This window comes from Zalophus californianus, chromosome 4, assembly GCF_009762305.2.
Source record: "Zalophus californianus isolate mZalCal1 chromosome 4, mZalCal1.pri.v2, whole genome shotgun sequence".
NCBI classification, from domain to species: Eukaryota; Metazoa; Chordata; class Mammalia; order Carnivora; family Otariidae; genus Zalophus; species Zalophus californianus.
The window spans coordinates 133,603,766-133,675,854 of NC_045598.1; the positions used below are offsets into that span (position 1 = coordinate 133,603,766).

General features: G+C 36.2%; 1 protein-coding gene across 2 annotated transcripts; it reads left to right on the forward strand.

The window, feature by feature from the left end:
* Positions 1–3,145: 3,145 nt before the first annotated feature.
* Positions 3,146–47,499, forward strand: CRISPLD1 (cysteine rich secretory protein LCCL domain containing 1). Of its 2 annotated transcripts, XM_027616828.1 has the most exons (15): positions 3,146–3,476; positions 4,440–4,759; positions 29,526–29,644; positions 29,993–30,125; positions 31,175–31,290; positions 32,000–32,100; positions 33,776–33,916; positions 34,094–34,154; positions 34,261–34,327; positions 34,534–34,664; positions 36,381–36,424; positions 36,518–36,590; positions 41,202–41,277; positions 44,829–44,959; positions 46,377–47,499. In XM_027616828.1, the coding sequence occupies exons 2-15, from the start codon at positions 4,502–4,504 to the stop codon at positions 46,426–46,428; spliced, it is 1,503 nt and encodes a 500-aa protein (XP_027472629.1). In that variant the 5' UTR covers positions 3,146–3,476; positions 4,440–4,501; the 3' UTR covers positions 46,429–47,499. The 2 variants fall into 2 exon arrangements, with proteins under 2 accessions (XP_027472629.1, XP_027472638.1); XM_027616837.1 differs by lacking the exons at positions 3,146–3,476; positions 4,440–4,759; positions 29,526–29,644; positions 31,175–31,290 and having other exon boundaries at positions 30,058–30,125.
* The last annotated feature ends 24,590 nt before the right edge of the window (positions 47,500–72,089 follow it).

Consider the following 72,089-nt stretch of genomic DNA (forward strand, 5'->3'; position numbering starts at 1 on the left):
TCATTGACAAGCATCTGGTCACCCAAGAGCTCTGATGGAGATGTACAATGAGATTAATGTTGTTTTCATGCCAGCTAACATAACATCCACTTTGCTGCTTATGGATCAAAGACTAATTTTGACTTTCAAATCTTATTATTAAAAAATACATTTCATAAAGTTATAGCTGCCATAGATAATGATTTCTCTGATGGATTCGGGCAAAGTAAGTTGAAAACCTCTGGAAAGTTTTCACTAGATGCCCTTAAAGAACGTGTGTGATTCATGGGAAAAGGTCAAAATAATCAACATCAATAGGAATTTGGAAGAAGTTGATTCCAATCCTCATGAATGACTTTGAGGGGTTCAGGACTGCAGTGGAGGAAGTCACTGCAAATGTGGTGGAAACTGCAAGAGAACTAGAATTAGAAGTGGAGCCTGAAGATGTCATTGAACTATTGCAACATCATAAAACTGGAATGAATGAGGAGTTGCTTCTTATGGGTGAGCAAAGAAAGTGGTTTCTTGAGATGGAATCTACTCCTGGTGAAGATGTTGTGAAGATTTTTTAAATGACAATAAAGATTTAGAATATCACATAAACTTAGTTGAAGGCAGCAGCAGGGTTTGAGAGGATTGACTCAATTTTGAAGGAAGTTCTACTGTGGGTAAAATGCTCTCAAACATCATCACATGCTACAGAGAAATCATTTGTGAAAAAAAAGAGTCAATCAACATGGCAAATTTCATCATTGTTTTAAGAAATTGCCACAGCCACCCCAACCTTCCATAACCACCCCCTTGATGTGTCAGCAGCCATCAATACTGAGGTAAGTCCCTCCACCAGGAAAAAGATTATGACTCACTGAAAGCTCAGATGACCATTGGCATTTTTTAGAAATATTTTTTAATTAATTCTGTAGCCAGGGTTGCATGGCACGTCCATGTGAAATCAATCACTGCCCAGGGATAAATTGTGATGACTGGCTTTAATTAATCAACATTCATCTCAAGGATGCTAGCTGGACAGCATGTGAGAGGGTGACCACCCTCAGTAAACTGCAGGCTTGGGAGAAAAGGGTAGAAGGCTGTAAGCAATCAACAGCGTCTGCCACAAGAAAGTAGTAATGCTAACATTATAAGTAACATCCTTACCCACAAACCAAAGTGCCATTTTTGTATGAATTCAGCATGGAGAAGATGTTCGCTCTGTCTACATACAGATTTCTCAACCACAAATAAAAATGTGAAGAGTATCATCTTTAAGTATTCAAGAATATTGTCATTTCTCTTCAGAACATTTCAGGCATATATATTAAATCAGATATGATCAGCTGTATTATCAAAATGTTAATATTTAATATAATGAAGTTTGAATCATTCTTTTACATAAAAATATGACCTGAAGTACCAAATTGGAGACCAATTTAAATGCTGAGCCAAGGGATAAAAACTTTTCTTTTCTTGTCTGGAGAGTTTGGAAATAAAACCTTAAAGCCAAATCTTATTTTCTTTAATGTAAGCCTTTAGGTGTCTGATTTGTATATTGTGTAGGAAGGCTTACGATGGAAACATTCAAGAGTCAATGCATTTCACTTCAGGTCCTTATCATCTTACTTCCCTTCTTCCCAATTTAAATTCACTTTGAAAATGTTTCAAGTGATGTTTTTACTTTTAAGATTTTTTTATTTGATACTCAGCATACTTTTCAATACTACATTAAAATTGTAGTTTCCAGGAGGGAAAGCCAGTTTTCTGAACCCTTTGCAGAAGAGTTATAAATAACTGTTTGAAAAGTACAAAGCAACAGTCTTTTTGTGCTTAAACTACCATGAAGTTGCAAAATTACACCTTCTATGAAAGTCATATGCACACCAAAATTTTTCACCTTCTGTGCCCTTCTGATAGGTGATGCTTTCCTTTTCTTTATTGTGAGAAGAAGCAAGGTCTCAAGTGCACTTGAGGCTTAAATGTCAGTGTTTAGGTTTGATAAAGTGTAATTGTATTGTGGAAAGAAACAGGTAGCAGCTTGGGATGATTTGGGAGTTACTATCAAAATGTTTTACTTCATTTGATCATATGCTATACACTGTAGCATTTAGAAATAAAGAATTAAAATCATGGCTCACTACAGAAGGGAAGCAAAAGTAAATGAATTAAATTAATTAATTAAAAAAAACCTATCTGTAGAAGCAGTACCACATTCAGTAGGGTGAGCCTTCCTGAATTTAAAGATAGTTATTTTCTTACTCCAGATTATAACATGGACTACAGGGGAAACTGGTACTCATTTCACTATCAATTCTAGGGCTGGGTTTTGAATTCCTGTTAATATAGCACTGATAAATTAATTTAGGGTGCCCTTTATATATCAATTCCAAAAATATATACATCATTATAAAAGAAAAAAAAAGTGCTCTCGTCCCCTTGGGAAGTGAATGCCACATATTTTACAGATGAAGTGAGACTCTCAACTGTCAGACAATCCCAAGTGACACATCATTACATCATTCTATGAAACCCATTGTCCATCTGGTCATCATAAAGGTTTAATGGAGCCAACAAGAACAACTTCTCAATTCTAGACACTGGGTCCTGGAAACAGAAGTGATCTCCTGGAGAAAATAAAAGAAAAAGACTTTCCTTCCCCATCCCGTCCCCCAGTACCTCTTCTGCATCTCCAAGATCTGATGTGTTAACCCATCCCCACTCCCTCTGCATGCTCTCTGGGGGCGCCTCCTTTTCTGTAAGGGTTGTTAAAGTCATTGTAGCATCTCGTCAGGAAGCAACTAGGAAGAAGACCTCTGGAAGCAGAGGAGCTGTGAGGGGCGGGAGGAGTTGGGGCCCTCCTTGCACACGCCTCCCCCAGGGTCCTGACCCGCACGCCGGGCCTCTGAAGCCCAAAGCACGCCCACAAAGGCCAAGCGTCCAGGCTTCGCAGGGCCGGGGGAGAAGCAGAGCGGCTGCTCCCTGCTCCGCAGCAGGCAGCGGGCCAGGCTGGGTAGAGGTGGGGGTGGGCGAGGAGGGGCGCTCACGTCACGTGCGCGCGCAGGGACCGCAATAAATGTCCGGGAGCTCGCGGGAGCGGCGGAAGCGCTCGGCGCCTGCTCTGCGCACCGCGGCAGCACCGAGCGGGGAGCGCGAGGTCGCCGCCAGCCCTCGCCTCCCAGCCCCGCTCCTGTCCCCGCCCCTTGCTCCTGCAGAGAGCGCTCGGAGGAGCTCGGGCGCCCACGCTAGCTAGCCAGGCCGCTCCCTTTCAGCCCGAATTTCAGGCTCTAACTTCGGAGCGCTTCGCCTGCTGCAGGACCTAACGGAGCCGCGGAGGCCGAGGCTCGCGTCCACCCTCAGTCAGCGCCCTCGTCGCCCCAGGACGCGCTGCGTCCCGGTCCTTCCCGACCCGACTGTGTGTGTGCAGTCGCGTGCGCTGGCTGGGGCGGCTGCGGGAGCCCGGCCGTGGTGTTCCGCTCCGCTCTCGTAGGGAACTTCATGCTGGAGAGGTAAGGGCATTTCTAAAACTCATCGCCGAGTCGTCAGGCTCCCACCTTTTCCCATCTACTTTTTTTCTTCCAAAACCCCACTTAAAAAAAAAAAAGCCAACTTGTAGAGAATGGGCGGACAAGGAGGGTGAGTGGGCTGCTTGGAAAGCTGCAGCGATGGAGATCTGCGGATGCTTGTGCTTTCAAGTGACTGTGGGTTTCATCTCCTCCTCCTCCTGTCGCGCGCTTTCCTTTTGGGTTATGAAGACTGTGCGCCTGCGGCGTGTGGGAGGAAAAGCTGAAGTTAGTGGTGAACTGTTAGCTCTATCGGGTGCGGGCCACAGGCTGGGCTCACACTTCCCAGGAAATAATGATTGAATTCTTCTTGCCCTGTGCCTGGTTAAGAGGAGACTTCCTCCCAGACCATTCTTTGGCATTAGTTCCGTGGGCCCTCTAGATGTATCCATGGATACATGGATGAATGACATTTTGTACTTTAAAACATTCACCTCAATTTCTGCATGTTGTGGACATTCTGAGTGTCTGCGAACTGGTTATAGGACACTGGTATAAAATAATACCTTAATACAGAGAAACATGGACCTCTAGATTGATAGAAAACCCTGTAGGTAGATAATACCTTTTGCAGGCTGTATGTAATATATAGCCATGTAAAGCCTTTCAATTCAGAAATTGATTTCAGACTTGGACTCTTCGTGGCTACTTTTGCCATTTATTTTGGCCTCATGCATGTTATCTTGGTACATATAGTTGTTTATTTTGTGAAAATAACGCAATGTGAAAAGTCCTCTGGAGGAAAAATGGTTTGGAGATAGGTATTTCAAAAAGTGCATGTCCATTTGTTGGCATTATAGAAACAAATCAAACTGTCACACTTCCTTTGTAACTGTTATTTTACTTTTGTTATTAGAAAACTAGTATCTGCCTCGATTTTCACCTTAATCACACTGCATGTCGTTATAGCCAAAAGGAGTGGAAGAGCCTGTCTTGGAGATTTTCCTGGGGAAATCCTGAGATCATTCATTATGAAGTGTACCGCGCAGGAGTGGCTCAGAGTAACCACAGTGCTATTCATGGCTAGAGCAATTCCAGCCATGGTAGTTCCTAATGCTACTTTACTGGAGAAACTTTTGGAAAAGTACATGGATGAGGATGGTGAATGGTGGATGGCCAAGCATAGAGGGAAAAGGGCCATCACAGACAATGACATGCAGAGTATCTTGGACCTTCATAACAAATTACGAAGTCAGGTGTATCCAACAGCATCTAATATGCAGTATATGGTAAGGAAATTTTTCAAATGGTATGTACAAAAAATGTTTATTAATGCTTTCAGTCTTCCTGGTGAAATTCCCTCATGCTATTATTTAATCTTTACCATTTGTCCTGTATAAAATTAAAAAAAAAGAGATTTTCTTGGGGAGTATCTTCCTCTGCATGTTCTTTTATCAGTGTTCCCTTTATTCTAAGAGCTCTTTGAATTTCAGAGTAGAATTAAATATCTTCAGATGCAATGTTCCTACTGAAAGTACTAAATTCTACTCTTACCAGGAAGATACCTATACTGAAAATGCTGAACAGCTGACACATTTGCTTTTAAGTGACTTAGTAGAACACTTGCTTCCTAATTCCTAACTGATGGAACTTATGAATGGTGGATCTGAAAAAATCAGGGACCAAGAATTTAAAGCAGTTTTCTGGATTGTTGATAACTTTCCAGTGGGTCCTTGCTTCTTACCAATATGTAAATGACCCATTGTAAAGGGTATGCTTCTGTGGTTGCTTTATGTTAAGCAGTGCTTTGACAATGACTTTGTTTTCTTGTGGGTTTATTTGTGCACTTTGACATGTGAAAACAAGCGTGGACAAAGATTAAAATAAATATGTGACTTATCCATAATAACCTCATATTTATTTTTAGAGTAAAGTAACAAGTTTGGGAAACAAACTTACATTATTATCATTATTTTTATTTATTATTATTTTTAGAGAGGTAGGGAGAGAGAGCAAGAGATTCTTAAGCAGGCTCCCTGCCCAAAGTGGAGTCAGACGCGGGGCTTGATCTCATGACCCTGAGATTATGACCTGAGCCGAAATCAAGAGTTGGACACTTAATCAACTGAGCCACCCAGGCATCCCACAAACTTGTTCTTTAAAGGCTATTAGGATATTACTCATTAATGTATTACTCTATACCTTAAATATGGAGAAAAAATTTCAAATATCTATTGCACTAAAATTAGGAATGTACTAGCAAAAACTGATAAGTAATCATTGGTGATAGCAACGTTTATACGGTGGACCTTGGGAATCACATTTCTCCTTTGGATACGTTGTAGGGTATAGTTAATTTTAATGCATTCTAGTTTTCTTCTTTCTGCATTCACATTAGTGCTGATGGATATTCTCTAGGCAACTTTTATGATATATGGAAGTTCTAAGTTCACATTACCCATTACAAAGTACAGCTTACTATTTTAACTTTCACTAGAAAAAAGAATTTACCCTGAAGAAAGTAGGTAGCACTCAAGAGAACTCATCAGAGGTTAAGAATCAGGGCCTGGCAATCAGGCGGTCTGGGTTTAAATTCTGGCACTGATACCCACTAGCTGTGTGATTTAGGGCAACTTAATTTCTCTCTACTTCCATTCCCTCATGTCTAGCATGTGTACTCATCTCAGAGGGTTGTTGTGGGGATTGAATGAGATGACCTGTGTAAAGTTTAGCTCATTATCAGGCATATTGTAAGGTCTTAGTAAATGTGACTATGACCGATAGTTGATTCTATGTTTTCCCATAGCGTTTAAATACAATACCTAAGGAAAATGTTAGCTCTTTTAAAAATTCTTTGCAGGCTGTGACGTCTGTAATGTCTCACATTTCGGCTTTTTGTGTATTTTAAAGCATTTGTCCAAAGTAAAAAATTCTATGACTTCTTCATTTGTGAGCTTTCAAACAGCAAGAGCCAATTACAGAGCCTTTCCAAGTAGGCCACCTTATGCTTATACCATGTGGATAGGTATTCCATTGCTTTATTTAAAATAAGGAAGAACTTGGGAGTTTGAACTCACAAAAAGAAACCTGAGAATATTTGTGTGTGTTTTAAGTAATATGGAAATAATGAAAGAACAGTTCTGTGATTGGTTTTCATGTCTTACTTCCAAAGAAAATAACTGCCTATTGTATGATGTCTAGTCTGGGGTGTTTATAGGAGTTTCTTTTTAGTTTCACTGGTTTCATTCTATCCTTGAAATGTAGATTTAGAAACCAGCCAGGGTTTATGTTGTGTTGCCCTTAGATACTATTAGCACTGGAACTGTGTCTTGGCCATTAACTGGGCTGCAAAGGACTTCATTGCCCAACTGTACTGGAACACGTTTTCTAGAATACACATTTAAGGGGAAGGTCTAAAAGAACAATACTATATTATGTGAAATATTGTTGACTTATGTATTACATAGCAGTAGAAGTATGGATGTTGATCAACCTTGTGAAAATGTTACTTATTCAAATAGTTATTTAAAAGTGTATTTATTCTGAGACAGCAAAATTAAAATTTGGCCTAAAGAGCTATTTCCTGTAAAATCTGCAATACCCTAGAAGTGCCAACACTTTGTCTACGTGTACACTGCATGTCACTAGCCAGTTACCTTGTTGACGCTTGGTGCTCATTTTAGTGTACTCTTTGTACTTGAACCAGTGGCAGCCAAACCACATCCACATTTATTAACATCACATCCCTACCCCTACTCTTATCATCATTTAACTAATAGGGTTAAAAATTGACTCTGGAACACCACATCTTCCCTTGAAGAGCTTATAGGTTGATTGAGAAGAAAGAATAGACACATTTGAAAATGTTCAAGTAAACAAGGGCATAAAATTCTCTGCTAAAGTGTGTGAATAATGCCAAGGGAGCACAGAATAATGGAATATTCCTAATGGTGAGAGTTAATCAGTGGGGAGGAGGGGGTTTATGTTATTCCTGGAAGGTGGTCAGGACCATGAATTGTGGCAAAGAGTGGAGGGCATATCTCAACTAGAGGAAGAGAAGCAGGCAAGTGCTGCTTCCAGGGAAACTTCTAGAAGAGGAGTAGGTTGAGGAAAGCACAGACCTGGGGCAGAATCAGGAAGGGAAGAAATGAATTATTGATTATTGAAACCAGTGATGCTTGGAAAGGCTCCCTAATTGGCTTTCTTTTTGAAAGCTCATAAATGAAGAAGTCCTACAAATTTTTACTTTAGACAAGCCTTTAAAAAGAAAGATTACCCATACTTAATTTTGGGTAAGTTGAGAAACTAGAGCTCTTAGGTCACCAAGGGAAACTGTTGCTGAAAGTGGCAATGGATTTTTAAAGGAAAAAATACTAGCTTTGGCCCTTGATAGCAGCAGGTTCACCTTTTGCCTCTGCTGCTTGCTGGTATGTGAACTCTGACAGTCAGCAACCATTCTGGGCACTGCTTTTCTCAATGGTAAAATTGGTGTAAAGAATAAAACTACAAGCTGAAAGGAGATAAGACATTGGACTGTTGCACATACTTTCTTTTTTTCGGGTCTTTCCTTTCCATGGGTTTTCTTTCACCTTATCATTTGGTTGTTTTATTTTTCTGGTTATTTCATCAATGTGTTCTTGTTTCTAGCTCGTCTTGTAAAACTTTGTTTCTTAGGTTTTTCCTTTTGGCCTTCTCCTTTCCTACAGGTTGTTATGTATTCCTTGGACTTTAAATACCATCATATATTGATGGTGTATAGTCCATAGCTAGTCTGTATCTCTATGTAGCAATCGTCTCTTTGAGCTTCATTTTCATATTTCCTACTGGAAATATGGGTCATCTCCTTGTGGTATTACTCCACAGTTACTTCAAACTTAAGATGTCTGTTACTTCAAACTTAAGATATCTGAAGAGAAAATGAACTGCCTTACCTTTTTCCCTCCACCCCTTGCCCGTGATCCTACTTCTTTTCCTGGATTCTTAGTAGATCTCATCAACATCTGCTCAATTTACTGTAAGCAAAGCAAAACAAAACAAAACACCCCACAAAACAGAAAATTGGTCTCATCCCCCCAACTCTTGCCATGCTCTCATTCTTTCTTCCCACTTTCATATAACATATGCACACAAACATAAATACACAGTTACTTACCAAATTCTGTAGCTCCTGTCTCAGAAATGTCTTTTGAATTCATCTCTCCCATTTTATCCTAACCTTTGCTCATAATCTCACCTCAAGATTGGTACTACAGCTTCTCACCCAACAGACTATAGCAGTCTGTTCCTACTTTATTTTTACTTTAGTCCACCTTCCTCATTGTTACTAAATCTGTCTTTTTCCTCAAACAAATCTGTGGTTGTTACTCAGCTGTGCAAAACTTCTGTTAACTTCTGGAAGCTCACAAGTTGAAGCCCACCTTGATTAATGTATAAAAGGAGGCACATCCTGTCAATTCTGCTCATGGCCCTCAACTCCCTTGTGTATATCCGGATCTGTGTTCACATTGAACTATTTTCACTGTTCCTTTTTTTTTTTTTTTAAAGATTTTGTTTATTTATTTATTTGACAGAGAGCGGGAGAGAGACAGCGAGAGAGGGAACACAAGCAGGGGGAGTGGGAGAGGGAGAAGCAGGCTTCCTGCCAAGCAGGGAGCCCAATGTGGGGCTCGATCCCAGGACCCTGGGATCATGACCTGAGCCGAAGGCAGACGCCTAACGACTGAGCCACCCAGGCGCCCCGATTTTCACTGTTCTTAAAGATGGTTGTGCTTCCTCATGTCTCTTTGCCTCTTTGCTCATCAGTTTCTTCTGTGTCCAGAATGTCTGTACTTCCTGTCCCTTCCTCAAATGTTGTCTTTCTGCAAAGCTTTCTCTGGTGCACCCATTCATCTGCTCCACAGAAGGAGCACCACTTCTGTGCTCCTCAATTATTTTATTCAAACTTATTGAAAGTATAACCGTTTTGTTGCAATTAAATAGTTACATGTCTCCTTTCCTTTCCAAGATTTTAAATTTCTAGATAGGTAAGCATCCTACCTTATTGTTTACAACCCTGTGCCTGATGCCTAGAAGTGCTTAGTAAATATTTTTTTGATTGAATATTGTTGATGGTTCAACAAATGTGTTGAATGAAGGGATGGGTGGAAAAATAGAGATTATATATGAGATAAATGTGAGGACAGGTAAGAAAGAGGAATTAAAATAATAAAATTTCTGGAAGGTAGGATATCAGCAACACTGGAGATATTGACATAGAAATTGGAAATGCTAGAGATGAAGGAATGAATGTTTCAAATAATTCAATATTTAAAATATTGATAGTACATTAAACATTATCCTGTAATATGGAGCTACTGAGATAATAATAAATATATTTGAATGTTCTGGAATTCAAATACTAAAATGAGTTAATGGGTATTTACCTCTTGCTACAATTTTTAACATAGAGCCCTTAAAACACTATAGACTGAAATCCCAAGTAGTTCACTGTGATGCAAAGTGTATGTAAGTCTAGAATGTGCTTTAGCAGCCAGAACAATTTACCTAAAAAAGGACACATGGGCCAATTATATAAGCCATTTTCCTCTATTATAAGTATTTCCATGTCTTTTAGGGAACTGTTGACAGACACTCTGCTGGGAGGTTTGGTGGCTGTGCCTGCTTGTTCTCATCTGACATATGGGCGAAACTATGGGCAGAACCTTGGCATAGCACTTTCCCAAATGTAGAACAAAACACATCTGAATACCTCTCCTTTTGCTAGGCAACCAGAGGCTCTGAGGCAAACAACCAGTGGTACTTTTGGTCCATGGTGCATGTTGCAATAACTTGGTTCCTGTTTGTTGCTTAGATTTTTTCTAAGGCCATGTTTAACATGGGAAGTTAAGTTGTTAGTGGTCTTGTTTTTTCCTGTACTTTAGTATAGCAGATAATCATAGAAACTGGACATGAGACAACCTAGTTTGCTAAACAGGGTGAAGCTAGCCTGATTTCTGCCCTATATCTGTCTGTAGCCTGAATCCAAACCTGAAAGAGTGATTTTTATCTTGTGAGTTGCTCTGTTTACTCTCATAAATCTATATTTTCTGGCAGCATTTGCCACGTGTTACATATATCCAGAATAAATACAGGTAATGAAATGATGGCCTCATAACTCATTTACCCAAAGTTCCATGCTTGCATATTTTTTATCTTGCTAAAAGTGGCAGAAAGAGGAGACAAGTAGTTTTAGGAGGAGAATGGAGCACTCAAAGCCAGAAAATGCCACAAAATTTTGAAATTGTTATTGTTATTTATTCCTTCATTCAGCAGATATCAGAGGTTTACTCTATGGCAGGCACCACTAGGACCCAGAAATAAACACAACAAACATTCTTCCTTGCCTGGAATAGGTGTGAAGACCCTGAATCACCATACTCAATAGAGTGCCCATGTGGTTGGCACAGAGGGAGGGTGGGAAGTAATGTAGGAAATGAGATCAGAATTTTGAGAAGGACAGATTTAGATCATTGTAGAAACTCACTTTCAGTCTGAGCAGTAAGAAACCATTTGAACTGTTTAAACAGAGGAATAGTATGATCTTGAACTTACACAGAATCATCTGGCTTTGTTGAGAACAGAAATTAGGTGGTGCAAGGTGGGGCAAAAGTGTGAGCAGGGAGGCAAAGCTATTGCAATAATCCATCTAATACTGATAACTGGTAGCCATAAAGGTGGTTAGAAGCGGCAAAAGTGTGAATACACACTAAAACCCCTTTGCAATCATAACATCAATCTTGAAAAATTCAAGGAAGCCTTGTTGCAAGATTACTGAAATTGCCTTGGTGAGCTAGGCAGCCAGTAGGCTGGGAGTTTCTGCATCTAATGCAAGATCTAAATCCACTCAATTCCTGGCTGCAGTTTTTTGAAAATGGATGGTGTTTCTATTCTAGTTTAAAGATCAATGGGGAAGATTCTGTATCTTTCAACTTGTAGTGGCTTCCTGATGGTTACAGAGATCCCAGAAGTCACCCAGTTACTTGATACCCATTTTGCCAACAAATTCCAAGAGATTAGAGGAGGTTAAACCAACCCCTGCCTTCTCACTTCTCAGGATAAGGATGCCTGCTGTTTTCCCACATGGTTTTCTCTCCTCTCCCAAAAAGCCAGTCTACTCTTTCACTCCCTCTATTAACAACAGAAGATGAGATCTTTAGCATGAGAAGCAGAACAGGACGATGGCCTCGTTCTTGTCCAGTAATCACCAGTTTCTTTATGATGGGGTATATCATTAGGATTTTATTTCATTTTGGAGTTAGCAGATTTTGGATGTGGTATATGGCTGTAGTTTTTGCCTGAGGAACTAGAAGTATTGGAGTTACCATATTTTTAAGATAGGGAAGAATGTAGATAGATCAACTTTGGGTAGAGAAAGCTGGGGCTCAATTTTGGACATATTAAACTTAAGATTTAGCTCAAATATCCAAGTGAATTTGTCATGTATGCAATTAGACAAATGTGGTGTAGTCTAATCTGGAACATAAAATTAGCGTTTAGATAGTATTTAAAGCCATGAAAAGAGAGGAGATCTTCAAGGAAGTGAGTATAGAAAGAGATGTTTGAGAAGTGAGTCCTTGACACACTTTACGGTGTAGAGGTAGAGAGGTGGGGAGAAACAGCAAAGGGAATTGAAAATTAGGAAAAAATAACAATAACAACAACAAAAAATCCTGGGAGCATGATGTCCTTGAAGCTAAATGAAAAAAGGCAGAAGTGATGATCAGCTCTGTTAGATGACGCTTATAAAGATTAAGTAAAATAAGGAGCCTTGAATTTAACAGTATGGAGGCCACATTGAAAGTCTGATAAACCAGTCTGGGTAAAGTCATAGTGGTCCAAGGGTAGCTGGGCAGAATGGGATGAAAACAATGAGCATGCACGTTCATTCACTCATTCATCAAACACGTGTGTTTCATTTTCTACGGGCCAGGTAGTATCTGCATTCTTAAATGTTTTCTAACCAAAAATTTTTAGCTTAGTTTTAGAAGATGCAACTCAATAAATGTATCCCACACTTATAATGATGGTCGATAGGAAAATGCAATTTCTTTGAGTATTTTTTTTTTTACCTTTACTGAATGCCTTCATTAAAAACAAAATAATCATTTATAGTAATTTATAATCATAATTGAGTGACATTTAGTTCAAGAACATTCTTTGCTATCATTCAGCTGTGTCCTCTTACATAGTCCTTTTAGGAATTTATACAACCAAATAATTATACATGATTTAAAATTTAAATTCTCATATTTTTAAAAATTTTTTTAAAGATTTTATTTATTTGACACAGAGAGACACAGCAAGAGAGGGAACACAAGAGAGAGGGAACACAAGCAGGGGGAGTGGGGGAGGGAGAAGCAGGCTTCCCACAGAGCAGGGAGCCCCATGCAGGGCTTGATCCCAGAACCCTGGGATCATGACCTGAGCCAAAAGCAGACGCTTAACGACTGAGCCACCCCAGGTGCCCCTAAATTCTCATATTTTTAATGATTTTTACTAATTCATTTAAAGCCAGATATTTATAAAACTGACATATATGTCATATATTATTATGTACAATACATACATATAATATCTAGTTCATTGGAAGGAAATGTACAAATTCAAGTGGTAATGAATTGTCTGGTTCAGGTATTACAGTATATCTAAGTAACCCTTTCCTTATTTTCCTATGTATCTGTTGCCTTCAAAAATTTAAGAAGTTACAGAAAAGCTTTTATAATTGATTAAACCAATCTGTTATTGATAAACTTGTGCTTGAGAAAGCATTTAATTCAACAAATACTGATTAAGCATTTTTGTGTCAGGCACTGTTCTTGATGCTGGAGGATACATAAAGTTCAATAAGTTAATGAAAATAAGGGGAATGAAATGATAGAGAAGGATAGAGATGGGGCTAATCCTGTTGGATAGTTGAGGAAGACTTCTCCGAGTTGGTGTCTCTTGAGCTGAGAGCGAAGTTACAAGAAGGAGTCAGCTGAACAAAAATACAGAGATCTGGGCAGAAGGAATACTGGATACAAAGTCTCTAAGTCAGAAGTGAAGTGGGCTTTTCAGGGGTCACAAAGAAGGCTAGTGTGACAACTTTATTCAGTAATGAGGGAAGTGTTAGAAAATGAGGTAGACTTATAAGCATGGGCCAGAACCCCTTGGTCGATAGGAAAATGCAGTTTCTTTGAGTATTTTTTTTTACCTTTACTGAATGCCTTCATTAAAAACAAATTAATCATTTATAGTAATTTATAATCATAATTGAGTGACATTTAGTTCAGGAACATTCTTTGCTATCGTTCAGCTCTGTCCTCTTACATAGTCCTTTTAGGAATTTATACAACCAAATAATTATACATGATTTAAAATTTAAATTCTCATACTTTAAAAAAATTTTTTTAAAGATTTTATTTATTTGACAGAGAGAGACACAGCAAGAGAGGGAACACAAGAGAGAGGGAACACAAGCAGGGGGAGTGGGGGAAGGAGAAGCGGGCTTCCCACAGAGCAGGGAGCCCCATGCGGGGCTTGATCCCAGAACCCTGGGATCATGACCTGAGCCAAGGTTATGGGTTATAGGTGAGGAGAAATTTGGATTTTATGCTGAGTGAAATGGAAATCCATTGGAAAATTTCTTGCAAGGGATTGACCTGGTAAATTTCCATTTCAAAAATTAATCTTTAAAAAAAATTATTCTGACTACATTATGGAGAGTGGTCTGAAGGAGAGCTAAGGCTGAAAGCAGAGAGGCAGTTAGGAAGCCATTGCTATATTCTGGGTGTGAGAGAATGGTGACTGGGACCAGGGTGATAGTGGTAAAGATGGGGAGAGGTGGGTGCTTTCAAGGTATGATTTGATGGCATTGCCAATGGTTTGGTTGATAGCTTTAATGTGAAGGGTGAAAGAAAAGGAGAAATCTGGGATGTTCATAGATTTTACTTAAGCACATTGGTGGGTAGCTGAAGCATTTTCTGAGAAGCAGACAGGAGTAGGTGAGGGTGGAATCAGGAATCTTTGGCCAAGCTTCATTGTGATGCCAAATGTCATCTTCCTTTGGGTTTTAATGGTCACTGGGGAGGTGGGACTGGAGATAAAAATGTGGCAATTACGTAGATGTTATTAGGAAACATCTTAACTGACCGAACAAAATCATCCAAGGGGAAGATTTTTATGGACAAAAATCGTAGGCCTTGGATTGAGCCCTGGGGTCCTGCAATATGTAGAGGTTGAACAGAGAGGAGCAGTTAACAAAGAAAGCTGAGAAAAAGTGGTCAGCAAGATTGGAGACAGGGTAGACTGGTGTCCCAAAAGCCAGAAGAGAGTTCAACAAGGGAGAAGTCAGTGTTTCAGTATTGTTGAGAGGCTGAGTAAAATGAAGAAGAAAAGCCAACAATGGTTTTGTTAACATGGAGGTTGTTGATGACCTTGATAAGAGTAATTTCAATGGTGGGGTCCGACTGGAAGTCTTACTGAAGTGGAAGAAGAGAATGGGAGAGGTAATAGGGAAGTTACTTCAAGTAACTCTTTAAGATGATGTTGCTGTGAAAGAGGTTAAAGATAATAAACTAGCTATTGCTAGAGGGGAATATGGGCTTTTTTTCATTTTTTTTTAAAGGAGTATGTTTGTAGGTTAATGAGAATGAAGAAGTTGAGAAAGCACTTGGCAATGGGAGGGAGAAAATGTAACTACAAAGTCCCCTCATTTATTGTAACACGAAAGACTGAGCCTGTAGGTTCAGAAGCAGACAGTTTGGTGTATTCGATGAGGAGGAGAGAGAGAATTTTCATGTGGATGCTTCCGTTTTTTCCCCAGTGAAATTATAAAGCAAGATCATCAGCAGAGATTGAGAAGGCAGGAATGAAGGGTGTGAAGATAGGTCATTACGAGGTGGTAATTTTGGACACACTGCATAAAGATCCATATGGAATCAAATGTCTGGGATGTTTTGAGATGTTTTCAGCTCATTTCATTCATAATGCTATAAGTTTAAAAATCCAAGAGATATAGAGAAGATTTACTATATAGTATGTCAAGATGTTTCTTAAAAAACAGGGAAATTTAAAGTAATGATTCCTGCTCTGACTTGCCATAGGTCACATTGCTCTTTTTCAGCCATTTTATGTGATGTCACCTGCTTGACCTTTGAAGACATTTGACTAGGCATCTTCTGGAGATGAGAAAGAGATGATTAGAGGCAAGTTAGTGGGGTTCAAGTTTTGAAATATTCAGATACTACATAATACGGATCAAGTACAGATACAGACCAAATAGTGTTTGGGGTTCAGATTCTAAACTGAATGCTAAACACAGATAGTTGTATGGGAATTCCAAAAATTAAATTATGGGATCAATCCAAATACGTGACTTAGAATAGTGGGTTACTAAAACTTACCAAAGATAAGAACATGGAACTATGATCTGGTGAAACTTACTTTTATTTCTTTTAAGTAGTTACCAGAATCAGTAAGGTGTGGTTAAGTCAACTACTTACATCTAGCTTATTGGAGAAATGGCAGCATCTTTTCTATATTGGCAGCTGATCGGCCTCAAAAAGAAAATATGAATATGGACATAATCTATTTAGTAGGCTATGCTGCTTTATATTTTAAGTTTTTAATCAAAGAACATTTTGAAATCAATCATCAGGAAATTAAGGATAGCAAGTGTTTTCATTAGATAAAAGCCATTAGGTATGATTTTGGGAATAGGATGCTTTAGTCCAGCACTGCTGAAACTTTAATGTGCATATGAATCCCCTGGGAATCTTGTTAAAATACAGATTTTGATTCAGTAAGTCTATGTAGGCCTCACTATTTTGCAGGCTCCCAGGTGATGTGGCAGCACCATCTGGGAACCCCAGTTTGAATAGACTCTAGGCTCTCTGAAGGACATGAAACATTGACTCTGGAATTCAGATTCTTTCTTTTTCCCCTCCTCAACTATTATATTCGCCTTCTTCCTTTTTATAAGATAGCAGCTGTAACTACTAATGCAGGACAACAGAAACTCCTTTTCACTCTCTTTCAAGAAGTACTTAGAAACCAAAAAGATGAAAGCGTTTGAACAGTAAAATCCCCCAATGCCTAATGTTTAAATCAGTCTAATTGGAGGAGAAATGGAAAATGAAATCTTAAAATTAGCTAATGGCACAGTTCTGCGGGATAGTGACAGGAGAGGTGTAGTCAGTGATAGGATAAACAATAAAGGGCATATGAGTGAGGAGGGAGGAAGTGGAATTTCAAACTGGGCAAGTATGGAGGGGCAATTAGAAAAGAAGGGTAATGAGCTATTAGATAAGACCCAGGAATGAGCACGAGAGTTCCTGTTCATAGACTCCCATGTATGTTGTACCTCAGACAATATAAAGTAATCCCGCGAAGGGGGCAATTCCTTAAAGGTGCCGGGAGTAAAACACAAAACTGTATCTTATATTTCCTCAAGACATGGCAGATCCATATCTGAAATACTGAATGATTGACTGTATATGGTGAGATCAAATGTTATCCAGAGAAGGGAAACCAAAGCCTTAGAAGTATGGGGGTGGGGGAGAGCGTGGCTCTGGATTGAGATGGAATAAGAAGAGCATCAGAACTCTTGCCTAGAAAGAGGGAGCAGAGAGGTCTGTTCACCAAGAGTTCTGTGAACACAGAAAACTAAACAAATGAAAAGCATCACTAATTTCACATGAGCATCTATGCCATGATTCCATATACCTTGGGTTTTTTTGATGCTGTACAGATCTTGCCAAGCCTGATCACCTTTGCACATGTCGGAATGCCTTATGCCCTCCTGGTTTTCTCTCTAACAAATTTTTCCTCTTCCTTAAGAATCTGCTTTTGTCTAAACCCTTCCATACAGAGTTAGGTGCACTCCCACGCAGTGCCCAGCTCCCATAGCATTTCATATCTGCCTTTGCCCCTGGTATTTGCATCCTGTCTCTTTCTCTAACCTTCCATTCATTTATGGGAAGGACCTGTTCTTTAGTAATTTTTGCATTCCCCAGCTGAGTGGCTGACAGATACTCCACGCTCAACTCATGCTAGTTGGAATAGGAAAAAATGTAATGAATAAATGAAAAATGAAAAGATGATTAGGTCTTCAACAACAGTTCTAAAATGGGTAGAATGCAAAAGGATTTGATTAATTTTGTTCTGACAAGAAAATTCTCTTAAAAATTGCAAAAACATTCTTTTTAATGAAGTATGGTGTTTATATTTTATTTTATAATTTTAAGTGCAGTTGCATTTTGGTTAGGTAAAATCATTCTTTAATAAGTATGACAGGTGGCTAAATTGGCACTGGATTTCAGTGACTTTGAGAGTTACATTGGTTTATGGACAGCTCTATCTCATGAAGTGAGGATGTCTATACCCCTCAGCAAGTATGGAGACTCTTTCAGGAGATAGAGGGATCAGAGTGCGAAGACTTTTGCCAGAGCACTGTTTTTGAGATGTAAATCACAATGTGGTTATAAGTACAAATTAGTATATTTTAAAGTGCATATAAATCTTAAAGAATTTCAGAATAAAACAGTAATCAAGAAAGGCTTCTTAGAAGAGGTACATTTTGAAATAGTATTTGGAAGAAGTTATAGTCGTGGTGTGGTGGGGAATTTGGAAGAGAGCATTTGGATGATGAGAACCTTCTTAGTAAAGAGGTTGATATGAGAATATGTGTACAGTTGATTAGAAGGCAAGTACTTGGCAGCCACAATCTGTATAAACTGAGGGTTGCAGAAGGGGAGGTAGGTGGGGAGATGAGGTAACTGGGTGATGGGCATTAAGGAAGGCATGTGATGTGTGATGAACGCTGGGTGTTATACACAATTAATGAATCATTGAACACTACATCAGAAACTAATGATGTACTATACGTTGGCTAATTGAATTAAAAAAAAAAAAAGAACTGATCCAAGCCTCTATATGGAGATATTTGGGGATGTATTTTTTTCTACGTATAATGAAAGAACCTTGTTCAAGCGCAAATCAGACAGACTAGAGCAGCAAAACCCTACTCATCTTTCTATTCATATCTAAAAAAGAAAAAAAAGAAAAAGAAACATTTCCTTTGACAAAATTTGACAGTATTCATTTGATTTTTGTAAGTGAAAGTTATTACAATGGATTTCTAAACTTGAGGTTTGTGAACACTTTTTAAATTATTCCTATGATACATACACATATCATCTTAACCTAAACTTTGGAGGTAGTTGGGAGTCTCAGTGGAAATATTATCTTAGAAATTTAATAGGAAAAACGGTCTTTAGGTTTGAAAGTTTATTGCTAATAGACTCAAAGCAAAGCTAGGAATAACTTACTCTAAACTTTGTATAATTAATATTGTATTGAATTTGAATTATAAGGGGATTATTTACCTTTCCATTGGGACTTTAGGTGGCAACGATTGATTATCTTGTGTTTCAATCATTCAAAATTTTGGATTTGAATTTCTTCCTTAGTCACATGACTATCAGCAGTGTTCCATTAAAAGGCTATGCAAATCACAGCAAATTAAGTAGATTCTTAAAGGAACGAGGAAATAAGAGAACATTTATTAAGATCTAATAGGTATCAGGTAATATGTTAGGCAGTTTGCTAATATAAATTCTGTGAGATATTTTTATTCTCAAATACTATTTTTTAGCAGGAAACAATGCCTCAATAATAAGAGTTCACCAGGAAAAGAAAAATGAGGGTCTATATGCAGAGTTGTGGACAGGACTAAAGTGAGCCATAAGGGATGGGGGGGCACCCAGGCTTGAATGGTGATGTCACAGCCTGGTGAGGACTATTGCCTGAAAGAAGGGCTGTGTGACAGGTCACTGTCACCACCACAGTGAGGCAGAAGATTCAAAAGGGATGCATAGGGTTGGTGGTGGTCGGGGTAATACAGACACCTCACACCCTCTGACTTCCTGTTTGCGTCTCCCATTAGCCAAATCCAATTGGAATCCAGGGACCAAGAGAGCCTGAAGTAACTTAGTATGTAGGATTGAGCCTTTTGGGACATAGAGAATGGTAGTTGGGGACCAAGAATGGCTTTGTGGGAACAAAGAATATTTAACACAATAGTCTTTCTCAGATTTTCAAATAAGGACTTTTGAAAACCATATTTCTTAAAATCATCATCTTAGTCATTGTTTAATTATTGAAGAAGAAAAAGTTAAAGGCATATTCCTAAAGGACACCTAAAAACCTGATTGCTGTGGTTATTAAACTAGCTTTGAGTTTCCTAGCAGCCAAGGAAAACAGGAAACCATGTTTACATAGCTCCTATTGACTGCTGGGAAGGAAAACAATTTATCATTCTTGAGAGGAATTCTTAGTGAAAAGTTAACACAGAATTCTCACTATAGGAACAATGAGCAACTTACTATAGCAGTTTCATTAAAACTGTGTAAACATAATCATTTAAATATTTCTGGTTTTAGCGTTTGGTTTAAATTGAAGTTATGGTGTTAAATTATAAGTTTTGGTTTCTATGTGTCCATCAACTTTTTCTATTACTAATTTGCCTAAGAAGAAGTTTTTCATTTGTTAACCCATCTCTTTCTTTCTGAAAACTAGAAAAGCATCCCTAAGTACAATAAATAAAAGCAATTAATATTTTATTTACTTTCAGGGCACCTGGGTGACTCAGTCAGTTAAACGTCTGCCTTCAGCTCAGGTCATGATCCCAAGGTTCTGGGATCGAGTCCCATATCGGGCTCCTTGCTTTCTCTCTCTCAAATACATAAATAAAATCTTAAAAAAATAATAAAAATATTTACTTTCGAAACCCAAGTTATATTGAAATATAAATATAAACTAATACATAAGCAGATAATATAGAATGACTTATTATGAGTTTAACTTTCCTATCATATATTTTTCTAGGCTTGACTTAATGATCAATTTTGCATCTATCTAAATTGTATGAGCTATAAATAAATTAAAACACGGGTGTTAATTCTTATAAATTGACCCAGTGCTATAAATGGAGACTTAAAGAACTGATAGATGGTAATTTTCAAGTTACTAAAGGATTTCCTTAAATATTGAATCTCTTCAAACATCTAGAACATAGTCTTGAAGATTATTAGCTACTCCTCTCTTAAATGACAATAAAAAATAATGAAGGCGTCATAACCTTGGATTAATCACAAAGTTAATACAAAGATATGACATTTCCAAAAGTAATCCAAGTTTGGCTTTTTAGGGATTTACATTTGCTTAGCATGGGTACATTATGACTACCCTTCCATTTGAGTTTATATCACACATGTATGTTTGAGGCAGAGAACTCAGGTCCTGTATCTTCAATCCAAGTTATTGATTGTTTCCAGGCCAGCTGTGAGACAAGAGATAACTGATTAGTACATACTGGTAATGTATGTTATGCTATGTTTTATATTAGATGCCATGGAAAACACACAAAAAAGTGTGAGACACAATTTTTATTTTGAATTCTAGTTTGGGAATTAAGATGCAAAACAATGGATACAGATCAAGGGGAATATATAGTAATTGGTAAATTACATGTTTAAGAAGGTTCAGAGAAGAGTATGATAAATGGAATATTGTAGTTGGAATGACTTCCGAAAGGAGAGAGATTGTGAATAGGACTTTGGTGAAAGGATGAAGTTTAAGTAACTAAGTAGGAGAGCAGAAAAAGGACAGTTCCTTTTGGGGAAGATCTCTAATGGATTCAATTGACCAAGAAACTAGACAGGTGCTAGAACCTTGCAACTCTAAGTGTGGTTTTTCAGTGTATGGTCCTAGCACCAGGTCTTAGAAATATTATAGTTTAGATTTGTCTCCTAACCTGCCAAATCAGAATCTGCATTTTTTTAAAAAGATTTATTTATTTATTTTAGAGTGTGCATGCACAGCGAGAGGGGGTAGGGGCAGAGGGAGAGGGAGAGGGAGAGAGAATCTTCAAGCAGACTCCCTGCTGAGCAAGAAGCCCTTCTCGGGGCTCGATTTCAGGACCCCAAGATCATGACCTGAGCCAAAATCAAGAGTCAGCTACTTAGCTGACTGAGCCACGCAAGTGCCCCCAGAATCTGCATTTTGAAAAAGATCTTCTGGTGATTGATAAACTCTTTAAAGTTTCAGAGAGTCGGCCGTTGAGGGTCCCTGTTGAATAGAGGTGGGATATAAGTGAGCTAGTTAAGTTATGGTCAGACTGGGGAGGGCATTGGCAGTGAGATGAGATGAATCAGTAGACATTTCTCTGTAAGGATTGTGTTGAATTAATGGCTCTGCTGTCTCACAAGGGCAATCTTCCATGCATCATACATTCAGTATCTCTGTATAATATTTAAACTATGGGTTTATTGAAATTATCTTGTGTGTTTATCCACACATTAAATTTCCGTTTCAAAAATATTTCAGTATTAAGGAAATGAAGAGGCAATTCCCTAAATTACAGGTTGCTAGGGATTTAGTTTTTTTTTTTTTTTAAGGTTTTAAGGCATTGTTTTAAAGTGTTTTAAGTAAAATACTGCCACATCTGCCTCATATCTCTGTAACTTCCAGGAGACCCTCAGAAGTGCATTGCCTGGAGGTAATGCCACTTTCTCAGTACCTGGCCTCTGTGCAGTAACACAGGTGTTCCCTTTGAAATCTGAGCCTTGTACATTTTCCCTGGTACTACAAAGTCTTTTTGAGACAGGTGAGGCACAGTAGTTAAACACCTGAGGAAATTTTTGAGTTGTAAGGAATGTGTTACTGCAGATTTCCATAGTGCTTTCTATACCAGATGACTTTATCACAAAAAACATCATCCATTCTTTCAGCATTGATCGACTTGCTTCTTTATTTATTTCACTGATGTCAATTTCTTCATTGTAATTCTGAATAATACCACCAACAGGGAGCAAAGAAAGGTGGCTTAAAAATTTTATAATGAGGCATTCTATTTGGAATTTAAATCTGAAATCTTGTGAACTGTCAAATGTGTGACTTGCTTAGAATAACAGGTTCTTTTTGGAAGGCCAGGTTATTGCTATCGAGAGGATCATGTTGACAGCTTATCCTGTCAGATTTTTGGATTGCACTTTCTGATTCAAATAGGACACAGCAGTGATTTGGGGAGGGATTTAGTTTTGACACATGATGGATAATTTATAAACCTGTTTTTCCAGAAGTGAAGGCACAGCAAGAATTATCTTTTGTAGGTGGTATTTAGAAAGAAGTAACTCTTCATGTCTTTGGTTTTCTTCAACAGCTACGTTCATGAGCTGGCTAAAAATCCTTGTTCCTTTTAGCTGTGCAGAAAATTTACGTGTACGTTATGTTTTGGAAATCCATAAAGCTATATCAGTTTTACAAAAATGTGTTAGCTGGCTGAAAAATGCTGTTCCTTTCGGCAGTGCAGAAAAATTACATGTAGAAGTCTATGTCTTATATCAAAGGTTTTACCATTATGTTTTTGGGATTAAGCTGAAGGGAGCCTGGATTTAACTTCTTACTCAGAATATATTCTTGTCACATTCAGTTAAGTTTCAGTTTATCTGTCTTGGACAATGTTAAAACTTTCTTTAATAGAGATGATTCAGAAACAGTTGAGCTCTTCTCTAGACTCATAATTGGAAGATCTGAAACCTTTTTGGTTTTGCAATCTTGTAAATCACAATAGAGCTTTAATTCTTTTTTTTTAAATTTTAGTGTAGTTGGTATACAATGTTATATTAGTTTCAGGTGCACAACAGCGATTTGACAATTCTATATGTTAGGCAGTGCTCACTATGATAAGTATAGTTACCATCTGTTACTACACAATGTTATTATGGTTTTATTAACTGCATTCTCTATGCTGTACTTTTCATCTCTATAACTTCTTTATTCATAACTGGAAGTTTGTATCTCTTAATCCCTTTCAATTATTTTGCCCATCCCCCTACCCTACCCCTCATCCCCTCTGGCAACCACCAGTTCTCTTTATTTGAGTCTGTTTCTGTTTCTGGTTGTTTGTTTAGATTCCACATATAAGTGAAATCATATGGTATTTTTCTTTCTTTGAGTTATTTCACTTAGCATAATATCCTCTAGGTTCATCCATGTTATTGCAAATGGCAAGATCTCATTCTTTTTTATGGCTGAGTAATATTCCATTGTATTCTAATAACGTATCTTTATTCATTTATTGATAGACACTTGGGTTGCTTCCATATCTTGAATATTGTAAATAATGCTGCAGTGAACATAGGGGTAGATATATCTTTTTGAATTTGTGTTTTTGTTTTCTTTGGTTAAATACTCAGTAGTGGAATTACTGGACTGTATGCTATTTCTCTTTTTATTTTTTTGAGGAATCTCATTGTTTTTCACAGTGGTAGCACCAATTTGTATTCCTACCAACAGTGTAGGAGGGTTCCTTTTTTCCCACACCCTCTCCAACACTTGTTATTTCTTTTTTTGTTTTTATGTGAACCATTCTGATTGGTATGAGTGATATCTCATTTTTGTTTCAAGATGCATTCCCTGATGATTAGTGATGTTGAGCATCTTTTCATGTTCCTGTTGCCCATCTGTATGTCTTCTTTGGAAAAATGCCTATTCAAGTCCTCTGCCCATCTTTTAATCACAAAATAGCTTTTGCTTCTTAGTTAGAAATGCCCTTAATTGTCATCAGAAAGATTATTTTACAGTTTGTAAGTTCTTAGGAGTTTTATAAACAATGCAGAGCATTCTCTAAGAGACTATAAGTGCAAAATAATAGAATTTTAAAGCTGAAAGAAATTGAAGGACTTTATTCTAGCTTCCTGTTGTTACAGATAAGGAAACAGAAACCAAACTTGACATAATCAAGAGACAAATTTGAAAGTACCTAATTTAAATAAGAAAGGAAACTCTTCCAGGGTGTACTGTGTATTTTAATTACTCACTGAAGTACTTTGAACAAATGCGAGCTTATTTTTACTCTGTCTATACAAGAAAATGAGAGGAAAATTTATGACTAATAACCTTACTTGCATATGTCCAGAAGACATAAAACTAGGGAAAGGGTGTTTTCAATACCATTGAAAGCTATCATGCTATTATTATTTCTGACAGCCATTGACTGCTCAGGACTGAGGTAGGTTTGGAGATATAAGGGTGGTATTCCAGGTTAGGTATGCAGATATATATGTCTCAAAACAAGAATGTTTGTGAAATTCCTTTTGTCAAAGTTTATTGTAAATGCTAAGATAATTTTTAAAAATAATTTCATCATGCTATTTCTAGTTTTTAGTGGTAGGAAGTAGACCAGAGCTTCTAGCCTAGACTGGACTTTCAACACAATTGTCTTTTCAAACCACTGTGTTTTCATAATATTGTTACTTTGCCAGAAAGCAGAGCAGGTTTTAAAAGTCCATATTAAATTGCAAATTGTATCATGGACTGATGCTTGTCATTTGATTAGACTACCTAATAGTATGATAGTCAAAGACCAGTTTTGTCTTTTGCATTTATCTTGTAAGTCCATTAAAACTGTATCAATTTTGCAAAAAGGTGTAATGAATTAGAACATTATTTCTATATTATTTAGATATTCTTTTTAGATAATTGCAACATTAATTATATTTTCCAGTTGTTTTGGAAAAAGTTTATCTTCTTTATTTAAAGACATTTTCTCAACATGTCTTTGAAAAGACCTATTGTAGCTTTATCACACTTAGGTAGAATTTTGTAAAATTTTAGAATATCTTACAATCCTATTTATTCCTACTTAGAATGAAATTTAACAAGTATGAAATTGTGTGAGTTTCTAGTCAATAATTTTCTTGTGCATTTAAAGGTGTCAGACCATTTAAAGCTGGTCAATTTAAAATGTCTTTACTCATTTATATATTTTCTTTGTTGATGAATATAACTCTGTAAAACTACTTTACTTCAGTGTCACCTAGGGTGTTCTCTTTGGTAGACTAATTATCATGATACAATTCCCAGGACATGAACTTTCAAATTTTATTAATCTGGAAAGAGTTGTAAATTTACTGTGGTCAAGAACGTATATTTGAAAATATTTAATCATTCTTAAGAGACAAAACTATTCTCAGTATCAAAGAGAAAGGAAAAGTAATATCACTGACAATTTTTGCCTAATGTACAATGATAGAATTTACTGGTAACCTACTAATATTAACTCTGTTAAAAACTACATCCTTGAGTGGTTTCTAGCTGTCATCACCTATTATTAGAGCAGGATTGCAGGTATTCTGGTAGGAATATGAATTGTATATGTTCATTCATGTTTCACAGAGGATAACAGTCAATGGAATTTTTTGTACATGTTTAACTACATACTTTCCAATCTCTACCACTATAATATTTTAGTACTAACATTACTTTGTATTTCTAGGCTTACTTTTGACAGTCCTTTGTTAACATTTAGGATTTCTCATACAGTCACACGTACACAGGAAATGATAAAGTCTCCCTGTTGAACTAGCTTTAAAAATATCATTGGAGACAAAAAATTTAGTAGTATTCTAAATGTTTTTTTTTAGTAATAGAACTTCATTGAACACTTCACTGTGGTCTAAGAAGGAACAGCTTACAGATGTAATTGGAAAATAGGGTGGTTTTCATTCACCTCAAGTACCCATTTTATAAAGAAATGGTAATTTTAAGTGTGGTTTGGCTTTAAATTATTGCTGGGTGAATAGTTCAGAGAGGGAAAAAAAGTCCATCAGGCCATCTTGATTTTATTTACAAACCTGAACTTAAATAGAAATGTGTAGAGACTGACTTACATTTAAATGGGATGGGTATGAATTATTGGTGGTCTTAAAACATGTAATATAATGTTGTGGCATAAAAATATACATTCCATGATGTTTTCACAATGATATTTCTTCTAGGACAGCTATATTTTCATTAAGTTTTTTTAAAGATCCTCTCAATTTGTATTGTTGACATTCACCTAAACACCTGTGCTTGATTACATTCTTTAAATAGATAATTACTTTAAAAACTGTCACTAATTAATATTTGTTAAATATTAATAGTAAATTTTAGTTGCATGCTCCTTTGCTTCAGTTCTTATATTAAAATAATGTGTCCCTATTTTAGCCTTACTATAGTTCATTTGATATGGTTTCCCCCTTATTTTTAGTGCATTACATAGAAAACTTGCCATGCCATAAAAAACAGCTTTCCATAGTACATACTCAATAATTGAATTTTTTAGTCCTTGAGGGGACCTGAGTTATCTTCTATTGCTCATTTTGCAGATAAGAGAACTTAGCCTAAAGCATTTGAATGATACATTTTAAATTTTATTTCAATTTCTATACAACAGATAATGTAAACAGACTTTTGCAATGTAACATATTTGTGAATTTGTGAATTTGGAGCTGGTTGTTTATCCTCTTTAAAAAGCATCCATCTTCAATTTCATTAGAAAAACTAACATCGGAGATTGTAGAATCATGTGTAAAACAAGAGTAGATTGGCCTTGAATAAGGGTCCTGTGGTCTCTTTTAAGGGCTAAGTTGGGTGGGTCGTACTTGGGTCTCTCACATGTTTGCTTGCAGTGACCTGGATTTGCAAACTAACAGCATTATGCCTGGGCTAGGAAAACCCAAACAACCGAAATTCCTCCTGCGTCTCTCACTCTCTGTGTGATCTCTTCTACAATATCTTTCCAGCTATGTCTTCAGGGCGGCCAGACTATAATTTCTTGGCTCAGTTCTGTTAAGATGTGTATGGAGGGGCAGAGGGAGAGGGAGAGAGAAACCCAAGGAAACTCCATGCTAAGCATGGAGTCTGGGGCTAGATCTCACAACCCTGAGATCATGATCCTGAGATCATGACCCTGACAAAGAGTTGGATGTTTAACTGACTGTGCCACCTAGGCGTCCCAAGATGTGTATCTTAAAAGAGAAAGAACTGACTCAATAGAGGCTCTATTTCATAACCTTCCCTGAGAAATCTCACAGTGTCATTCTATGTATTAGAAGGGAGTTACTATATACTGGCTAATTGAACATAACAATTAAAAAAAAAAAAGGGAGTTACTAGCCAGCTCAGATTGAAGGGAAGGGGAGGGAATTCAACTCCACCTTTGTGGGGAAGAGTGTTTTAAAATCACCACAATGGCTTCAAGCCATTATTATTATTATTATTTATTATTATTATTATTATTATTATTTTATTATTATTTTGGTGCTTCTTTTTCCCTAGTGTGATTTCCTTTGGCCTACAGTCACGACTACAAATTCTCCCTAGAACCTGGCAGGTTATTTTTTTTTTTTTTTTAAGCTTCTGCACATCTCTCTTTTTCTTTTCTGAAGTCTTAACAAAGTAATGCACACTTGCCTTCTCCAATTTCTCCCTCCAGTCAAGTATGTGCCCATGTGTTCTGATCTTCTCCCTAGCATTGATCTGAAACTGTTCTTGATCATGAATTAGCACTTAGCAGCTCTTGTCTTTCTGGACTTCTCTGTGGCATTTGATCTTGTTGCCCGCTCTCTATGCCTAGAATCCTTGTCCCGTTGCTTTATAATTTAATCCTTTTACAGTTTTCCCTTTACCTTTCTGATCCCATTTTCCCTGGTTTATTTTACTAAATCATTGTTTTTTTCTCCCTTTTAAGGTTGGTAATCTTAGAATTTTCTTTTCATTCCTCTTCTCATTCTATATCATCTTCCTGAAGAAAGTCATCTCTGGGTGAATAACATCAAAATTCATATCTTCAGCACAGATTTCTTTCCCCAGAATCCCAGTCATCTATTTCCACTATCTCCTTGGCACACATGCTGCATATATCACAGACATCTCATGTGGCACCCTAGAAATTTGCATTGAGATACATTAAACATATTTCCATGGCAACAATCTATTTCTCTTCCTGTATTTTCCTTCTCCCAGTTTGGTAACCTTCATCATCTGCATCTTTTTTTTTTCCCCCTTGCGACCTACATTCAGTCATCCATCAACTTCTAGGAATTTAAATTCTGAAATGTGATTTCAGTCTGTCTGCTCTTCTCCAGCCTCATACTCACCTTAGGTTGTATCCTCATGTTCTGGTTCCAGGACTATTTTCCTATCCTCTGAACATGCCCAGAGTTCTGTGATTGTGCCAAGACTGAACCCAGCTCTGCCTAACTCTTATGTTTTTACAACCACACTTGCTACTACACTGCCTGTTTTTCAGATTAACAAATTGAACATTAGACCTAGGACATATAAGATATTTCAGTAATAATTTTGTAATTTTAAATATTCTTTTGTAAATTATTTTAGAAGTACAAATTAATCACCCTCATTGAAAGTTCTATGTAAACATGTATATGTATTTTTAATGCATATGTATTTTTATAGGAATCAGATTCATTCATCATTCGTATACTCAATAAGCATTTATTAATCACCTTGTCTATATGATAGACAGAAAACACAAAAAATAGACCAAAGATACCGGTGTGAATGAAATGACTGCCTCCAAGCAATGCATGGTCTTGTGAAAGAGACAGACATGTAGACAAATACTAACATTTCATTGTAATAGCTGCTAAATGAAAAAGTATTACAAAGTTTTAAGAGCCCCAAGGAGGGAATAGTCTATATCTGAGAGAAATGGAAAGGTTGTCTAAAATGTATTATCTAAAGCTGGGCTGTGAAAAAAGAGTAGGGGTCTGTGTGACAAATAACGGGTAGAAGGATGTTTTAGACAGAGGAAACGATGCCAGCAAGAGCAAGGAACAGCATGTTTTATGATAAGGAACAATGAGACCAAGGCTCTTGGACTTTATGTATGTGGGAATTTGTTGGATGTGTTTAGACGGAGCAATCCCCTAAGCATATTTGTGCTCACTTAGGTAATGCTAAACACTTGTGGGGCAGATTGGAGGGATAAGAGATAGGGGCAAGGAGACTAGTTAGGAGACTAGTGCAAAAATCTAGGTGAGAGATGGTGAGAACCCAGACTAAGATGTTGACTTTGTAAAGCAGTAAGAATGGAAGAAACTGAACTGAAGCATACTGTATTCTGAAGAAATGTCCAAACTCCAAACAAATACATTATCTGTATGTTGTTTTTGTTTTAAACTATAGACATGGGATGTAGAGCTGGAAAGATCCGCAGAATCCTGGGCTGAAAATTGTTTGTGGGAACATGGACCTGCAAGTTTGCTTCCATCAATTGGACAGAACTTGGGAGCACACTGGGGAAGGTAGTGTAAAGTGTAACTTTTTTGTTTTTGATAATATAAGTGCTTGAAATACTAATTCAGCACTGAAAATTTTCTAAGGGTTAGAGCCTAAAAGGAAAACAAATGATCACAACAACACAAATAATAAAAAAAAATATCATAGCACAATGACCAGCAATATTTTAGACTTATTTTTTGTTTAAATCATTGACATAAAATTACAAGTAGTGTAATGGGCATAAGTATTTAACATTAATAACTTACACAAGAATATTTCTCTACCAAACTTTACCAATCTATTTTGCAATATTTGGTGTTACATTTTTCTCCCACTTTACTTACTCTTGGTGGTTATTGTCTTTCAAATAGATACAGGCCCCCAACATTTCATGTACAAGCATGGTATGATGAAGTGAGAGACTTTAGCTACCCGTATGAACATGAATGCAACCCATATTGTCCATTCAGATGTTCCGGTCCTGTGTGTACTCATTATACACAGGTATGTTTTGGGTATATTATACCTCATTTTTCTAAGTCGAGTTTGTGTAACTGTGGCAGAATTTAAGCTACTGAATGTGAGTCTTCTGTAATTTGGTGTGGTTATTAAAAAACATATTGATTTATGTAGAATAGACTTACCAATTTCTATAAACAATAAAAGTAATTACTAGGAAAAGTCCAAACATCAATTTTAAAAAGACATTATTTCAGTTATTTTATATGTGAAACATTTTTAATCTGGCCCCAGGAAATGCACATGGGAGAAATTTACCATCTTCAAAGTCAGGTATCATTTTTTATTTTCCAAAGAATAAAAATATAGTTTTATTTACCATGACACTCAGTATTTATATGTGTGCAGCATTTATATATACATATACATTTTATATATTATATATAAATACACTTTATACATTATATATATTTTATTCAGTGTCCACAGTTGGTATTGGATAAATTGTAAACCTCTAAATCAAACCACTAAGGGTAAATACCACTAGATAAATCTCATCACAGATCTGAGTTACTAGAATCTCTATGGCTGATTATTAGTGAATATAAAGCAAATTGTTCTGTCTGCCTTTGCATGTGACAAGATTAAGATCAGCACTGAATTCCCTAATAAGCAGTTATACTATGAAAATACACATTATATAAGACATTCGAACCTCTACATTTTTGTTCCAGTACAGTTTAAGATGAGAAATTCTGTTCCTTTTTTAGGTAAGCCTCTTTATAGATACATTAACACAGCATTTAGGTTGTGAGGATGTAACTTTTGAACTATTTAGTAAATGCATATTTTGACGATGCTTACCTATTATAGCTAGATAGAGTTATTTACCTGTAGCACTCTTCTTTAAATTGAATCAAGCACTTCCCAAAGTCCCAGGAAAAATATCCTTTTGACATTGCTTTATTTCATCCTGAATGATAAAGGTTCATTTCTCAAGTTCAGTTTTATACATCTCTCTCTGAGATACATTTTTGTCTTACTTTGTCTCAGCCTACTTTTTCTGAGCCTTTCTTTTCCTTTCTCTAACATAGGTGGTGTGGGCAACAAGTAGCAGAATAGGCTGTGCCATTAATTTGTGTCATAACATGAATATCTGGGGACAGGTATGGCCCAAAGCTGTCTACTTGGTGTGCAATTATTCCCCAAAGTAAGTAGACAAAACATTACTTTTATATGTAAATTTTTCCTAACAACATGAAGTAACTTTATATTCCCAATTTTTTTTCTCATTTTCAGTATGTATTATTGACTAAAGTGTATTGTTTTAATGCTATTTATTTAATATGGCAACAATTAAAATGGTTGCCTGATGCATAAAATCAGTGCTTAAGAGGAATATGAAAATTGAAAATATGATCTTTGTGAAGACAGGAATTACATTTTTATATCTTCAGTTTTACTCATTACATTATATTACATAAATAGTTTTAATAATTTGGATTTATTAGAGATGAAAAACTATAGATTAACTGAGAAATGTATTTTCACCTGTGTAAAGACCATTGAATGATTATGTTGAAAATATTACAACTGTATGTAGGGTCAAATCTAAGTCTAAAATCTCTTCATTAAAACAAATGGAATATGGATGAATATCCCATAACAGAGCTTAGTGTTCTGTGAAAGTTTAATTTTGTAATTTTTAACAATATACATAGCAAATTAAAATATTTTCAAAAGAATGAGGCAGCAGTTCATATATAAACCTAGTAACTAAAAGGACTCTGCGATGAAAGATATAAATGTTTTATATCTACACACCAAAATCATTACTTAGAAAATAGTAATATTTCACAGTGTCTTATAAATTATGCTATATTAGACTACCTCTTAATAGAGTGGATCATCTCTTTAAGGGGAAACTGGTGGGGCCATGCTCCCTATAAACATGGACGGCCCTGTTCTGCTTGTCCACCTAGTTTTGGAGGCGGCTGTAGAGAAAATCTGTGCTACAAAGGTATGTGCTATTGTGTCATAATATTCAGTTTGATTTATATTTTAATCCAACTTCTACAATATTTTGTATTTAAAAGGCAAAAAAGCACATTTAATTATTACATTAAAAATTCCCAGGACTCTATTTAAACTATTTTGAAGCCATTACAAATATTTTAAAAATATAATATTAAGTCTGTTATACCAAATATGTGTTTAAAGGAAAGTTTTGTCATTATTTCAGGTAACCACTTCTAATTCTACTTTGAAATTATCCCAGAGTGATAAGTACATTTACATTTTTAAAAGCCACCTTAATATATTATTGACTAGAGTTCTTTTTATGAGTCTTAATTTTTGAAGGATTTAGCAATTTAATAGTTTATTTTTAACACTTTAAGAGTTTTTGCCAAAATACTTATCCATGAATCTTACTAAATGATGCTCAAAGAATTATGCTAATTCTGTGCTCCTTATTGCAGAATATATAATTTTTCATGCCAAAATAACCAATAGAAAAGCTATCATATTATTGTAAAACTGTTGTAAAAGTAGTGCTCTGAAATGCATTTGATGTGCTAAAATGAACATATAAATGTGGTGTCCTGTTTACAGCACATGAAGAGAAAACTTATATGACAAAGCTTTGTGAAAATCCTGCTCTTGTTGGGCATCCAAGTGAACGTTTCTATTCTCTTGTACTTTTTTCTTAATGATGACCAAATGAAGATTAATGTAGACTAAGTGTTTTAGAAAACATGAATTAATGCAGCCCTTTTTCAGTACTCATAAAGAGATGTCTTTTTTCCCCTTGATGACTGAGTGCTCATTACTATAATGAGCAGACAAGAAGTAATGATTTATTTCCCTCTGTTATATGAGCCATTTTCCATTCCTGGAAGCATTTTTCATTGTGTGTGAGTCTGTTTTCCATTTTCTCCATCTCTAAACCTCCACCCTACTTGCCCCTTCACCAGTGACCACTATTTTACTTAAAACTGACTCTCCTCTGAATTCACACTTCCCTTTTCTAGGTTCTGAGTTCTTGGACATACATGAAAATAACATACCATTCCAAATTATGCCACTGTTAAACCATTGATATGTCAACCTGGAAAAAAAAATAAATTCTCCATTGTTAAGTTTAAATTTCTGCACATTGGATTTCCTTCTAAAAGAGAAAAACCTTTCCATGGAAACTGACATTGTAGTAAATTAAAAGGGCATGGCAAGCCTTCTTTAAGCTGAATTTCCTTTTGGGAGAATTTTAAATGTTACCCTTTTGAAAATTTTAAAAGCGATTTTCTTAAAAATATGATTTCATTTGGGAAAACAAGTTCAAATACACTAAGCCTTTACTTCATTAGATCACTGTGTAGACTTCATGGTACCATTATGAAAGGCAATCACTGATACCACACTCAAATATAAAGCAAGTTTAGAAATGACTCCATTTAATGTTAGCCAGATGGAAGCAAAAATGAATCAAGAGTTCAAAGCCTTATACATTTATTTTATTTACTCCAATGCATTACATAAGATGACCACCTTAAGCCAACACCTGTGCCAAAAAACTACAGATTTTTCTAGTTTTCTAGTTTTAAGTGTTACCCAGGCATATAATGGTATATCATTATTTGATGATTTGTGTACATTTAAGGTGGGTTCATGTTTCTTAAATCTATTCTCTCTAACAGAAGGATCAGACAGGTATTACCCTCCTCGAGAAGAAGAAACAAATGAAATTGAACGGCAGCAGTCACAAGTCCATGACACCCACGTTCGGACAAGAGCAGACGATAGTAACAGAAATGAAGTCATAAGCACACAGCAAATGTGTAAGAGCTCCGCATGATTTACACAAATCTTAAAGTTTACATAGATGGCATATGCGACTATATTTTATTAATTGGGACAGTTTTAGAATGGCAAAAGCTTGACATTAGACTATATGTTATGAACTACAGTAGCTTTTACATTATCTAAATTATTTTGGTATTTTTTTCTTTTTTCAGCCCAAATTGTTTCTTGTGAAGTAAGATTAAGAGATCAGTGCAAAGGAACAACCTGTAATAGGTAATATTTGTTATTATTCTCAAAATTACCTGACAAAATATGATGTATTTTCATTTTACACTGACATTCAGAGAAAATAAATTTGTTTCCAATTTCTTTCATTTAGATATGAATGCCCTGCTGGCTGTCTGGATAGTAAAGCTAAGGTTATTGGCAGTGTACATTATGAAATGGTAAGTACTATAAATATAATGATTTGGGAATAGGATCTTGTTACATATTTGATTTTTTTAAATGCAAAAATAACAATTTATATAAATATAGATATTTTGCTCAGATATGTTCATTTAATTTAAAGTCATGTAAATAGTAATTAGATGTGTCCTATGGAGAACTCTTAATATTTTAATATCCTTTGCTCCCTTCTTTTTTCTCCAAGCAATCCAGCATCTGTAGAGCTGCAATTCATTATGGTATAATAGACAATGATGGCGGTTGGGTAGATATCACTAGACAAGGAAGAAAACATTATTTCATCAAATCCAATAGAAATGGTGTTCAAACAATTGGGTAAGTACACAAATGATCTTTTGGATGAGATGATTTTAAATTGTAATAATGAGTTGACAAATTCTTTCAGAGCCTAGCATAGAAGGATTTATATGGAAGTTGGTAATTGTCAAGGCTCATTTGAGCTCTGTAATTTCTGAAGACAAAAAGGAGCTGAAGTATGTGAATTCAAAGTTGGACAGTTTTACTTGTAAAGAACATGCTAAAGCTCCACATTTTCTGGAGTTTCATTGAGAATGTACACATTTACTGTTTTTCTTGATGTGAAGCAACAGATTTTTTCAGCTATGAAAGAAAATACCCCAGAGAAAGCTAATTGATTTGCATATTCTCCCTGCCCTGCCTATGGATAAATGGTTTATTTCATGCAACAATAACTTAGTAAGATAAATTAGATTAATAGGTAAAATTACGAGCATTTTGAAAAGTTCTCTAAATATGTAATATATTATGTACCTTTGTCCATCTAAATGTAACTTAACATAAAAGCATTAACTTTTGAAATGTTTCTCATATTAAATATATGAAACATTATTTTAGAACTATATATTTTGATATATACTCTACAGAAATTAGAACAGTATGGCCTTTTGAAATAACTTTTTGTTAGTGTCTTTCTTCTATGTAAAAAAACAAACATTAGGCCTCATATGGAATGCTCCTTCGTAAGATATATGACAGTTTCTTTTCTTTGTAACTATAGAATTGCATGAAACTCCACAGTAGAAGAGTCATAATGATAAGAAAGAATTTATTAAAAACCCTTGCAAATTTGGTAGAATGACAGTCTATGTATACAATTTTGTTCAAAGGCTTTGTGTGTGGTTTTCAGTCATTAGCAATTACTCTCTTAAGTAAAAGCTTTATAGAAGCATTTATTGATTAGCTTAGTAATTCAGCAGATATTTATTAATTACCTTTAATGAATAATAAAAGTTATTAGCTTTAGTAAGCCAAACACTGGATGTTGGATTAAAGAATTTATCCTATTTACTTTTTTGTTTGAACTTAGTTTTTGATTATGTTTATTACAAAAACTCTTTTGAAATGTGAAGGTGTGTCATTAAAATACTATCACAAATAAGCTTTATCTTTTGTAATAGATATTTTTCTGAAAATCTGGGTATAAATAAACCAATTAAAATTTTGATATATAATGGTATACCTATTCTTCTATTCCTGCTTTTTAACGATGCATGATGCATATAATAAGGAGGAATTCATTCATCACAGACACTTTACTAGATACTTGGAACAAAAAGTGATTAACACACATTCCTTTAAGGTACTTATGATTTAGTAGTCTTTCTACAATACTACCTTGTATTTACTATTGTGAGAGATTAAGTAGTTTGGTTCTATGGTGACAGGGGATTAGTATATTTAGAGTTTTAATTTTAATAGGAAACAAATATATAGATATAAATCTGTGTGGTTTTATGCTGTTATTTATATATTTTGAGATTGATCATGAGAAGAGACCATTTTCCAATATCAAGAATGATTATTTGGTTGGTATTGATTTGGTTCATACTTGAAGGTAATATGGATTTAGCAAAAAATAGATGATTTATTCCTATACTAATACTTATTTAGATATTTGAGTAACAATGTTTAAGAAGAAATAAAGTATTCATAGACCTAAATAATATCAGAAATTATGTTGATGATGATGCATCTAAAAAATGATTGACATGTTTATGTTTTTATCTTCAGCAAATATCAGTCTGCTAATTCCTTCACAGTCTCTAAAGTAACAGGTTAGCACTTTTTAAAATCTTATTTTCTTATGGCCATGTTGCATGTTATTGTTGCCAGAGATTTGCTTATTGTTTTGTGTTTCAATTCTTCAGTCCAGGCTGTCACTTGTGAAACAACTGTGGAACAGCTCTGTCCATTTCATAAGCCTGCTTCACATTGCCCAAGGTAATGTTTTCTAAATTTTCTCATTCTTCTTGACCAGTGAACATACATGCATGGGGCTTTTACTCTGTGATAACTGTTCTTGCCTGGAATTCTGCTGTATGAAGGCTTTGAAAGGTGTATGATCTTGAGCTGTGAAGCGGAAGGGAGTGGTGGGTCATCACAAACTACCTGCACTCCAGGCACTCCCAGTGTGCTTTCTCCAAAGGCCAGGGTGCTTTTGGCTGTTCCATAATACCAGCGCTGTTGGATGTATTCTGTATGTTCACATGTGCTGTGAAGAGTTCTGTCTTAGTCTGCTCAGGCTGCTATAACACCATACCACAGACTGGGTGGTGTAAAAAGTAGAAATTTATTTTCACCTAATTCTGGAAGATGGAAGACTAAAATCAGGTGTGGACAGGTTTGGTTTCTTCTGAAGCCTCTCTCCTTGTTGCAGATGGCTGACTTCTCTCTGTGTCCTTGCAAGACAGGAGAGGTAGGGAAGGGGAGAGACAGAGACAGAGAGAGAGGATTCTCCTTTCCTGGGATCAGGGCTGAACCCTGATAATCTCATTTAACCTTATTTAACTCCATAAAGGCCCATCTCCAAATGCAGTCACACTGGGAGTTGGGCTTCAACATATGAATTGGGAGGTACACAAACAGTCTATAACAAGTTGTTACCACAAGAACTATAATGATGTAACATATTTTTAAGCATTTCCATCCAGTTCCTAAATTGGATAAATCTAATTGTGATTGGTAAGTCAAAAAGCCCATCTTCTGCCTTCCTTTTACTTTTGTTTTTAAACTATCTTTTTCAAAATTATAATGGAATTTATCTACTATACAATAATGAAAAAATAGTTCATTTATCTTGACCACACTAAGGTGAAGACTGTTAGAAGTATTATGGGCATACATCATAACCATACATAGGAAAAATGAAATATGTCTTTTCACATCCAGTGTGACTTCTAACATGTTAATTCTAAGAACCAGTAGTAAGATTTAGAGGTAGAATGGTAATTGATAACCTGTAATTACTAAAAATTGAGGGAGCTTTTTATGGAAAAGTTTATTTATCTTGGAAAAGCTTCATCAGTGTTTTAAAACTAAAGCAGTGTTTCACTTAAAGAATGAGGCTGGTTATTCACAAGGTACTAAAAGACTGTGATGATACAAGAAGTAGCTACTTTTTAAAGTAGGTGAAGCTTATAAATTTTACCATTATGATATAATGAAAAAAATTTTAGAATTATCCATGAATATTTATTAAATACCCCCTATGTACAGTATTATGCTAGGCCCTATCTCAGCCATGTGACTAGGCTTGTAAGGACCAAATAGTAAGGATAATCTCTGTAGAGCACCCCAGCATAAAGCTTCCCTCTAGTAGATGCTCAGTAAATGGTTATTTTAATATCTGTGAAATAATTTATAGCAGTATTGTTCCAAAAAAAATAAAAATCACTGAAGTGAAATCCAAGAGAGAAATTTTTTTTTATTTATTTATTTATTTATTTATTTATTTATTTTTAAAGATTTTATTTATTTATTTGAGGGAGAGAATGAGAGACAGAGAGAGCACATGAGAAGAGGGAGGGTCAGAGGGAGAAGCAGACTCCCTGCTGAGCAGGGAGCCCGATGCGGGACTTGATCCTGGAACTCCAGGATCATGACCTGAGCCGAAGGCAGTCGCTTAACCAACTGAGCCACCCAGGCGTCCGAGAAATTTTTAAAATGAAATTTAACCGGGGTGCCTGGGTGGGCTTCAGTTAAGCATCTGACTCTTGATTTTAGCTCAGGTCATGATCTCAGGGTGGTGGGATTGAGCCGCATGCTCAGCATGGAGTCTGCTTGGGATTCTCTCTCTCCCTCTGCCCTTCCCCTTGTTTGTGCGTACACTCTTTCTCTCTCTCTAAATAAATAAAGAAAATCTTTAAAAAAATTAATTTTACCTTTTACTGTTACCAGCGTAACAAATTGGTAGAACTAATGATTTATAAATAATTTTGACCTTAAGTAGTCTGGAAGTCCCCCCCCCCATTTTCTTCTAAAGACTAGTGAAACAAAGGGTTGTCTTTTCTCATACAAAATTTTTAATAGTTTCATAAATTATGCTATAATGGTATGATTTATATAACAGTGTATAACTTTTAAGGAACCATGTGGTTGGTACATCTGTTTCAGAATTTTATGTGACTTAAATAAGTTGAGACATAAATCTATTCTGGAGAAAATGCCAAGAACAAATAAATGAAAGGAAATTAGCTTAAGACGAGCATGAAGAAACAATATTTCCCTGTACAGTTGTGTCCTTAAGAGGTTCCATAGCAGGCAGAATAGCCCCAAATAAGCAGTCTCTATTATTTAGTTCCATAACCTTGTAAATATCATGTGTTTGTGTGTGCTACTAGAAAATTTTTTTTCCTGACCTGGGGATGGGGCATGAAGTGGAGGGCAGAAATCATATCCTGATTTACATATAATCTATAAATAACTTGATCTTTGAAACTTACTGAATGTTCAAGATGTAAAAGCAGGTATCATTAAAATGTGTCAACGTTTTTATTAAAAACTTAGAACTAAATTATATATAAAGGAATGCTTACCAGGTCACTATCTGTATTCTCAGTAGTACATAACAAGGTGTTAAAACCAGAGATTAGAACACAAGCAAGTAAAAACCTCCTTCAGTCTTTCTTTGACCTGAACTTGCCTAAGTAGAAACTCAGTTTGAAGCAACCAACCTTGGCCTTCCACAAACCAAGTGCTACATATAGTCAAGATAGAGCCTGCAGTGATCCTAAGAGCAGAACAGATGATTTTACTACCATAGAATAGGCAGTGAATGCCCAACTGTTCTCAAACACATGGGGAAAATTTCACAGTCAATGGGGACAACTTTCCTCCTATAGAAATCCCCAATAGCATCTTTTATAAAAATCAGCTCAGACTCATTTATTATTTATATTTAAATGGTTCTAGTTTAGATGTTATAAGTAACAGATAAGCTGTACAACATTATATAGGTTTTAGAAATAAGAAATGCAGCTATTAAGAGCTATCTTAAGGAATTTCTTCAATTGGTAAAGGTAGTTGTGATTAAAGTTTTTTTCGAATACTTTTGGGAAAATCATTGATCCCTTCATCACACAATGATTTTCATTAGTCATTTTGTTGAGACTCTGGTGTACTATTTACTAAAATGAATTGTTTTTTTCCAGTTTTAGTTTTTAATTTCCTTTTAGTGCACTAGTTGTCTGTCTGTGTGTGTGTGTGACTTGAAGAGCCCATTGCTTAAAAAAAGGTGCCACTTTATAGTTTCTTAAACTCTCAGAGTGGAATTTTTAAACATGTGATTGAACAGTGATAATTGGACCCCATGTTTAAATAAAGGGCTTTGGGATATGTTATTTAAATGAGCTAAGCCAATCAGATATCAGTAAAGCAATAGGCTGTCTGGAGAAAGAATATTCTAGGCACAGAGAAAGATAAGTGCAAAGGCCCTGAGGAAGAGCCTATTTTTTTGTATGTTTGAGAAATAACTATTAGGTGAGTATCACTGGAGCTGGGTGAGAAAGTGGAAGCGGAGGATATAGGGTCAGAAAGGTAATGGTGGGGGGGACAAGATATGAAGGGCTTATTGGCCATTGTAAGGATCTTGTCATTTATTCTGAATGAGATGGAATGCCACTGGAGTATTTGGAGCAGAGAAATGTTATGATTGGATTGGTGTGCTTTTATATAAGTGGGGAAAAACAAGAGTGGAGGGGGCAAGGTTGGAAGCAGGGAGATCATAGGAGAACCTATAGCTAGACACCATAAAGTCTAGGGTTATAGTAACTGAGGTGTTTAGGAATGCTCTGATTTTATTTTAATGTATGAGCAAGAGAAATTGCTGGCTGATTGAATGTAAGGTGTGAGAGATAAAGAGAAGGATTGAGGCTAGAATAAAGGTTTCTGGCCTGAGCACCTGGAGTAATGAAGTTGCCCTTTATTGTAGGAAGCCTAAAGAAAGAACAGATTTGGGGGCCGGAGGAAGAGATTAGGAATTTGGTTTTAAACACGCTAAGTTTGAAATGATTATTAGAGTTAAGTGGAGATACTGAATAAGCAATAGGACATACACATTTGGAATTAAGAAGTCTTAACTGGAGATACTAATTTGGAAATCAATAATTTATAGTCATGCTTAAAACCATGAAATTAGAGGAGCTACCAAAGATGTGAACACAGAAGAAAGAAACTGTGAGATGTGTGAGGCAGACAATGAGTCACATTTTTCAAGTTATTGGTTTACTAAATTCTACAGACACATTGGGTACCAATTCCCAGATACTCAGAAATGCACCCTGATGTTTCTTTCTGCTTAATCCAGAAACTAGAAAGCTTCCTGATTAAGTTAAAAAAGAAAAGAACACATTTGTGCCAAAAGCTGGAAGTGGGTAAATTAAGCAGAAGCAATTGCATTACTGCCTGGCTTGTACCTTGACCTATTTCAGAAGAAAAAAAGATGAGTAGGATTGAGAATGCTGTTAACTTTTTTGTGTGCCTGTCTGTGGTCTTGTTAGTGAGAATGACTGAAGTAACCAGCTACTTAATATTTATATATATATATTTTTTCAGAGTCTACTGTCCTCGTAACTGTATGCAGGCAAATCCGCATTATGCTCGTGTGATTGGAACCCGAGTTTATTCTGATGTAAGTATCTTAATTTATTCAGCTCTCAGTATTCATGTATATATATGTATATACACATTTAAATGTATGTATGTATATTTATATATAGAAATAGGGAATAGATTCTATGTGGATATACATATTCTCAGAGAAGCTAGTCAGCAATAACACTGCAAAATGACTCTCCTTATGCAAATATGAGTGCATAATTCATTTTTACTAAATTTTTCTTTATGTCCTACCCATACATTGTACATCAGACCCCTATGAAATAGTCCAGTGTCATTCTTCTGAAGGAAAATTCATTTTGCTTTTTTAAAAATCTTCCTTTTGGTTCTTCAGTAATTTATAGTGTAAACTTGATAATTAAGAAATTATCAAATGTATGTACAATCTCTTTCATATTGTGGCAAAGGAGCACTTAAAAAGTAGCATAGAATCAAGGACAGATAATACATTAAAATATGTATAAAAGGACACCACTTGAGGGGATGTTATAATGGATAACGTTACTGGGTTGGACAAGGACTATTAGCTGGGAGGGCTTCCATATGGACAAGTGCTCTTTGAGCCAGGTTTCAAGTGTGGGTTGATAAATTGGATTAGGGAAACATTCTAGGTTGGATGAACAGCATCTACAAAGACGGGGAGGTGACAGCAGGTGAGATGCACGCATAACACATAGGTTTGCTTGCTCGGAACAGGTGAGCGTTGAATCTCCAAGGGACTGCAGCCAATTTTGTGCAAGGGATGGAAGGATCCAGCTCTTAAAACATGTAAATGGAGAGTCTAAATGGATGCTGATGAGTTTAGATTTTTATGTGGCAGACATTTAGAAACCATTACAAATTTCTAAGTCAGAGAGATGCAAAAACAAATTCAGGAAATATACTCTTGAAACACATATACAATAGAATACTACGGAAATAGGTTTGTGAAAAGAGGTCTAAAATACTCTTTACCATCTTATTTCTATTGGTGAGTTCATTGAGGTCCAGGGTTTTGGTTTGTTTTGTTTTTGTTTTTAGTTCAGTGTTAGCTCTGAAATTTTCTCCATATTTGAGTTCTTCCCAGGCTTCAGCTTTGCACTATACATATCTGCAGCTTAAATGTCTTACTGGTATCCTAATTTATTAGTCCTTATGTTTGTGCTTATCTTATCTTCCTGTCTGTTAAAATCATGGTCATTCTTCACATCCTAAATTATTGCCACTTTTTCTGTGGAGTGTATTGCGGGATCTCCTAATACATGTATAACGTAGTCCTTCTTTCAACCCGTATAACTTTATTCTTTTCCTTTTAGCGTGTAGCTTATTTTGTTAGTGTCATGATTGTTTCTCCACCTCTTTTATTATTTTGAAGTTCCCTGAGGGCGACAGCTGGGCTATTCATGCATCATTTTTTCATCAACAATTTGATGTGTGCCAGCCTGTGAACAAGACAGAATTACATCATGCCTTAACAAACTTAGAGCACACAGTGACATCAGAAATTAAGCAAATAATCTTGCACATAAATATTTGTCGAAAAAATAAATTAATAAGTGTACATGAATAAGCCTAGCTAAAATTATCAGAGATTTCAAAAGAAATTATTCTTTTTAGATTGTCCCTTTAAACACCAAAACTTTTCATTTTAGTCATGCCTGGTGAAAAATCTTTTAAAATATCCTATATACTTCTATACCTATCAGCCATCTATTTTTCTAGAGTTAATGTTTTATTAGAACTTATATCTTGAGATCATTTTATATTCCTTAGTGCAATGAATATAGGTGATTATGTATTATTACGTAGATCCTTTTAAAAGTAAGTTGGAAATATAAGGATCACTATTATGAGGTCAGTACAGAGTCAGAGATTCAAGCATTAACTGTCAGTCTTCCCACCCCCTACAAAATACATTATCTTTTTGAATACAAGATAAGGAAAGATATCTTCTCTCCCTCCCTCCCCACATTTCCTTCTGTCTCTCTCTTTCTGTTTATACAGCTACAACTTGTACATTCTATTGCTTTGAACTTTTCTCATTTGTTAAAAATAAAGTTAATTTCTGCATTCATTAAAAATGTTTCACTGTTTTCACAGATAAATTCTTTTTCTTTTCATGATATATTAATTCTTACAAAGTGCGGGTATAAAAAGAAAATCTCTTCTGACCTTTGAACTCAAATAGGAATGCCTGCTGACTGCATAGTTATGGACAAAACAATAGTTTCAAAACATATTAAGTGCTTGGATTTAGTGAATGTTATATCTAAGCACTTTTATTGCCTTGGGGAAAATGCTGATAATACTCTTTTAACAGTAAGATAAATACTGAAATGTGTACAGAATTATTTTTAATTTCATCTGTTATGTACCATATTAGATACAAACATTAATTCAATGAGGGACTTTAAACTGAATAAAATGTCTCTTTAGAGTAAGGATTCAAGACTTTAGATATATGGTATTTTGTGATATAACAAAAACATGAAAAGGATTAAACAGCTTGGCATTCAGGCTCTCTGATCTAATAAGTTCTGACTGATGCCACAAAGTTCAGAGCACAGTAATAAAGCAAGGTCATGTAAGATGCACATGCTTATGTGAACTTAAAAAAGCACATTAAGTCACGCACATGTGCATAGAGATAAAAAAAGAACACACCAGTGGGATCAGAAAAGACCCCTCGGATATGAGGGGGATTGTTTTATACTGAAACAGTTCAAGTGTTTCATTTTGTGGGATTTCCTCAGGCTGTATTCAGCTATTGACAAATTTTGGTAGAACATTAGGATTAAAGCGCAAACATCAAAGTCTGGAGGAGACTTTAATGGGACAAAGGAAAAGAGTTGACTTCTAGAAATCCAGTTAATAATTTTAAAGTGTTGGACCTGAAAATAATTTTCTCTTCCATAGAAATACAATTCAATGCAGACTGTATAACTGGTACAATGTAATCATAGCACTTTCCTAGTACTTCATGTCAGACCATTCAAACCAAAGTGATAGACATTGCCAATATAGGTAAGAAGCTATGATTGTTCTTTATATTTTTCTCCTTGGGCTGATTTTCTCTGCATAGATCACTTTATTTAATAGAAGAAAACTCCCCATTTAATACACACTTGTATTTTGGAAATGGGACTGTAAAGATATACAGAACTATGATTTGTTTGTAAGTCAAAACTGAACATAAATGAGGTGCAGATAATAAGCCTGTGAACATTTGGTCAGAGTGACTCCAGTAGGGACTCGCAAAGGCTGAAATTTAAGAATGATAAATAGGCCCTTCAAGAGATAAAAGGAGCAAATTTGCATCTGATTGCTTCACTATAGCAAAAGCCTGCTATTTGGAAAGGCAAGTGTTTGTTAGATTAAAGGGTGAAGGGATTTTACCATTGTAGTTACCCTTAGGATCTGCCTCAGACTCCCTCAGAATGGGCTTTAACTTTGTGACTTTTGAAACATTCCTTTATGCATAAAACATCCACCTGTAACTGCCGAATATCAATCCAATGGAAGAGTAGACTGGACAAGTTCAGCAGGAATTTCCTAATAACAATGGGTTTTTCCTTTTCCCCTCAGCTGTCCAGTATCTGCAGAGCGGCAGTACATGCTGGGGTGGTGCGAAATCATGGTGGTTATGTAGACGTCATGCCTGTGGACAAAAGAAAGACTTACACTGCTTCTTTTCAAAATGGAATCTTCTCAGAAAGGTAAATTTAAAAATGTATACATATATATTTTCTATTTTATATATTTATAGTCTCTCTCTTCCCCACCTCTCTCTTCCCCTCTGTCTCTCTCTCTACACACACACACACACACACACACACACACACACACACACACACACACACACACACCCCACACAAACCCCTTTATGCTTGCTTTACAACCAACTCACTTTAGTATGGGTTTGGAGTTATGTGGCTGCTCCAGTGTTTCCTTTAAACCCTGTGTAATAGTTGGTCTTATAGGGATGGGAGAAGCTGCAGTACCAGAGATGCCTGTCTCCTACAGGCTTATAAAAATCAACATGAAAATCGGATTATGAGTCAGAACCACTCTTTTGTTAATTGATTTTATAGTAAGGAAATTTCTTTCATCCTCTTTTGGACTTTCTAGATTAGTTCTCATATGTAATTCTTTCTAGGTGAGCAGGGCACTGAATATTTCTCTAATCCAGTTATATGACAAAGTATTTGCAAAAAACGAGTCTGATTTTTCCCAGAACCAAATTCTCTTTTTGATTAGAAGTGGATACCTAGTATGACATAAATGAATGCCCTCTGGTCATCTCATACTATTCAATCCATTAGTATTATATATTTTAGTGGTTGGGAAAATTCATATGACTTACTTTATCAAGTATTTAAAAAAGGTAAGAGCAAAGAACCTATAGTGATTTTTCAAATCATTTGTACTTGGGGAAATAGCATTAACTCTCATGTATGTTGTTTAGATACAGAAAAGTTCCTAACTTTTAGACATTTACTGGGTTCTTTAAAATTGCCAATGGAAGTTTCGTACATACAGTAAGGTTTCTATAAAGGACACCAAAGGTTGGTACTATGTAAGGTATCTAGATTGTCTTTCACATAACCATCTGAGTGCCATCTTTATAGAAAGACAGCTTTGCATTTAGCATCTGTTATGCATCTGGGAAATTCATAGTAGGTGCTCAAAAATAATAGTACTCTAGAGTATTGCATAAGTATCACTATCTTCTTAACTTGCAGCTAACTTTTAACCATATCAGTCAGTTGTAAACCTAGATCTTAATATTCCCCCAGTAAAACGGAATAACGGCTGCCTAACTCTGCTTTATTAAAATCAAAGGTGGTAATACAGGAAAACATGGTCTGGAATCTGTTAAGTTATATATAAAATACTATTATTACCACTGTGCACCTTAAATTTTAGTAAACTTGCAGCCCAGCATACAACCAAGATTTAAAGAATTACGTCATCCTCACTCAAGCTTTCCAATAACTATAAACTATAGTAGCCTAAGAGAGTTGGCCATCTGGATTCATAGAGCTGCTTTCTTGACTGTCATAAGTAAGCATGATTTATTTGGAAGATTATATGTGTAGATGACATCAATATACTTTCTGTATTTTTTTGCAGTTTACAGAATCCTCCAGGAGGAAAGGCATTCAGAGTATTTGCTGTTGTGTGAAATGGAACACTTGGAAGACGATCGTAAAGACTATTCCAAATGCCATATTTCTGAAGTTTGTATAAAATTGTAACATTACTGTACAGAAGATATCAACTATTTTCAGCCCCCCAAAAAGTGCCAAATGCATATAAATCTTGATAGATAAATTCTGTAAAAATTAAACATGGGACATTATTAACTTTGGGAAAAGTAATGAATATGTAATGGTTTTAGAAATCCTGTGTTAAATATTGCTATATTTTCTTAGCAGTTATTTCTATAGTTAATTACATAGTCATGATTGTTCTACATTTCACATGTTATTTTATATGGTGCTTTGTATATGCCACTAATAAAATGAATCTAAACATTGAATGTGAATGGCCTTCAGAAAATCATCTGGTGCATTTAAAAATAATCAATTCTTAAAAAATGAAAGGAACCATGGTATCACATTTCCCCCAGTTCAATACTGTGCCATTACCTACTCCAAATAATCTGAAATTGTTTTCCACTTAATACCTGTATAGTTTTTCTCTTCTGTTAAGTTTAGGCATATCGAATATTATGTCCTGATATTGCACTTCTTATTTTGTATAAACTAATTCTTTACTATCCAAATGAATCTATTAAAATGTTTGATTCCTTGGGAATGGCTTTAATAGTAAGTGGAATGAACTATTGTTCCATGGTAGAGTAGTGGTATGAAAACATTCCTAGTGATAATATAGTAAATATAGGTTAAGCACAGGCAGCCAGAGCTTTCTATGTATTGTTCAAAGTGAGGTCACACATTTTTCTTTTGTATCCTGGCAAATACTCCTGCAGGCCAGGAAGTATGATAGCAAAAATTTTAACAAAGATAAACTAACGTATTGCATCACCATTGCCACTGATTTTATTAATGGTAAATGGCCTTGTGTATAAATGTTGCCATATTATGGTACCTATGATGGTGATATACTTGTTTCTATGAAAAATGTATTGTGCTTTGAGACTAAAAACCTGTAAAATGTTAATTTTGGTATTTTTTTTCCTGCTGGTGAATTTACTCTTTCCCTGTAAACGTATTAAAATTAATCATGTTTCAAAATATTTTTAGTCCCCTTTCTTCCTTTTTTTGATTTAGAAATCATTTTACATTAATGAAATTATTTGAAGTCTTTTAAATTTGGGTTATTGATGTTAATATAAATAACATCCTTAATACCAGAAGTCTGTAAAGTGAACTTGACTAGATATTTGTATATGAAAGAGAAGACAATCATATATTTAGGAGCATTGTATCAAGAGAAAATTTGAATAAAATGAAAGAATCTGAAGAATATAAAGTAATTATAAAAGAATTGACAAGACAGTAAATACTTCATATATTTTCAGAAAATAAATGATTACGTGTTTAGGAGCAGATAAAGGGGAGATAAATCATATGCAGAGATCTGGAAAAGCAAGAGAGCTGGATAATAGAAAAACAAGAAAGGAGAGGCTCATATAGACCATTGCTGGAGAACAAATGGTAAAGAAAATAATGCCATGATCACTTATCAAGCACTGGCCAGAAATTAAGTGATTCAAAATATGGGTAGTCAAAACTTAAGCATTTGTAGATTAAAAATATCAAAATTTAATCAGATTTGTGAGAACATTTTTTTTCCAAAAGACACATTACACCTGTTCTTAAATTGCATGATTGAAATGAAAACTTTACCCAGATTCATCTTCTGTTCTCCATTGCTCCCCCCCCCCAGTAGGGAAGTCCCATCTTTTCTTATCAGTATAAAGATTCTCATATTTGTCCCTAGTTTAGATATTCACAATTTTCCTGTACTATTACAGTGTCTCCAACTGGAGCCTTATTTTGTTTCTTCCCATGCCTCTTCAACCCATCTTTAAAGTTTTCACTGGAATTACTCTTTTCCATAAGTTTCCATTATTTAAGAAAACCTAATCATCTTATAAAAACATTTAAGAACCTCCACAGTCTTGCTCCACATTGCTTACCTATGCTTTTCTATACAAGGTGTGGTCTTGAGTAAGCTTCTTAACTTTCCAAACTTTAATTACCTCGCCTGAAAAATGGGATGAATAATACCTCATAGGGATTGCTCTACGAATTAATTGAGCTATTATGTATAACATACTTAATCAAACACATCGTATGCGGTAAATATCTGTTAGTTATTAATATAATCATTTCTGTTACTTACCTTGGGGAAACTATGTATCTGCCATGCTAAACTACTGATCCTTCAGCACTTAATATGAAATCCTCTAGGAATTTTCTTGCAATTCTCTTGGTAAGAATTAAATAATGCTCTCTAATATGTCCTTTTAATTTGACCATACTAATTTTTAGATTTTGCCTTGTATTATATTTAGTTCTTTAAACTTAAGGATAAGCTCCTTGAGAATTGTAACATTCTTATCTCTCTGTTGCAGAGATACCATGATTTGTACATTCTATAAATGGTCAGTACTGCTAAATGAATATTCCAACAATTTTAAATTTTATTCTTGAGGACATAAATGAATATTCTTACATACTCTCAGCAGAAGATACTATAGCTAATGAAACTAGATCATTGATAAACATTCTAAATGTGGATCTAAAACAGGTCAACGCTTATAAAATGGTATTAACATTATTATTTCAACTTTGAAAGTTTACCAGACCATGTGTTAATTATTTCTTTAATGTTCTGCATCTAATAAAAGTGATCTGTGTATTTCAAGAAAAGCCGAATTCTCCAGAAAGATTGCTCTCCTAATCTGTTATATAGTTGGCTCATTATAATGTATGCTTTTCTATTCAATATTATATTTTGAAATATCGACTTCTCTAGCATTTCTAAAATGTTTTTAAAAGAACTGTACTCTGGAAGAACATAGCGAGCTAAACAAACAGCTATCATTTCTGCAAACATACCAAACTTCAGATTTGGGGCTTAAACTAACTTACTGCACAAAGAGTCATATTGTTTACGTTGATTTAAAACACTTATCTTAGGTAGTGTCTCAACTCTGGCACCATAATTTTCAGAAGCTGAAGAAACAGTTTAGCCAAATAATGTGATCCTTTCACTAATTTGTTAGAATTCAAGGCTAAATTAGATCAGTTTGAATTTTTGAAAGGCACCAGGGGACGCCCACTCTCTCGTGGATTCAGAGTCTGGAAAGGTGATTACATCATACTGGGTAAGGTCCTGCTGACGTAAGCAATTGTAATTCACAGGTGCCGCCCATCTCCTTTAGCCCGGGTCGCCGCACTGGCTTCTGAGATCACGGGAGGTTTGGCTCTGAGGTATCGCGAGATCTGGTTTTCGCCGCGTTAACTATTCTGCTGTGGAGGAGAAGGGACCCTGGTAACTCCGGGTGTTCTGAACAGACTCGCTCCTTTGGCTTGTCTTAGCTCTACGCTACCCAGATTCTGGAAGATCTCAGGAAGCCTGGATGCCAAGTCAGCACGAACCGCGCGTGCAGAGTTCACTATTACAGTGCCTTCCTTCAGGCATCCTGGAACTCTAGGCCTGAGTTAACAGGGGCCACCGCAGCCTAGCCAGCCATCCTCCTGGGGCCAGAGGTTCCTCCTGCTGCGTTCCCCATTCCTAGCGTGGAAGGCCACGTGAGCCAGAGGTGCCGGGCTGGCATATAGGGCCTTGTGGGAGTCAGGTCTCCGAGGAGCCTCATCAGCAGACATTCCGACAGTGCCTTGGATGGCAAGACTAAGGAGCTCCTGTGAGATCTGGCTGCAGGGGAACAGGCATCTCTGTTTTGGGGCATTCTGGACCTTGGCAGCTTGGTGTGTTCCCCAGAAGTCCCTGCCTGTGGCCTGCTCTATCCACTGCCCAGACCCAGATGGGGGGCAGACTGGACCTTGCAGTAATAAAAATAGGCCAGATCCTGTATTTACACTTAGCTGAGAGGTGAGTGTTCATTTATAGCTGTTAAGTATAAATGACCTTTATTTTAATTCAAAGAATTCCACCAGAAGTATTTAACTGACTTCAGTTATCGTACATTAGAGGAAGAAAATTGGAGACCGTTATTCCTGCCTAATAATAAGATTTTTGCCCCTACTTGGCTTATTGCTTTGGTACTGCTGAGATGTTCAATGGAAGGAAATAATTATGGTAATATTATCCAGAACAGATGTGCTGGAAATTGTCCCATAACTTTGATAGGGTTTTAATCGACAAAACAAAAAATCTTAGGCTCCTTTGAGAACTGTAGTTGGATAACCTCTGCCTATGTTGTATGTGAGTTTATGTGTGTGTATAAATTTATATTTGTCACAGATTGATGCTGTGTTAGATAAATATTTTAGAGTTCATCTAACTACCATTTATTCTCTCAGTTTGCTGATGGAAAAAAAAATGGAATATGCACTACCTTGGCCAAAGTCACATAGAGCTGTGACTAATTTCAAATAAATTCCTTATATTTCCAATCATATTTTCTATATTTCCCTGAGATACAGCCAGGAATAAGAGCACAAACCAAATGTTAGAGTCCTGATGCCTAAATACTTTGAATACTCGCTCACAAACTTCAGAAAATATCAAAAGTCATTGCAATGTAATACAATACTGTACATGTAAGGGTGAGTGCCACACTAATAAGAAATAAACCTAATTGGGTATTTAGATGTGTCAATTTAGGAGCATATTTATTTGTTGCATGAGAACAATGAGAATTTTATTTTTTAAAAAGTAAAATACATCTTTTACCGCATATGCACTCTCAAAGACATTATAAAGCAACCAGACAAGTAGTATTTCTGTATGAACTAGAAGCCTATTGAATGCTTTTTTTTTTTTTAAGATTATTTATTTATTTATTTAACAGAAATAGCACAAGTAGGCAGAGCGACAGGGAGAGGGAGAAGCAGGCTCTCTGCTCAGCAGGGAGCCCGATGCAGGGCTCCATCCCAGGACCCTGGGATCATGACCTGAGCCGAAGGCAGCAGCTTAACCGACTGAGCCACCCAGGAGCCCCCTACTGAATGCTTTTTAAAAATAGTACTAATAATAGCCATTTTCACATAGTGCTTATTTGTGCCAGGCACTATCCTAAGTAATTTTTACCTAAATTCACACATTCCACACTGTAATCCAGTGAGGAGAGTACTGTTATTATCATGTTCATTTTATGGATGACAAGAGGAGTTCAGTAACTTCCTCAAAATCACCCAGAAAATAAGTATTGGAGTCAGGATTCAAACTGTTAAAATACGGCTCTGGATTCTGTGCTCTAAGTAATTATTTCTCCTCCCATAGCCAGCATCTTTTACGTTAGGTGTATAGACAGTCTAATCTCTTTATGTAAACATCTTTTTTCAGAATAAGTACAAAGTGTGAAGATATTTTAGTCATAAACAAATGCCCTGAAGAAGTCATTTACTGCAGAGGAGGCTTCCATTAACCAGACAAATGCCCCGCTGGACTCCTAAGGGACATGTAAGTCCCTTATGCAGTCCCTTGGCCCCTTGATTATATTCCCTTGTCTTCTCTTCTCCCCCTCCTTTGCTTCTGATCAGTATCATGTTGTGAGGGCTATCCCCCCACATGCAAACGAGTCAAAGCATTCGTTGTTGAGTAAATTTGTGTGTGCTTTTTCCACCTGTGGTTATATATTTTTCCTTGAAATATATTTACCCCCTATGGTTGTTATATATTTTCCATTTGCACATCTGTTTTTTATTCATTTATTCCTCCTTTCTTGTCTACTTTTGGATGAATCAGGTTTAATTTAATTATTCTGTTAATCTTAAAAATAAAACTGCCAGTTGGGGTGCCCGGGTGATGCAGTTGGTTGAGCTTCCGACTCTTGTTTTTTGGCCCAGGTCCTGATCTCAGGGTGTGAGATAGAGCCCAAGTAGGGCTCCACACTCAGCGGTGTGTCTGCTTGAGACTTTATCTCCCTCTCCCTCTGTCCCTCCCCACAGCTCTCTCTCTCTAAATGAATAAATAAAAGTCAAAATAAATAAATAAAACTGCCAGTTATTTTACCAGAAAAAAATAGATTTATTTTGGGAATAGCGGAAAATTGCAATCCGGGACCAGCAAGCTACAGCAAAACCATAGGCAAGTCAGCAGAACAAAGGAGGTTCATAGAAGAAAGGAGGATATTGTGAGGGCTGTTATAAACAAAAAGTCCATTGGAGTAGCCTGGGAGTTGCGACTATAGGGGCTTTTCATTGTCAGAGCTGGGACTGTGTCTCATTGGCTGGGCTGTGGTAGGGAGGAGAGAAGAATCTTTTCCTCCTGCTGGTGTAGTGAAGTAGTAACTCACATAGTATGGACTTGCAACTTTCCTGTTGGGTTTGCAGTTGAATAGTAGGGCAGAGGAGCTCCCTGCTGGTCTCTTGATTCCCTTCTAAAGTTTTTTAAAAAATTGATTTTCACAGTTCCATTTTTTCCCTTCTCCATTAACAGTGTAACTCTCTTATTTTTCTTACAGTGGTAATTTCTAGAGAACATAATAGGCATTTTTTTTTTTATGTATTACTGCCTACCTTTAAATTAGCACATTTGTCACTTCTCAATGCAAGCACCTTCAAACAGTTTCACTGTTTACCCCACTCCTGCCTTTTGTGCTTCTGTTGTACTAAATTTTACTTCTATGTTTGTGATCTGCCTTATAAGACATTATTATTGTTCACTGAAGTAGTCAATATTCATTTGCATTCACCTTTTCCAATGTTTGTCATTACTTCTGATATTCTGTGTTTCTATATAGTGTCATATTTATTCAATATGAGGGCCTATCTTTTCATATCCGGTAGTGAAGCTTACTCATTGTATATTTGCTCAGTTTTTATTTATCTGACACGTCTGTACTTTGCCTTCATTTTTGAAGGATGTTTTTGTTAGAATTCTAGGTGAATTGTCTTTTTCTTTTTGATCACTTCAAAGATATTCCATTGTCTTTTGCCTTCCATACTAATGATGATCCTTAAACTATAAATTTTAATTTTTTTTTTCTTTTGGTTCTCCTTTGAAAGCAAAGTGTGATTTTCTTTGGCTGCTCTTAAAATTTTCTCTTTCTCTTTATTTTTTGGCAACCTAACTAATAACTAACAAGTAACTAAAATATTGAAATCACCCATAGATTTCTTTTTCTTTCTTATTTTTCTTTGATTTTTGGTCATTTGTTTATTTTCGTTTTGCATGCCTCATACTTTGGACTGGATCAAATTGTAGCAATTCAAAATGATGTTATCTTCCTCCAGGTGGGCTAAATTTTCTTTTGGAAAATAGCCAGAGCACTCGTGGATCCCCTTGGTCCTATTAAGGCTTGGGTTTTTTAGTCTTTGTTAGAGCTATTTTATTTTTGTCTTTATTCCTAAAGTGTAGCCCTTAATATTACAGTGTTGCCTTTCTGGGGTCTCAGATTAAAGCTTTGGGTCTTACCAAAGCCACCCATCTTGGCAGGGTTTGAACTCCAGCTATTCTCCCAATACCATGTGGCTGCTGTGATCTCTGCTTTAGCATTTTAGCCCCCCCACATGCTCTCTCTACTAAGACTTAAAAAGATTTTTCTAAGTCTTACTCTCTGAGTGCAGTTTAGAAGTCAGCCAGTGATTTAGGGGAGATTTGTATACTAATTTTTGAACTCTTTCTCTGGGGTTTCCTTCTCCCCTGGGGTTTGCCCTTTAAATGGCACTCAGTATGGGAGCCCCAAAATCTGCGGTCACTCTGTTCAGTGCAGCAAGACTTGCACTTCCTGCCTATGCTCTATTTCCCTTGTCTGATATTTGGAAAATGACTTTAGTGAACAAGGAAGGCCAGAGAGAATATGAATCTCACATTATACATTCCCTTCTCTCAAGGAGGTTAGCTCTTCAAGTCCTTTCTATATTGGATGTTTTCCAAAACCTTCAAATCCATGCTTTATAGATTTTTCCCGCTTTTATAGATGTTTTGGGCTGAAGGATTAGTCCAAAACAAGCTATTTTACTATGGCTGGAACCAGAAGGTCACACATGTTTATTTTTATAAATTGTACTTTGTTCAGAAAGGTAATGTAACTCATGACAATGAAAAAGAATATAGAAGTTTGAAAGCTATATAATGAAAAATATATTACTCTGACCCCCGTTTCCCTTTATAAATTCAGCTAAGCTTTGTATGCATTTAGAATCACAGATATGCATGTCTTTGTATGTATTTATGAATTTGTACATATATGCCTGTGAACTCTTAACATTATGCGACTCTGATTAAGAAATTAACACTTCCTTATTAATTTAAACGACTTTTACCATTTTTCTTTTCATTTTTACACTTTGTATTTGTATGTTGTTAAATTTATCAAACCTTTTCCTTAATGACTCCTGAATTTTGTGTCATCTGCTTAGAAGGATCATCTTACCCCAAGCATATGTTAAAAGTATCTTCAATGTTTTCTTCAGGCACTTGAAAGTTTTCACTTATTATGTTAAAATGCTGAATCAATCTAAAATTTATTTTGGTATAAGAAATCCAGCTATATTTTTCCAAATGGCTATCCATTTTTCATAACACTGTTTTTTGATTAATTCATCTTTTCTACATAAATTTGAAAATGCTGTATTTGAACTAAATTTCTATAAATATTGATATAACTATTGGCTCTATCTTCTGATATGTTGCTGTCTTCTGATTATGTAGCTATTAGTCAGTACTAACATGTTTTATTAATTTTTTTGTAATATGTTTTAATGTGTGTTGTGGCTTACTACTTATATTTAAAAATTTTCCCAATTAGTCTCACATCTTTATATTTTCAGTTAAAAAGTCATTTTTTTGTCAATTAGATAGTCCAGTTTGAAAAACACAGGTATAATGTTGAACACCCTATGCTTTTGCTTTTGATCATAATTGCAATTCCTGCTACCATTATTTCTGTCCTTTTTATTAAACTGGATCAATTGTATCCCTAGAGCCTATGACCTGAGGTCATATGTAATATGCACTTTGTGATGTGCTAGTATGTCCCTACTCCCTCCATACACACCCTCAGGCAGAGCCCCTTGAGAGCTCCTTTTCTTTTTCTGTCTCCTGTTACAAAACCAAGCCTAGTCCATCTAAATAGGACTTTGATGACATAAATGTATAAACCATATCACAAAGAAGTACTTGATATAAATGGGCAACAAGTTGTAGTCAGGACCAAAAAGAATAGCATAGGAAAATATGTGTTTCAACATTGAGCTGTGCACTGAACTTAGATAATATTCTCACTTAGTTCCTGTCTCTCTGCTACAAATATTCATCACATTGTTGTAAATAGTAAATACTATTTTAAATATCTGGCTATACTTGGAGAATAATCCTCCATTCATTTGGTTGATGCCAAACTGAAACCGAGCTGTTACAGTCACACAGGTAGGTCAGACACTTAGGACCAAAAGTCTATGGCTCATCAAGTTTTGCTTTCATAATTTCCAGGCATTGGGGGAATCCAAGATCTGGAAGATCAAAAAAGGGTGGGGATCAGTTCTTGCTTGCTAAATTAGGCGGGAGTGTGGAATACCTACAGTTAATAGAGTAAGGTAAACATAACAGAAAAATAAAAACAGGGAGAATGCAGAAGAGATTAAGCATCTGGACAGGTTTATTTGTCTGTAATGTCAAAAAGAAATGTATGTGCAGCTGCTCTGGAGGCTTGTGTAGGTCAGATACAACAGAATTAGGTGTTAATATATTGTCTGGCACATATTCTAGGAGAGCTCATCACTATACCTTTCCTTTGTTGAAATAGTGTAATCCTTTGAAATGTCTGACCTATTAACTGCTTTATATAAAAAAGAGGTAGTAAAGCATGTGATCTGGTGTGGACCTACCTGTGATTATCTAAGGGAATGTTAGTCCATTGCAATGCAGGATCTACTTTGAATGTATACAGCCTTTAGGAGACATTCCATATAAATCAGGGTTTCTTTGGTTATTGCCACATTTTAATCATTTAAAAATATTTTTTTATTCATGGGATAGTATCCATAAATATTGGCACATTTAAGAATTTATGTACAAGAATAGACATGCATCAGTGTATACATATTAAGAACCATTTAAGTGTGAACAGAAGACATAATTTATTTCTTATATATGCATTACTTCTTTTTATCTGTGCACACACTATTGCCTCATAACACCACAGGTGGTAAAGTGTTGAAATTATAGCATTTGGCATGTAATACAGTAAATATGAAAATTTTGCAAACATTTGAAAATGAGAATATGAATAAGAATTCCTTTATGTGCTCTTTACTAATAGTTATTAATAAATATACTCTTTATTGCATATATGAGTCATCTTATTGAAACCATTTAAGCACTTTCCTTGTGTCAATTGAAGATCTATAACAATCCTGTAAGGAAAAAAGGAGTAAAAAAAATAAATAAGTAAAATAAAAAATTATACTAAGCCACAGGTAATTTTTGCTGGTTCTAATGGCTCTTCCCCAGCTCTTTTGGTCAATATGATGTTCTATTTGACAGTAGCTGTTAGTGTAGCACTGCCAGAGAAAGCCAGCCCGTGCATGCACCAGCCAATATTCCTCCACAGCCTCACATGTTGAGTAAATCTTTGCTTACTGGCAGCCTTGCCCACTGGTTGGAACACTTGACTGGAAAGGAGAAACATAGATGTGAAAACTTGGGTTGAGGGGGAAAGAGGAGACGTGGAAAAGTTCAGAAAAAAAAAGGGAAAAGGATTTGAGAATTCTTTTCCTTAAAAATAAAAAATAAAAATTTTAGGATGATGAATCAAAGTGGAAAATATTCATGTATAATTCATGGCCACATAACCATTGCTCTCATGGATTTTTTAAAATGTTTTTTTCTTTTAAGATTTTATTTATTTATTTATTTATTTAACAGAGGTGGGGGGAAGCACAAGCAGGGGGAGCAGCAGGCAGAGGGAGAGGGAGAAACGGGCTCCCCGTGGAGCAGGGCGCCTGATGCAGGGCTTGATCCCAAGACCCTGGGATCATGACCTGAGCCTGGGGCAGAGGCTTAACCGACTGAGCCACCTAGGTGCCCCTGCTTCCATGGATTTTTAAAACAACACAATACAATGAAAGAAGTGTTTAGATAAAAGTATCAACGGTGTTGACTTCTTACAAATTCTTTACACTTAGAAGGAATACAGTTCTTCCAAGAGCAAGATGAAGTTTTACTTCCAGGGAAACATGCCACCATAATAGTTAAGGAAATGCTGTCGTTGTTCTCAACATTTTTGAGCCAAAATTTAGCCAATATGTTCTTGTCCTTTGTAGTCTTCTTCAGATGTCTATAGATAAATGTATGCTAGCTATCATTTCCATTTATCCTACATAAGAAACAAGTAACTTATTGCACTTTGATAAAAAGTATCAGATTGAAAGGACCGATAGTTGAACATATGTTGAAAAATATTTCTTTCTATTTTCAAAACCCTAATACAGAATACATGAAAGGAAAAGTATATGTTCATTGAAAAATACTTACATTTGTTTGCATTAATAATGTTTATTTATAGGGTAATAACCTAAGTAAAGTACAAGTGAATTCCTAAAAATAATATAAGCATAACTAACATAACACAACTATTGTTATAATAAATAAAACAAGTATTTGTACTAGGTGCATATAATTTATTTTATACCTTATGTAATAAAATAAAACCTAAAAGATTTCATTTTTGGAAAGATGATAGTGAGGATCAGGAACAAATAATTATGCTCTTGTAATAAAAACATATTTTCAGGAACACCATTAAAAATAGATACAAGTAAAGGTTGAAATATTTAAAGTTATTAATGTCATTTCACTTCTTATCTTAAAATCATTTTTAAGCAAACCCCTTTCATAGAATGTGTACAGATTAAGTTGTGTGGAAAGAGAACAATAAACCACTTTGTCTTGCAGTATCAGCAGATGAGTAGACATCTATGAATGGAGAAGATAGAAAAAACTTGCAAATATCAACCTTTCAATCAGATTTTTTTGTAAACATATTCAACAGAAGAGGATAGATATGTAATTTTCATAAACATTGCTTGTTTAAGGAACAGTTTAGATACCTTAGACAAGCTGGATGTGTAATGTAAAAGATAAAGCAAGATAAGATATTGCTAGAAGAACTCAGAATTCAAAGAATAGGCATAAAGTAAAAGAATACCCATGATGTAGGTGCGTTACATTGAAAGCAGATTTAAAAAAAAGAAAGAGTTATCTGACAATAGAACACATTTTTGGCAATATCTCCCCTACTCCAGTCAAACACCAACAAAACAACCACCCTATACTTATGGTTTCAGAGAGGTGCTGTACCTCACTATGGCTGTCTCACAGAATCCAGTGATTCTGATTGCCCCATTGGGTATTGGTGGGCCCAAACAAGCAGTTGACCTTCCAATCTCAACTAGTTTAATCAGGAGATGCTTTGGTTCCCTTGCTAGGGTAGTGGCAATAGGGCTGAGTGGGAAACCCATCTCTATTCCCCATCCAGCAGAATCAGGCAGTGCTTCTATCCCCCCACTACCCCACCCAGATAGTTTCCATGTGGTCCAGTGGTTGGTGAACCTCCACTGCCACCTGGCATCAAGGAGACTGAACAAGATGATGCAAAACAGACTATTCACCCTCTACTGCCTCCTACATCAGCAGGGCTCAGTGAAATGGTAAGAAGACGTAGGACTAGTTTGTATTCTGCTTTTCCCTTTCTCTTCCTCTAGCAGCGTGGGGCCCAGCAGGGAAAGGCTCTTACACCTCTACTTGGAAGAAATAGTGCTGCACTAGTGGGTATCCCACTTGTGGGGGGTGGTGTGGTAAGACCAAGCAAGAAGCTAGTCTTAAATACCTACTTGGCCCTTGTGCTATACCTCAACAGGAGGAAAGTCTTTTATAGATATATAATTTATAAAAGTATATATAAATATGAAATCCCTGGACATAACACAAATATATTTATGTGTATGTGTTTCACTTTCTTGTATTACAAAATCAAGAAGTCCAGGATGCAATAAAAAATCCTATCAAGAACCAGGAAAATACCACAATATGAATGAGAAAAGACAGTGGCAACATAGAGACAAATCAAATGTTGGAATTATCTGACGAGGATTTTAAAGTAGCCATCATAAAAGCATTTAAGCAATTTAAAATTCTCTTGAAACAGGGGTGATTAGGTGACTCAATAGGTTAAGCATCCGACTCTTGATTTCCATTCCGGTCGTGATCTCAGGGTCGTAAGATTGAGCCCCATGTCCAGCTCCGTACTCAGTGCAGAGTCTGCTTCTCTCTCTCCCTCTGCCCCTCCCCCGGCTTGCATTCTCTCTCTCTAAAATAAATAAATCTTAAATATTAAAAAATAATTCTCATGTAACAAATGAAAAAAAAATAAAAATCTCAGTTAAGGGGCGCCTGGGTGGCTCAGTTGGTTAAGCATCTGCCTTCGGCTCAGGTCGTGATCCCAGGGTCCTGGGATTGAGCCCCATGTCGGGCTCCCTGCTCAGTGGGGAACCTGCTTCTCCCTCTCCCCTCTGCTTGTGCTCTCTCTCAAATAAATAAGATCTTTAAAAAAAAGAGAAAATCTCAGTTAAAAAATAGAATATCAAAGAAGAATCAAATGGAAATTATTGAACTGAAAGGTACAATAACTGAACACATAACTCTCTGGATGCGTTCAGTACTAGAGTGGAGATGTCAGAGGATAAAATAAATTAACTTGAGGACATATCAAAAGGGTTTACCTAATCTGAATAACAGAAAATGGACTGAAAATAAATTACTGTCTACTTTAAGAAAAAAGATCCCAAATAAGCAACCTGTTTGCCATAAGCAACCAGAAGAACAAATGAACCCAAAGTTAGCAGAAGAAAGGAAATAATAAAGATAAGAGCAGAAATAAATCAAGTAGGGAACCAAAAACAATAGAAAAGAGAACAAAAGAAACAAACTAAGAGTTGTTTCTTTGAAAAGATAAGCAAAATAAAAATTAAAAAGACAAATCCTTGGCTAGACTAATCAAAGAGAACTCACATTGACAAAATGTAAATGAAAAAGGAGACATTGTAACTGATACCTCATGAATTCAAAGGATCATCAGAGACTATTATGAACAACTATATGCCCACAAACTAGACACCCTAGAAGAAATGGAAAAAATTCTTAGAAACATACAATTTACCAAGACTGAATCAGGAAGAAATAGAAAATCTGGATAGACCAGTTACTAATCAGTAATCCCAAACCTCCCAATCAAGAAAGGTCAGGACCAGTTGGTTTCACTGGTGAATTCTACCAAACATTAAAAAATTAACACCAATCCTTCTCAAACTTTTCCAAAAAATCAGAGGGAACACTCCCAATCTCATTTTACAAGGCCAGCATTATTTTGATACTAAAACCAGAAGAGGACATTACTAGAAAAGAGAACTACAGGCCATTTTCCCTAGTGAATGTAGATACAAAATTTCTCAATAAAATACTACCAAACCAGGGCACCTGCTTGGCTCAATAAGTTAATCTGCCTTTGGCTCAGGTTGTGATCCCAGGGTCATGGGTTTGAGTCCCACATCAGGCTCCCTGCTCAGCGGGAAGCCGGCTTCTCCCTCTCTCGTTCCTCCTGCTTGTGCGTGCTCTCTCTCTGTCAAATAAATAAATAAAATCTTAAAAAAAAAAATACTACCAAACCATATTCAGCAGTACATTCAAAGGATCATTCACCATGATCAAATGGGATTTATCCCTGGGATGCCAGGGATGGTTCAGTGTACACAAATCAGTAAATGTGATAAACCACATTAACAGAATGAAGTATAAAAATTATATGATGGCCTCAATAGATGCAGAAAAAGCATGTGACAAAAATTCAACAACTATTCGTGATAAAAACTCAACAATTTAGGAACATATCTCAACATAATAAAAGACATATATGACAAGCTTACAGCTAACATCATACTCAATGGTGAAAGGTTGAAAGGTTTTTTTCTAAGATCAGGAACTGGACAAGAGTGCCTATTCTCATATTTCTATTCAACATAGTCCTAGAAGTCTTAGCTAGAGCAATAAGGCAAGAAAAAGAAATAAAAGGTACTAGAATTGGGAAGGCAGAAGTGAAATAGTTTCTGTTTATAGATGACATGATCTTATATATAAAATACCCTATAAAGACTCAATAAAAAAAAACTTTGAGAACTAATGAGTTCAGTAAAGTTGCAAGATACAAAATCAACATAGAAAAATCACTGACATTTCTATACACTAAATGAAGTATTTGAAAAAGAAATTAAGAAACAATCCCATTTGCAATAGTATCAAAAAAATAGTGGGGATAGATTTAGCTGTGGAGGTGAAAGACACTAAAACCTATAAAACACTGATGAATGAAATTGAAGAAACAAATAAATGGGAAGATATTCTGTGTCAATGGATTGGAAGAATTAATTTCCTCTTAGTCATTTTCTCTAACTACTCTGACAGAGAAGTTGAAAGGAAATAGCATTTGAATAGATACGCCTTCTTTTTGATGTTTAACCATTGGACATTTCTTCTTTTTGTTTGTGTTAAGTCTTAGAACATGATTAAAAAGCTCTTTTGTGTAGGAAATTCAAGAAGTTTATCTTAGGTGATTCTGTGTTCAATTTTATTCACAGTATTCTTATATTTATGATTATTTTTTTCCAGTTTATCATAGCTTAAAGAGCCTCCTTTCTCTCTTTTGAACACATTGGACTACAGTTTTTTAATCTTAATTTTCTGGCTCAGTTGTCAACCTATAGCAAAATTTTTTTTACAAGGGAAATTTACTTTCTATACAAAACTTATAGAACAAAAATAATTACTCAAATACTGAATTTATAGAGTATGAGGTGCCCCAAAGGCTCTCTTTTAAAAGGTAGAAGAGAAGAAAACTTTGGCAGGAAAGCCCCATGTAAAGCAATTCTTTCTTCCTGGAAAACTGTGGGTATTAGCAATTTCTGATGTTTTCATTAGTTAAAAGAAAATACCAAAGTCATCCTCCTGTGGTTTTGTCTTTTTTAACTTGAATCTGAGTTTCCATTTTTTTGGCAGCATTTTCTTTCTCCTCAGTACTTTACACTGGCAGGGATGCTAGGCCTCTGAAGAAAATTTTGAATGAAACTGCTCAAGTATTAGATAACCGGAAGGTTGCTAATCCTATTGCTAAACTGATTCATGAGTGGTCTTTTTCACTATATACCTACCCCCCTTATAGCCATGTTATTCACAATGCCAAGTGGTTTTACTAAGTCATAAATCTGATGTATCACTTCTCTGCTTAAATCTCTAAGGCTCTCTGTTGCCTATGGGGTGTTCCACGCTCCTCCTTGATCCATATAAAGCTTTCCATCACTATGAAATGGGTCTCCTTTGTAGTCAGCCCCATTACTTGCTACTCTGGCTCCAGAATTTATGGTCCCACAATACCAAGGTACCTGTAGATCTCACAATCTAAATGTGTAATGCTTTTTACTTCTGTACTTCTGATTGTTGGCTTAGGAAGTCATGTCCATTGGAATAAAACAACATGTTGCTTCCCGGATCACTGAACACTACATCAAAAACTAATGATGTACTGTATGTTGGCTAATTGAACATAATAAAAGAATGAAATGAAATATAAAAAAATAAAACATGTTAGAATGTTGGAAAAACTATTAATTGAAGCCATCCATTTAAATCTGTATGATATTTGTAAAAACTTGGCTCAAGCCCACAGATCTATATTCTGTTTCTGTATGTATAAGATGGTAGGCAGTATCTCAGTGTTTTCACTTAGATTGCTGTGCATTTCTAGGATCTTATTTTTTATGGTGACTCTCTGATCCCAGTTCCTGGTCCCAGTTGTTTCACTCATGTTTCATTTCCTGGGAATATTCTCCTCTCTTTGCTCCATACCAATACAGATGTTAAAAAAAAATCACTTAAGTTTCTTAAAACCCAAGTATTTCCGTGTATAGTGGACCTATCTTAGTCTAGGGTAGTGGAAAGCATTCAAATTGAAACAACAAAAATGATTCAAAATATAAGTTCCTGTTATTTAATAATCCTTTAGGCATCCCATTATTTGAGTTCAATACATATTTTGTCCCAAAGGACTTCTAGACAGGTTGCTTTAACTCTTTACACCCATTTATCCTTTTAATCTCTTTTCCAGGCCCTTTTTTCTTTTTTTCTTTTTTTCTTTTTTCTTTTCTTTTCTTTTTTTTAAGATTTTATTTATTTATTTGAGAGAGAGAATGAGATAGAGAGAGAGCATGAGAGGGGAGAGGGTCAGAGGGAGAAGCAGACTCCCTGCTGAGCAGAGAGCCCGATGCAGGACTTGATCCCGGGAATCCAGGATCATGACCTGAGGCGAAGGCAGCCGCTTAACCAACTGAGCCACCCAGGCGCCCTTTTCTTTTCTTTTTTTTTAAATTTATTTATTTGAGAGAGAGAGAACAAGTGGTGAGGGGCAGAAGGAGAGAGAGAGAGAGAGAGAGAGAGAGAGAAGCAGGCTCCCTGGTGAGCAAGGAGCCTGATGTGGGGCTGGATCCCAGGACCCAGAGATCATGACTTGAGCTGAAGGCAGACAAAACCGACTGAGCCTTCCAGGTGTGCCTGGGTCCTTTTTTCTACCAGGAAGACTCAGATATTCTCACCTGTAATGTTAAGCAATTCCACATAATTCTTGACTCATAATGGCTTCTCCTGAGTTAATTTAGTTAACCAAAATGAACTTAGTGGTTTTGAAGTTTAGACTCATTTTTCCCCCCTTCCTTCAATGCATCTCTCTGTATGATGAAGTAAAAACCTGTATACTCCATTTGATATGAATTAGGCTAGCTCTCATAGAAACAAGGGGGAGAAACAGTACCTTTAGGATTTAAAATAACTGTCTCTTGGGGCACCTGGGTGGCTCAGTCAGTTAAGCATCTGCCTTAGGCTCTGGTCATGATCCCAGGGTTCTGAAATTGAGTCTCGCATCGGGCTCCCTGCTCAGCGGGGAGCCTGCTTCTCCCTCTCCCTCTGTTATTCCCCCTGCTTGTGTGTGCTCTCTCTCTCTGTCAAATAAATAGATAAAATTTTAAAATAACTGTCTCTTTCTTCTCTGGCCACCCTTAAACATATGTCCTCACTCTCTAAGCACACACCCTCTGATGCATCTCTCAACAAGATGGTAAGCTCCCTAAAGGCAGGGTGTTTTTTTGTGTGTTTTGTTCACCATATTTCAAATGCTTGAATATTGTTTGGTATATAGTGATACTTGATAAATACATATTTTAATTAAATTAAATTTTGGCTGGTTGCCACATTTTCCTGAATTTTTTCTTCTTAAGGTTATCTGAAAGTTCAAGTTTTTATTGAATACAGTAATATCTTTTATTTATACCATACTTTAGAATTCTAAAAGCACTATAATGCAAGTTAGTTTTATTTAATCCTTACATGGCCTTTGTGGGGGTAGATAGACTAGGTAATATTATTTCTGTTTGGGGATAAGAACACTGAGATACAAAGATAGTATTATTTTTTTTAATTAGTAACTTTGGCCTCCAAACTTGGTATTTTTTTATAACGATACAGGGCATATGCAAATACATACATAATACATGTATATGAAGTAATCTTTGTTTTAAACATACTACATTGTGAATTTATGAACTGAGTCTCGGAAGAAGTTACTTGGATTTAAATAAACAGCTGGCTCCACAACATGAAAGCATGCTAAAAGCCTACTTCAACTAGTGAGAGCAAATTTCTTCACAGTGCCTCCATTTTGGGGAGGAGGAAGACTTGTGAATCATTATTTTGAAGAATTGTTTCAATTGTAGTCTTCCTGAGATTACAATAAAATACAGTCTCTTAAAACTTGCTTTTTGTTTTTAACTTTCATGTTGCTACATAAGTAAAAAAGAAATGGTAGTGAAATATGAGTACCATTCCATTTCAACATTACAATCATAGAAGCAGTTAACTAAAAAATCCAGGAATTATTAGCTGTCTTTAGAATAAGATTTATTTCTGGTTGGGTGGGCCAGATATTTAAGGCAACGTTCAAATCATCTGGAAGCCTTTAGGTCTATAAAACTACATGAAATCTTACACAAATTAGCCTCTTTGAGAAGAAAAAAAATCCATAGTTCATTTTATGTTGCTCCTTGATAGATACCAGGTTATATCTTTGTATTAATAATCTATTAATTTTTATGCAAGTCATAAGACAATACAGAGCAAAACTCTTGCTAAAAATGTATCATTCTAAAGTCAAACACCCCAATTTTCACAGGTGTGTGTCTGTGTGTTATTTTTCTGTTTTATGACAGTGTTTACTGTGTAGTTACTATGTAATAGGCACTATCCTCAGCCCTACAAATACAGGAAACTTCCTTACTCTCTTTGAGCTCTCGTTCCAGTGTTAAAAGACAATCAGTACAGGTACCTGGTGGGCTCAACTCTTGATTCTTGATTTCGGCTCAGGTCATGATCTCAGAGTCCTGAGACTGAGCCCCACATTGGGCTCTGTGCTGTGTGCAGAGTCTGCTTGTTCCTCCCCCTTGCTCTTCCTCCTCCTCTCTCTCAAATAAATAAATAAAATCTTAAAAAAAAGAATATATTCACAAAATATCTAAACAAATTTTTTTATCTAAAGAAGAAAAAAATATATATGGAAAATGTTCAATAAGTGTCTACAAAACAAAGTTCAAAATGAAATTTAATTTGGAATTTTGAGGGGGAAGCTGTAAGCCCCCAGTGCAAAACACAGGTTAGCAAACTGGTTTGTGACTTTTAGTACATAACTTGTTTTTTGCATAAACTTCTTAAAACTGAATTGAAACTAAATAATTGGCAGAGCTAAAGTTGTAACATTATCACAAACACAATGGCAACAGCATGATTTTCTGTTTCATCCCAGTGACTGGTACTTCTGGCCAAGAGAGTGATATGTGCCTGCTTAGAACTGAATCATCTTTTGTCAAGCTAGGAAAGAAAGCACTGGTGCAGCCAGGAGTTCCTCCAGGCAGACGTCATTTGGGTTCTCTAATTTAGTAGGGTGCAAATAGATCCTAAAATTAAAAACCCAGTCCTCTGTTTATTTCTTCTGTTTGGGAAGCAGTCAATAAACTCCACAAAACATAAGCTCTGTGCTATGTTTCCAATGTCAGCTGCCTCTGTAGCCAACTTTTGCTTGCTATGAAAGGGTTCCATTGACTTTCACCGACCAAAAACACAGGAGACTGACTCTCCAGGAACCCCACTTTATTTTCAGTTATGGCTTCTTCTGTTTCCATATTTAAAAACAAAAAGTCTTTTTTACCTCTGGTTTTCCAGTTTAACCAGGTCTTCAATTTTACTAACAATAATGTGTTTATATGGTGCTTCAACCCAATGGAAGCCCCAGTTCCTTATATGAATATATATACATAGTCTTTCCTTCTTCTCCTTACCTTCCCATCCCCCACCATATACACACAAATCACGTCATTCCTGAAATATGACCTCTCAAGGGTGGAGTATGCTTCATGCTGAAACAGCATATAACATTGGGTATGACTAACTTCATATGCGTCTGCTGAAAGCCAGAGGGGAAGAAAAAAGAAAAAATGCTCTTCTCTGAGCAAAAGCCATCCTGTACTCTGCACAGAAATGAGGACAGTTGTTGTTCTCCTGCCCTCATTCTCAGAGGGATAGGCTCATCTAGGTCACCCTTCTATACATTTGTGTCATAGCATGTTTTGTGCTTTTCTAAATTTGAGCTGGAGTCTTAACTCCAACCTAAAGCAGCAATGCGTAATGAAAAGAGCATTGCATTTGAAATCAGAATATCAAGGTGAATTTGACACATTTCCTGTGAGATAATAAACAAGATATTTTGATTCTTTTGAGCCTCAATTTATTGATTTTTAAAACTCAAGTAATAATAATGTTAATCATAGGCGATAACTTGGGAATTTAAAAGAACTGTGAGAAAATTTGGTATACTATACAGTTTAATGTAAGTTTATTGCATTAGGCTGGGCTCCTTTTGGTTCCAAGTGACAGATAACTCTAGCTGAAATGACACAGAATATGCATTGCAAATCTGGATCTGGTGCTTGCTTGGATTCTATTTCTTGGTGCATCTTGCCACTCTTCTTGGCCATCTTCTGCTACTTCACATATGCTGTCCCCACACAGAGGACAAGGTAATAGATGACAGGCTTCCAGCTTGATATACAAAAGGAAGAAAGACCCTCTCTCACCCTGTGACTAGGTGGTACATTTCAAGAAAATGTTCTAATCAGCTATAGTTGAGTTACATGTCCAATTCTTTGACTGATTTCTATACACAGCTTGGGTGACTGTCTGTGGTTAAGGGAAGGCATCCTAGAATTACATAGGATGAGAAAAGAGTCATTCTTTTCTGGAAAGAGGGGTGCTGGGCAGAGAAGAGAGAGTTGGCCACTTTAACTCTGGAACTGGTAAATATTAAAATCCATATTTGCTACATACCCTACTTCTTTTTTTCTGTCCCCATTGATGGTTTAAGGCTAATATACCAAACACTTACTGAGCTCCTACTCACTGCCAGTGATGCCAAGTGCTAGAAAACAAAAATGAAAAGATGTGGCTCTCAAGAACTCATTGCCCAGTTGGGGAGATTGTAATGATATAGTGTGACCTCCACTATACTTTAGAGATAGGCATAGAGTGCAATGAAATACCACTCAGTGCGATGTGGGACTGGGACAAGGAAGTGTGGCATATTGGGGTATGCTTCCTGAAGGACCTAATATGTAAAATGAATCTTGGCAGATGATTAAGAATTAGCCAGGCAAAAATGGTGGGAAAGAATATTGCTGTATAGGTTAAAGTTACACACCATCTGGTTTTCTTTGCTACATATTTTTTTGAAAGATTTTATTTATTTATTTGACAGAGAGATAGCAAGAGCAGGAACACAAGCAGGGAGAGTGGGAGAGGAAAAAGCCGGCTTCCGGCAGAGCAGGGAGCCCGATGTGGGGCTCGATCCCAGGACCCTGGGATCATTACCTGAGCTGAAGGCAGACACTTAACGACTGAGCCACCCAGGCACCCCTCTTTGCTATGTATTTTAGACTACTCCAATTTTAATGTGTCTTGATACTGATCACATCTTACAAATCTTCTATACTATTGACAGTGCTTGCACAGTGCTAACTACCTTATTGATTTGCTGCCTAATCTATTTAATGTTGACAATTGTTTCTTCTCATCACTGGCCATCTGGAACATTTTTTTCCTCCTTAGGAAAATGAGCTAATTATTAATAGTAATGGAATGGCATATGAAACACAGTGTCAGTTTTCCTGGAGAACTTTTCAGATTTCACCAGGTTTTAATTTTTCCCCCCTAAGAATTCTTAATGCTACTCCAGTAGTGCCATTTTAGCCAATTTTAGAACCTACAGCCATTCATGCCATTCATACATGACAAATGTCAAAGTGATGCCTCCTCTGAACCACGCCTTCAACTGAAAAACTAAAAATCTGACTTTTGCCAACTGCTTTGGTCAAACTTTTGTTCAAAAAATATATTAACTTAGGAAAATAGCATCATGTAACTATGCCATGCCAGTAAAAATACCATCATGTCCAGAAAATACACTCTTGGGTGGCTTGATTTGCCTAGAACACCTAATTAAATTTTCTTCCCTTTCCTCAATGACATATTAACAGTCACTGATTGGTTGCTGGAACTATTGTGTATCTCTAAAACCGCTGATCTCTGATTTAATTCATGTGCAAGACTTAGATGCAAGAAAAACAATACTGACTTTGAGTGAACCTATCGGCAACTCTTTCTCTCTCTGCATGTTTACCTCTCTACATATGGTATAAGTGGCTTTAGCGATATGCATACATAGGCTGACCAGGATATTTATTCTTAATATATTGGATATTAGGAGTATTTCTGTATTTAAGTATATCAATTGACACAATCCCCACATGTCATTGGGGGAATACAGATGTTTTCTCTGTGGCTATGAGGTAATTCTCACATTTTTGGATCTTGGATATGAGAAGAGAGTGAGCAATAGTGACGTGCCATCTCTGGAAACTCTCGCGGCATTTGTACTTTCCAGGCCTGCTTTACCAATTCCACCTCTAATCCTGTGAAATTTGTTTTATGCACTTATGTTTCATACAAAAAATATAGACACAATCATATCCATTGACTCCAAGAAGTCATTGGTAGAAAAGCTTTCTTTGAAATACTCATTTGGTTCAATTATTTTCAAGGTATTTTTGGATAAAGAGGGTTTTTAACACATATCTTTTTCTTCCCTGGGGCAAATAGGTGGTCCAATGGTCTTTCTTTGGCTGGAGTATGGAAATAGAGTGACACTGACTTGTGAGGTATGAGCACAAGGGAACCCAAAAAGATAAAAGGCAGTGTCCTTAATAATAAAGGCACAGTGTACATGGCCCTGGGGTCCAAAACAGGACAAGTAAAAGGACAAGTTTTGAGGCAAGGGGAGAGCCTTAGATTCAGGTTAAGTTGTCTGGGGTGTGTACCTGAATCAGGGAAAGGTGTTAAGAGCGCTCTGGCAGTATAGAACATTTTCATGAATTGTGTGAAGTCAGGTTTCTTCACATTAATTAATGCTTTTAATATGCTTGGCATCATTTTCAAGATAGGAGGCCTGTTTCCGCAATTGCTTCTCTGGGCCATCCCTTCCCCAGTAGGATAGGCAGTAGGCCAGCAATAGAATCATCGGGTGTTTTACAGGGGTTCTCTCAGTTTGACCTTCAGGAAGGGGTACTGACGTTGAGAGTGAAGAGTAGGGTCTCTGTGGGCTGAGAGCAAAAAGCAGATTTGAAATATCTGGTGGATTCCCTTGGATGAAGGTTGAAGAAGTCAGAAAACTATGGGAAAATTACTTCCATCTTAATGAAAAAACCCTGGGAGCCATTCTCTTGCTGATCACTGGTCATATTACACATGTAATGCAAAAGGGTCAGATAGTATTGTCCACCTAAATATCTTCCTACAGGCCTATCCCAGTCTGCGCTTATTATGTGGTGTTTTCCCCCACTCCTGCCAATGTTCTAAAGATTATCTGAGTAACCTATATTTTGTTTGGATTTTGATTAGCTGTTGATATTTTAGGGCTCATGGGGAAGTTGCATGGGGTAGAAACACTGAGTGCAATTAAATGGGGTTTATTCTTGATGGAGAAGGGCAGTAAGACAAGACTAGAGAGGTGAAACAGTTGTGCTTTTGATACACAGCCCTTCATACACAGTGATGTAGTTCTCCATTTAGGTCTCTGTCTATGCATTGTGGGCAGTGGAATGTGGGTATGGACTTGGAGAATATGAACTTCTTCCAAATACAGGAACCTATTGAGACCCTAGCTGGAGAACTGATGATTGTAGGAATGGTTAGTGTCCTAGATAGGGACTGTGTGAGTTTATAGTAGCCTTCTCAGAAAGAGCGGCTCATGAACCTGCACTTAAGTTTGTGCTTGGCTGGAAGCTTGGAAAGGAAATGTGCCTGCTTTGGGAGCATACAGGCACCAGGCTCTTGGAACCAGTTTAATTGCAGTCTTCCTCACACAAACATACAACAGTTCTTGGCACGTAGATACTTTGTTGAATTCTATTAAAATTAAATTGAAACCCAGACATTTTACTCTACATATTATATTTATTCCAGAGCTCATTTTAGAGGCACAGATGATTTTTTTTTAGATTTATTTATTTATTTATTTATTTAGAGAGAGAAAGAGAGAGTGAGCAGGGGGAGGGGCAAAGGTAGAGGGAGAGTGAGAATCTCAAGGAGACTATTTGCCAAGGGCAGAGCGTGAAATGGGGTTTGATCTCACAACCCTGAGATCACAACCCAAGCTGAAACCAAGAGTTGGACACCCAAATAACTGAGACACCCAGGCACCCCAAGAGTCACCCATTTTAAGTTCAATGGTACTTAGTACATTTACAGAATTGCACAGCCATCATCACAATTCAATTTTAGAACATTCCCACCACCCCAAAATAAACCTTCATACTCCATGGCAGTCAATTCCTACTCTAGACTCAAGCAACTATTAAGTGGATATCCAATTTCTCTAGCACATTTTGTGAAGGAAAATAATCTTTTCTTTCATTGAATTGCCTTAGCAGCACAGATGATGTTTTAATCACTCTTTCCATCAATGTCTCATATTTATTTGTCTGTGAAACTCTTTGTAAACTGACCTAATTCCCTCTTATTATCTCAAAGCTGGGTGAGATGTCATCGAACATGTCCAGACTTGTTCCTTTCAGCATATTCGCCCCATGAGAAAAAGAGCGTTCCCTGCTATCTCTATTTTCTGAGGGGACTCAGTGTTGGGTCAATGGCTATTGGGTAGAGTTGGGTCATTTGTCATTTCTGAACTGGAAATAGCCTGATTGGCCAAACTTAGATAACCTGCCTGTTGCCATAGCTGCTGAAGAATGGAGGGCATGCTACTGTGATTGACAGTTCTACCTAAACCTCATGGAGGTGGGGTTGGGGTGGGGGGGGAAGTTATCCCAAAAAAGGGGCTATTGTTTCTAATAGAAGAGAGTGATAGGACTTCCAGGGTAGATAAAACAAAAGCTACCATAGTCTCCTACACATATATTATCTTTTAAAGTTGGAAAATTTATATTTGGAATAAATAAAAGGAAGTTCGGAAGTTCTCTTTATATGCAA

What these genes read in the sequence shown, in the direction of transcription:
- CRISPLD1 (XM_027616828.1), top strand. Translation starts at nt 4,502, where the DNA reads ATGAAGTGTACCGCGCAGGAGTGGCTCAGAGTAACCACAGTGCTATTC. An exon ending in CATCTAATATGCAGTATATG is followed by an intron (nt 4,760 to 29,525) that starts GTAAGGAAATTT and finishes TTTAAACTATAG; the next exon opens with ACATGGGATGTAGAGCTGGA. An exon ending in CACAGTCTCTAAAGTAACAG is followed by an intron (nt 36,425 to 36,517) that starts GTTAGCACTTTT and finishes TCAATTCTTCAG; the next exon opens with TCCAGGCTGTCACTTGTGAA.